Source organism: Pseudophryne corroboree, chromosome 1, assembly GCF_028390025.1.
Source record: "Pseudophryne corroboree isolate aPseCor3 chromosome 1, aPseCor3.hap2, whole genome shotgun sequence".
Classification (NCBI taxonomy): domain Eukaryota; kingdom Metazoa; phylum Chordata; class Amphibia; order Anura; family Myobatrachidae; genus Pseudophryne; species Pseudophryne corroboree.
Genome location: NC_086444.1, coordinates 618,169,273 through 618,241,361, shown reverse-complemented (window position 1 = coordinate 618,241,361; position 72,089 = coordinate 618,169,273). Strand labels below are relative to the sequence as shown.

Sequence of the window (72,089 nt, the reverse complement as noted above, 5' to 3'; positions counted from 1 at the left end):
CAAACACTCTCTCCATCTATCGACCCATCTCTGTCCTCCCTTTTGCTTCCAAACTCCTTGAGCGTATTGTCTATAAACGCCTCACTGCCTTTCTTTCCTCTCACTCACTGCTTGACCCATTCCAGTCTGGTTTCAGTTCTCTTCACTCCACTGAAACTGCCCTCACAAAAGTCTGCAATGACCTCCATGCAGTCAAATCTAAGGGCCACTACTCTCTGCGTATTCTTCTTGACCTCTCTGCTGCTTTTGACACTGTGGACCACCCTCTCCTTCTGCAAATCCTTCACTCTCTTGGTCTGCATGATACTGTCCTCTCCTGGCTGTCCTCCTACATCTCTGATCGTTCCTTCTCTGTCTCCTCTCATGACACTACCCCCCCCCCCCACACACACACACTTCCACTAACTGTTGGTGTCATCCAAGGCTCTGTTCTTGGTTCTCTCCTTTTCTCTCTCTATATGTCCTCTTTAGGTGAACTCATTAGTTCTTTTAACTTCCAATATCACCTCTATGCTGATGACACTCAAATCTACCTTTCCTCCCCTGATCTCTCCCCGGCTCTCCTCATGCCAACTCCTCACTCCAACTGTCTCTCTGCTATCTCTTCCTGGAGGTCCCAGCGCTTTTTAAACTCAACATGTCTAAGACTGAGCTGATCATTTTCCCACCCTCCTGCACAACCTCACCTCCCACAATCTCATTATCTATTGATGGCATGACTATCTCCTCTAGCCCCCAAGTACGCTGTCTTGGAGTAATCCTTGACTCCTCCCTCTCCTTCAAACCACACATTCAGCACCTCTCACAAACCTGTCATTTTCATCTCAAAAACCAGGATCAGACCCTTTCTCACCCAGGATGCCACCAAGACCATTATTCACTCACTGATTATTTCCAGACTGGATTACTGTAATCTCCTGCTAACTGGCCTCCCTGACAATTACCTCTCTCCACTCCAAACACACTACATCCACGTCCCCTCTCCTACAAGCCTTTCACTGGCTTCCCTTCCCTTTCAGAATCTAATTCAAACTTCTCACACTCACTTACAAAGCAATTACCCACTCCTCTCCCATTTACATCTCTGACCTTATCTCCCTTTACTCTCCTACCCGTCCTCTTCGCTCTGCTAATGCATGCCTACTCTCCTGTCTTCTGATTACTTCCTTCCATTCATATCTCCAAGATTTTTCATGTGCTGCTCCCGTTCTCTGAAATTCTTTACCTCTCCCCCTCAGACTCTCCACTTCCCTACAGAACTTCAAACGGGCTCTTAAGACCCACTCCTTTACCAAACCCAGCCAAATCTCATCCTAAGCCTCTGTCCCATGCTTGGTCACCCCATATGTGTCCCCCCTGTCTGTCTGTCCCTCCCCTTTAGAATGTAAGCTCTCACGAGTAGGGCCCTCTTCCCTCATGTGCTTATCCTTTTACTTTAATATTCCTCAACTGCCCAAATCCTGCAGTTTTTTGGCCACCTTCAAATTTATCTCTATGTCGTCTACTGGTGTAGTTATGCATAGTTACCATGCTCTTGTCCTATATTGTCTTCAATTGTAAGTCACTGTTTTCCTGTTTTTTTATTATGTGCATATGTACTCTGTAATTGGGCACTGCGGAACCCTTGTGGTGCCATATAAATAAAGGATAATAATAATAATAGTGTTTAGAAATTGCTTTGTAATCAGGTGGAGGGTAGATTAAAAATGTATACGATGAATTGTTCCAGTCCCGGTCAGAGAATTTACGGATAACTTGGCTCACATAATGTTGAGTCTGACAAAAGGCAAAAGGGAAGGAAGACATGAAATTATACTTTTCTACCACCTGATGGAATGTGAGAAGCCTTTTAGACAATCTATCTACAAAACAACCAATGGAACTCGCCCCTCTAGACGACCATGGCAAAAATGGATTAACCGCTTGGCCCATCTGAAAGTCTGGGTTACATGTTAGTGGATAAACATATATATATATATATATATATATTATTTTTTTTAAATAGGCCCATTGGAGAACAATAACATGGTGTATACTGGATTACATGCTAAAAACAATGCCATGCTTTTTAAGTTTATCAGCAATATAAAATATATTACATCAAATGCTAATGAAACAAGCCTTTTTCCTTAAACAGAAACGGATTCTTTAATTGGCTTATAAAACTGCCTTGTCTTGCAGGGGTGTACCTAGAATTTTGTAGGCCCCATAGCAAAATCTTGAAAGGGCCCCAACACTGTCACTATAATGCCCCTAAAGCTGGGTACACACTAGGTGATATTTTAAACGATATCACTAATTTTGGCCCTTCTGAGCGATATTGTTTATAATATCGTCCAGTGTGTACGCTCAATATTAACATTTCGCACTCTCGCGGTTTGTTAATAAAGACCTTCAGTCATCTGTACATGCAGCTCAATTTTGACTATATCGTCAACGACTGCATGTTCGGAGCGGTGATAGGATGACGTCACTGAATGATATCGTTAGCGATATCGTTCAGTGTGTAAGCACTATATCGTTTGTCAGGGAGATACTGGGCAGTTTAAGGGAAGAGAGAGAGAATGTCAGAGAGCATCAGGGAGAGAGCTGGCGAGAGAAAGAGACAGAGGGGGAGTGAGCTCAAGAGACACAGGGGGTCATTCCGAGTTGTTCGTTTGCTAGCAGTTTTTATAAGCCGTGCAAACGCTAAGCCGCCGCCCCCTGTGAGTGTATATTAGCTTAGCAGAAGTACTAACGAATGCATCGCAGAACGGCTACAAAAAAAAATATTGTGCAGTTTCTGAGTAGCTTCAGACCTACTCAGCGCTTGCGATCACTTCAAACCATTCAGTTCCGGATTTGACGTCACAAACACGCCCTGCGTTCTCCCAGCCACGCCTGCGTTTTTCCTGGCACGCCTGTGTTTCTCCGAACACTCCCTGAAAACGGTCACTTGACACCCAGAAACGCCCACTTCATGTCAATCACTCTGCGGCTGCCATTGCGAATGAAAAGCTTCTCTAGACCCTGTGTGAAACTACATCAGCTGTTGTGAAAGTACGTTGCGCGTGTGCACTGCGCCGCATACACATGCGCAGAAGTGCCTTTTTTTACTTAATCGCAGCACAGTGAACATTTTCAGCTAGCGATCAACTCGGAATGACCCCCACACCTGATTAAAGCACAGAAAGACGGGGCATAGATGGACAGACGATGGACAGGGAGGGAATGGGCAGATGGGGGACAAGTATGGACAGACAGACAGATGGATGGGGGGACAACGACGGACAGATGGACGGACAGAACACCATATGGTGGCATAGATGGAAAGACGATGGGGGCGTGCATAGATTGACGGACGGACGGGGCACAGACACAGCATACACAGAGGGGGCCAGAGAACCATATGGGGGCACAGAGCAGCATATGGGGGCACAGACTGACGGATGGATGGGGGCATAGATGGATGATAAGAGCACCATATTGGGGCACAGACTGACATATGGACGTGGGGGGCAGCATAGACGGATGGACAGGGGAGGGGCAAAGACCAACTGACAAATAGATGGGGAGGGGGGTGCTTACCATCACCGGTTCTGTAGGCTCCAACAATTGGCTCCACCTTCCTCTCCTCTACAGAGCAGCTTCGGGCAGTCACAGCGGCTACTCCTCCCTTCATAGAGCGGCTCCAGGTAGGCTCTGGACAGCGGCTCCTCCTCCCCACGCTCTTCAGAGTGGCCCTGGGCAGCAGCAGCGGCTCCAGCAGGGTATGGGGTCCTCCTCCCTCCCCTCCACAGAGCATCTCCGGGCAGCAGCAGCGGCTCCAGGCAGGCTCTGGCCAGGCAGCAGTTCCACCTGCCTCCCTTCCAAGTTCACCCTCCCCTCCAAGTTCACTTTACTGGCGGCATACGGAGCTGCGGTAGTGGCTCCACCTTTCTCCCTCCCTCCCGGATATTAAACTTGCGTGCCTCTAACTAGCACAGTGCAAAAATTCAAAAGGGTGCAGGGGATTGCTTGCTGGGTCTTGGGGCCCCCCAAGTGACTGGGCCCTATAGCAGTTGCATCCCCTGCACCCTCTATAGTTACGCCACTGTTGTCTTGCGTAATGCATCCTATTATCAATATGGAATGAGCCTCAATCTTTGACCAGTCTGAGAACAAACATTAAATGTTCTCAGAGAGTTGTAATAGCAGTGCATCCTTCAAGCAAGCTTGCACCTACTACATCATTTATGAAAATGTCTGGTACACTTAGCGAGAAACGTCCTTGTTACTTAAATCAAATGCACACATCATGCCATGCCCATCTGCAGAGATACAATGCCCTCCTGTGCATATGAAGGCATACAATGCATACTATTTCAATTAAATTAACAAGGTGTTATATGCTGGGCTGTATTAAGTGTGGAATGTGTCTCAGGCTGAAAATGCTAGAATGCCTATTGGGAGAAGCAGAGGAGCTGTAACCAATGCTGTGTGGGTGTGGCCAGTTCCATGTAACATACAGTAGTAACATAGTAACATAGTATTTGAGGTTGAATAGAGGCAAATTGCACATCGTGTTCAACCTGTTTTAAGTTGTGATGATTCTACATACCCGCTGAATAATGTTTTATGACTAGTTAGCTACTATAACTCATGTTACCCCTGGATTAACCACGTTGATATTTTAAGTATTATAACCTTGGATAGCTTTTTCATTCAGAAATTTATCCATACCATTTTTTTAATCCAATTACAGAGTCCGCCATTACCACCTTCCCTGGCAGGGAATTCCACATCCTGATTGCCCTAACAGTGTAGAACCCTTTCCTCCGTTGCGTTCGGAACGTTCTCTCCTCCAGTCGCAGTGAGTGCCCACGTGTCCTAAACTGTGTTCTTTTAAGAAATAATTCCTTTAATAATGTGGGTGTTGTGATGTTAGTGTATTAGAATGCTTAATATTTGTAGACACTCCCTTACTAACATGTGTAAGCCTGAATCTTCAGTGATGGTCCCTGGGACCAGGGGGATGCTGGGAAGTGGGTGGTCCAGTGTGCAGTGTGCCTGGAGTTGGTGATGGAATAAACAGCACAGCAGTGAACTCACTTTGTCTCTGTGTCCTGATGACTGGATTTACAAACATGCTAGTGCTCTCAGAGTGTGAAAGAATCTTGCAGAAGTCTGTAAGGCTGTGATACCCAGTGTCTGCAAAGCCTGCCGTGTGCTCTTCTCTTCAAACAGTGAGTAACCATGGATAAACTAGCTCCTCCAACCGGCATGCTGATGTCTGGTAACTTGTCTGAAAACTGGAAAAGATTTAAGCAAAGGTTTAATATATATCTTGCTGCATGTGAAGCTAGATGAGGCCAGCTCAAAGCTTTGTACATTTAATACACCAGGAGGTCGATACAGATTTCTTCGACTACCATATGGAATATTGTATGCTCCAGAAGTATATCACAAAAAGATACACATGATTTTTGAACATATTCCAGGTGTTGAAACAATGATGGATGACATTATGTCTGGGGATCTACAAAGGAAGAACATGATTCTAGATTGAGACAAGTAATGGAACTTGTCAAGAAAGTGAATATAAAGCTAAACAAGGACAAATGTGAATTTGGCGTTGTCAGAGTCGAAAAATATCATGATTCATATGCCTTGTATTAACCCCTAATGTGTGCGCATGCTGCTCGTCGCCTGGTCCCCCGTGCGTACACATCCCCGCAGATTTTGTAAGGGACGCTCCAGCGTCTCGTGCGCATGGGATATGTAAATACGGCGGAGTTTGTTAGCTTGTAGCGTGCGACTCGATCGCGACATATTTAACCCAAATAGCGTAATAATATATTATAGTTAATATTCCCCTTAAACAATGTCAGCAAGTATGGTAAGTTTAAAACTTCTTAGACAGAGAGATTCCTCTTTGCATGCTGGGAGGGCTCAGACAAAGGTTGGAGGGTAATGTTTGGTGTCCAGCTGTGGACAGAAGTAGAAAATAAGATTAATTGCATTCCGAATAAATTACACAAGTGCAGGGTAGGTGAATAGAATTCAGTCATTTATTTCCCACAGACTGAATACAATAGCCTTATTTACACTAAGCTTTGAGATTCTATGAAGAGGGCTTACACCTTTGTTTATGAATAGAACCAGGTTTCTCTCCAGAATAATGAGTGCTGAGTTGTCAATTGTCTCAACTGAAGGTGGGGTAAACAAAGCCCAGAGACAGAGTTTGTTTGGAAGATCCAAAACAAATAGCTTTCCACAATACAACCAGAGAGGAATTTAGAATACTAACAAGTCCTAGCCATCGCCCACTTCTTGAACTAACCAATGATCCCAGGTGCAGTACATGTCCCACCCCCTAACCAATGGAAAGAGAGCACACAGTATCTATTGTAGTATGTCTTGAGTTAGTAAATAAATATAGCTTGCAATAGGCTTGGTGACACAAGACTCTTTCTCATCAACAATTATCAGTCGGATAATTGGAGGACTGGATCCGGTTGCGCTAGCGAGTGTTTCCCCGTATGGTATGTTTCTCTGTGGCCACTTTGTTACCAGGTTAATGTATGCCAGTCATTCTCATTCTTTGTATCTGTATTTTCAATCATTTGTTAATGTTTGTATTTATGTCTAGATATTCTGTTTAGGTATTAATGTTAGATCTGTAGTGTATCAGATGTATTGTTTTCCCCTTTTTATACTAAAAGAATCATCCACCTGGTGTTAGAGCCGGAGTGGTTTTTAAATCTACATCAGGTCTTGTGTATTTCATCATTTATTACTAAGGGTTATTGAGCGTCTCAGTCGCTCAAACAGCTTTCATATCATAAAGGTTAATCAGCGTTACATTGTGGTAGTATTACAGTAATAAGGTTTACAGCGTAAGCATACCCTTACAGTGTATTGTTACAAGGTTGTGTGTGTGTAGATTAGTGAGCATCAGCGCCGCTTGAATCCCGCTCTCGCGGTACAGCGTCCGCTACGCTAATAGCGTAGCAGTACGGTACTCGGGCCGCCTATAGCGTGCTCGATACCAAGCATAAGCCGTGAGCGAACGCACCGCTCGTGCGTCTCGACCACGGCCTAGCGTCTGTTACGCTAAGTGCGTACCATTACGGCACCTCGTGCGCCTATTGCGTATGTTGTCTTTAATAAGTATATAGCTTAAGTTCAAGATAAATAATCAGCTTTATCAGCGTGAATACACTTACCTTTATGGGCGACGTGGTTTTGGATCAAGGTGTAAAACCAGACCCAAGGAAAATATCAGCCATAGTGAACATGGAACGTCCTAACAACAAAGACGACGTCAGAAGATTCCTAGGAATGATTACTTACTTAGGAAAGTTTATTTCTCAACTCTCTGAACGAACAGCCTCTCTTAGATGGTTGTTGGACAAAGATAACAAGTGGATGTGGTCACATGAACAAGAAGAAAGTTGGCAAAACTTGAAACAGATCATTACAGAGCAACCAGTGCTAAAATTCTTTGATCCTGCAAAAAGAATAAGAATTTCAGCAGGTGCTTCGCAATTTGGCCTAGGCTCAGTGCTGTTACAAGAACATGAGGATACATGGCAACCAGTAATCTATGCATCAAGAGCACTAACAAGTGCTGAAACAAGGTATGCTCAGATAGAAAAAGAACTTCTAGCGATCACATATGCATGTGAGCGATTTCATCAGTTTGTGTATGGTCAAACATTTACAGTGGAAACTGACCACAAGCCATTGGTAGCTATCATGACTAAATCATTACATGACTGTCCCATGAGAATTCAACGAATGCTTATTAGACTACAGAAATATGATGTACACTTGCTGTACTGTCCCGGCAAATACATGTACATTGCTGATACACTCTCTCGTGCTGTGGACAAAAGTGATGGCTCCAAAAGTCTGATGGATGAAGAGATAGAAGCCTATGTTAATTTGATCGTAGCTTCTCTACCAGTGTCTCTTGCAAGACAAGAACAGATTAGGAAAGACACTGAGACAGATGACACAATGAAAGTGTTGAAAGATATCATTCTGAAAGATTGGCCAGCAGAAAAACATGCGTGCCCGCTGTCTATCCATGATTATTGGATGTACCGCAGTGACCTTACAGTTGTCGATGGTATTATTTACAAAGGCAATAGGTTTGTCATACCTGCACGACTAAGAAAAACTATGCTGTGCAAGATACATGAAGGCCACTTAGGAGAAGAAAAATGTAAGCGGAGGGCGCGTGAAGTTATGTATTGGCCAAGAATGAACCAAGACATAGCACAGACTACAGCTACATGTGAATTATCCAAAAAGTTCCAATACTGGTCAAGCAATAAGCTTCCACCAGATCGGGAGGGTAACCCGCACCGAGATTAGTAAATTATGATGTCAATCACAAAGTTGGAGTGCCTATTGTCATATCTAATTAAACCCTATTTTAGGGATTCGCATATATAAATATATATATATGAGAAAAAATTAGGAGGCTCATAAAGGTGCTACCTACTGGTTTAAACAAGGATATGGAGTCAAATCCCCATAGAAAGGGGAAAAGGAAAAGAAACCAGATAAATTTAAGGTGCACTCATCCAACTACTAAATCATCAATATGATTGTTGTTATAAAACATATATATCCACAACAGCAATATCAAATAAAGGCTTAAATGCTCAATAACCTAAAATGATATAGAGGTTTATTTAATTATTCATTTATATGGGACTTAATTGTCCTTTATTGAAATTAGAGCGAAATATTAAAATTCATAGAATAAGAAACAGAGAATAGAAGGTGACAGAAATTGAACTATATGTGAATAAAGATTTAAAAACAAAGCTAATGTGTTTGTCCCTTCATATATTTTCCTGTGTTTATTTCAATTGTGCATTCACATACATATATTTATGCAGCACTATATACAGTGCTGCATAAATACAGGTTGAGTATCCCTTATCCAAAATGCTTGGGACCAGAGGAATTTTGGATATCGGATTTTTCTGTATTTTGGAATAATTGCATACCATAACGAGATATTATGGTGATGGGACCTAAATCTAAGCACAGAAGGCATTTATGTTTCATATACACCTTATACACACAGCCTGATGGTCATTTTAGCCAATATTTTTTATAACTTTGTGCATTAAACAAAGTGTGTGTACATTCACAGAATTCATTTATGTTTCATATACACCTTATACACACAGTCTGAAGTTCATTTAATACAATATTTTTAATAACTTTGAGTATTAAACAAAGTTTGCGTACACTGAGCCATCAAAACACAAAGGTTTCACTATCTCAGTCTCACTCAAAAAAGTCCGTATTTCGGAATATTCCGTATTTCGGAATATTTGGATATGGGATACTCAACCTGTATATGTATGTGAATGCACAATTGAAATAAACACAGGAAAATATATGAAGGGACAAACACATTAGCTTTGTTTTTAAATCTTTATTCACATATAGTTCAATTTCTGTCACCTTCTATTCTCTATTTCTTATTCTATGAATTTTAATATTTCACTCTAATTTCAATAAAGGACAATTAAGTCCCATATAAATGAATAATTAAATAAACCTCTATATCATTTTAGGTTATTGAGCATTTAAGCCTTTATTTGATATTGCTGCTGTGGATATATATGTTTTATAACAACAATCATATTGATGATTTAGTAGTTGGATGAGTGCACCTTAAATTTATCTGGTTTCTTTTCTTTTTCCCCTTTCTATGGGGATTTGACTCCATATACATGTGAATTATGTCTTACGTATAGACCGAAACAACAAGTCGAGCCACTGAGTCCTCACGCAGTGCCAGAGAGACCGTACCAGAAAGTTGGCGCAGATTTGTTTGATTGTAATGGGAAAACGTACATTGTCATGACTAATTATTACTCTAACTACCCTGAGGTGAAGACACTACATATAACTACTAGTATAGCCGTAATCAATTGCATGAAGTCAATCTTTGCAAGGCATGGTGTTCCTATGGAAGTGTTCACTGACAATGGTCCTCAGTTTTCCAGTGCTGAATTTAGACAATTTGCTGATGAGTGGGAATTTGTCCATACTACGTCAAGTCCCCACCATCCACGCTCAAATGGGTTGGTGGAAAGTTCAGTAAAAACTGTAAAGAGTCTCATAAAAAAAGCTCAAGAAGGTAAAGAAGATTTCTACAAAAGTCTTTTAATCTACCGCAGTACACCTTTACAGAATGGACTTTCTCCTGCACAAATGCTGATGGGAAGGAGGATTAGAGCAAATCTCCCGATACATGATGAACTGCTTAATACACATAACTCAGCGTTGGTCAGACTGAGTAAGGAACGTCAACATGCGAAACAGAAACTGTTCCATGACAGACGAACAAAAAGCTTATCTGATCTAAAATCGGGTGACCAAGTCCGTCTCAGAGATCACGAGAAAGGTATTTGGGTGCAGAAAGGTATTGTGCAAGCACAAGTAGCACCAAGATCTTATACTATACGTACAGAGCGTGGAACGGAAGTAAGAAGAAATCGGGTGGATTTAAGATCTCAACCTAACCATAATGAAGACAACATGACTGAAGAATACCCTTCATCTGACATGTATGATGATCCTCATAATGGTGAACAAACAATGATTCTAGAAAGGTCCAACATGGTCGATGAAACACAGACTGTGTATGAAAGACCCAAAAGGGAAATACGCAGACCTGAGAGACTCATTGAAACGTGTTAGATGATGTTCTTAATATGACGTTGTTAATTGTTGCATTGAAGCGTACAGGGCTTATGTTTAAAGAAAAGAGGATGTGATGTTAGTGTATTAGAATGCTTAATATTTGTACACACTCCCTTACTAATGTTTGTAAGCCTGTATCTTCAGTGATGGTCCCTGGGACCAGGGGAATGCTGGGAAGTGGGTGGTCCAGTGTGCAGTGTGCCTGGAGTTGGTGATGGAATAAAAACAGCACAGCAGTGAACTCACATGTCTGTGTCCTGATGACTGGATTTACAAACATATGATCAAAACAGGTGTGGCCAGTGCCATGTGGGCATGTACATCCCCTATGCTATCAGTCCCTTTGTCTCCCTAAATACTTAAATGCAGAAAAATTGCATCATTTTGTGAGGAAAATAGAAATGCATATGATTTATAGGCAGACAGTGTGGTCAACAGGGTGGCTGGTTATCCTCAGTCTGTCATGATGATGGGCCTCTGTGGAGGCCTTTAGTTCACCCCGCTGTTAATCTGTCCCTGGTGTACATGTATAAAATACTCAACTTTGAACTCTGGAGTCACATGAAATCTCTGAAGTACATTGAACTGCAAATATAATTGAAGAAATTCATTCTTTATAAAAAATATACACTGAGATGTTTATTCATCCTAACGGGGGGCCTATTTACAAAGGGGTAAATGTATTATGCTCCTGGTAACGTCTCTTATGTGACAGGAACCGCTTCACCTCTGGATCAAGGTGCAGCAGGTCCACATAACACCATGTATTACCCTTGATCTTGCCAACGTGGGAGAGCGGTAAATCATCCTTCTTGTGATGTGTGCTATCCCACTATTGGCAGCTCTTCCCGGCACTCCTGTATCTACAGCACATGCACCTGCCTCCATGTCCCAGCGGCCCCTGTGTCTCCCCCATGGCTGGCTACTCTGGACATGTGCGAGATCTCTCTACTCACACAAGATCTCACCTACAGCCCGGAGCCGCTGCAGCCAGGGACAGCATTGTCCCTGGCTGTGGGGTATGGGCATCGACACTTGCAGCTGTCAATATCGATAGCTGCAGGTTTCGGAACAGTCATACATTGCCCTACATATCGGTGTAGTATCTTTTAGATAGTGCTCCTGTCACTGAGCAAGCACCGCTGCTGTAATACATGGGGAAAAGCGTGCGATGACCACTTCTCCCCATATCAACTCTTAATACATTTACCCCAAAGTCTGTAGAGAGATAAAGTACCAGCCAATCAGCTCCTAATTGCTATGTTACAGACATGGGGGGTAATTCCAAGTTGATCGCAGCAGGCATTCTGTTAGCAGTTGGGCAAAACCATGTGCACTGCAGGGGGGCAGATATAACATGTGCAGAGAGAGTTAGATTTGGGTGGGGTGTGTTCAATCTGAAATCTAATTTGCAGTGTAAAAATAAAGCAGCCAGTATTTACCCTGCACAGAAACAAAATAACCCACCCAAATCTAACTCTCTCTGCAAATGTTATATCTGCCTCCCTGCAGTGCACATGGTTTTGCACAACTGCTAAAAAATTTCCTGCTGCGATAAACTTGGAATTACCCCCTATGGGCCTAGTTTAGCATGGGTTGCAATTGTAAAGTTGCTCACAGCAGTCCATAGCAATGCAAATGCAGGAGCAGATGCATACATACCTCCTTACTGCATTTGCGATTGTTGCACTGAGACTGGAGTCACAGTTTGTGATCAAACAATGCGACCATAGGTCGCGATTGTCATCTGCGACGGCAAACTGAGTAAGCCTCAGCTTACTCAGGCTTGCCAGCGCAGGACGGCTTGCTAGCACAAGAAAACTGCTGGTCGCGATGCAGTCCTTGGCCTCGCCATTCCCGGAAAATGGGACACCCACCCCTCCCCCCTCCCCTTCCCTGAATTCCTCTGCCCGTCAATCAGGCAGAGGCATTTGTGTCCTTGTGATGCGATCACAGGACCCATTCTGCACATGCGCAGAACAGGAAAATGCGGGTTAGATCGATTGGGTCTAATTCAGGTTGGATCGCATAATCATGGGGGCAGATGTATTAAGCCTGGAGAAGGGATAAAGAAGTGATAAACCAGTGATAAGTGCAAGGTGATAAAGCACCAGCCAATCAGCTACCAACTGTGATTTTTCAAACCCGTAATGATTGGCTGGTGTGTTATCACCTTACGCATATCACTGCTTTATCACTTCTTCATCCCTTCTCCAGGGTAATACATCAGCCCCAGTATTTCAAAAAATGAGAGGATCTGATTGTCTGGTACTTTATCTCTCTCCATTTCAAGCTCCAAGTAACCTGCTATAGAATGTGTGTCTCCTCTAGACTATATTACTTAAAACTCACCTCAGTAAAATAAAGAATACAAACAATATTTAACAGGTACATACATTTTAAATAAAAAAACAGACTACCTGAAATGACAAGATATTCACCATAACACTAGCACACCAATACTACAGATCGCTGTAATGTTCAAAGCAGCACATTGACGTTGTGTCAGGTTTAGCAGTTATCAGTACCCCAGCCTCTCCCCTGGGTGAGGTTCATCCTGAAACCTGTGGTGTCAAGAGTTAACAAATGTTTCCTTTTTCAAAACTAGTTGTCAGTCAACTAGCTGTCACTTCTTCATTACCTCTATGCATGTATGCAGTGACCATCAGCTGCCAGGTGAGCCATGGGATCAGCTGTATGAGGGGAGACCTGGTTCAGAGTGACCACAATTAGAATAGATGATAGATAGATAGATAGATAGATAGATAGATAGATAGATAGATAGATAGATAGATAGATAGATAGATAGATAGATAGATAGATAGATAGATAGATAGATATGCAGTGGAAATCACAATATCAGCAACTATAGAAGTTGCATGGAATGGAATTCTGCATCAAAACATTTCCCTGAATAGCAAACCTATCTTTGTGTGTATGCATGTTGTAAATTGAGATATTGCCATTCTCAGCTTGCAGTAAAATAATTTGCCATTTTGCTTATTGTGATATGGCACAGAGTAGTATTTTAGTGAATAGTTACAAATATTGTGCTGCATTTATTTGCATAGTGATGGCATGATGAAAGTACAGTATAGAGATGGCAATTATATAAGGCATATTCTGTATTGGACTACATATTATAGTGGACAAGTGTGGCTTCATTTTATCCCTAACATGTGGTGTCAAACAATATAGTAGATACATAATGTTACATTTATTAGTGGAAATATTGACCTGAATGCAACTGTAAAGTGTAGCGGACACACATGGTGTTGCACTGTGCAAGGACAGGTATTGAGCTGATATGTGTGGTGGATATATGATATTTATACACTAATAGAGGACAGGCCAGGACTTAGTTAATAAAGATGAGGCTAAGAGGGTTATTCAATTGTCGTTGGAGGGGGAGACTTGCCATTGGTCCTGCGTTTAAATGCCGTCAATGGCAGGCCAATTTGCTCCTTTTGCCCTGCTGACTCGTACTCCTGTTTGCCCAAAAATGTTTGCTACCCTATGGGGTAGCGAACTCTTTAGAGTGAGATCCTGCCTCCGTAAAGTGTAGCGGGTGTCACGCAAATTCGGGGGAGCAAGATACTCGCTGGCAATTTATTTCACCCCTGAATCTATAGCGGACACATTAGTGGATGTATTTATTTTGAATAAACAAGGGGTAGCACAGCACTGTGTAGTGGACATTTGGGGATGCATTGCATAGTGGACACGCTGTAATGTATAGTGAGCAGACACATTACATTGTTTAATGGGCACATAAATTGTATTTTATAGGGACGCTCACGGATTATGCAGAATCTGTGGCTGATTAAAACCAGGTGATGTGCAGGTTTGTAGTAAGGCAGCCACAGAACCTGTGTCATTAATTAGTGTCCCAGTTTAAAGGGACGGTATGTGGTAAGCCCATTTATTCATAACATATGGATATTATGCTAGACATGATGCTGGGAAGGGTTATGCAAAGGGTTATGCAAAATGCTAAATATGCAGTAATATGCAGTGCAAAGCACAAGCTGTGATTCGTACAGCAATGCACAGTGCACAGACATATGAGCATTGTATAGTATACAGGTTCTCAAACTCGGTCCTCAGTGCATGTTTTCCAGGTCTCCTCGCAGAATCGCAAGTGAAATAATTAGCTCCACCTGTGGATGTTTTAAAACGTGTCAGTGAGTAATGAGTGCACCTGTGCACCTGCTGGGTAACCTGCAAAACGTGAGCTGTGTGGTGTCCTGAGGACTAAGTTTAAGAACCACTGTAGATGTATGGGCTGCATTGCATAAAGGACAGACATGGGGTTGCAGTCATAGGTGTGCGCAGGGGGGGTGCCTGGTGCGCACAGGCACCCCCTAATGTCTGTCACCCCCTCAAACACAGCTGCTGCTACAGTATTGGCGATCGCAGAGTGTGCTCATTTATGTCCTCCCGCCCATTGCGCCCGCCACCCCCTCCGCTCAGTCTGGCTGCCATTCATTTGTATGGTGCAGCATCACTGACGTAATCCTACTCCTAGTTCCTCTAACCTGTGGGATGTGTCGTGATGATGTCATGCCGCGTGCATGCCCACTCATGCTCCCACCCATGCTCTCTCTCCTCATCATGTGCCAACGCCATAGAATACAGCGTTCCTCTTAGAGGGGGACAAGTTCAAATTCAATATCAATATATATTTTCGACAGATTAGGATATAATGTATGGTAATAAAATATACAAATTTAACAATATATCTGTGCATCAATTCTCTATATTATTTAGTTTGCATTGAGTGCCAATATGTGGTGGTGGGCACGCCTGATAGTTAGTGCTAGACACGCCCATTAGGTGGTGTTAGACATGCCCAGTAGGCAGTGCTAAACACGCCCTTCTAATCGTGCACCCCCTAATAAAATGTCCTGCGCACGCCTATGGTTGCAGTGTATAGTGAACACGACCATCTGAACAGCATAGTGGAAAAACAAAAGGATTTTTCTTAGTAGACACATGGGGCCTTATTCAAATTAGATTGCACCCGCTATCTCCCGTCTAAAGTGACGGGAGATAGAGGGCGATATTCAAATGTTCCCTGTTATCGCGCTGATCGCACTCATTACAGTCTGGTTAAGGCACGTCAAGCCGCAGAATCCAATTCTACACTGACACTGCAGAACCATTACTACACATACACAGAGCTGGCCCTAACCAGTATGATGCCCTAGGCAAGATTTTGGCTGGTGCCCCCTAGCACCACCGCTAGTTCCGCCTCTGGCCCTGCACCCCTTTCCCAGCACCATCACCTCCCACCCATAGCAGTCCTTTTTTTTTTTTTCCTACCCCCTGTAATTTAAATAAGAACAGTGTGCACATTCGGCACACACCCCAAAAAGGTATGTGTTTTTGCTGGCAAGGGGCATGGCTACACAATAGTGCCCCCAATTCAACTTATGCCTCACAGTAGTGCAACTTTATTCACAATTTATAATGCGATAGTGTCCCTTATTCACATTACATAACACAGTAGAACCACTTTACCTTATATACGTTACTCCTCACAGCAGTGCCCCTCATTCACATGACATCATACTGAATTGCTCCTTATTCACATTACACCACAACATATTGTTCTTTATTCTCATTACACCACACCATATTGCTCCTTATTCACATTACACCACACCATATTGCTCTTTATTCACATTAGACCACACAGTAGTGCCCTTTCTATACGTTACGCCACACAGTAGAGGACCTTATACATATAATGCCACAATTGGTAATGCATTTATACACATAATACCACACAGTAATGCCCCTTACACATATGACACATATTAATGTCCTTATAAACATAATGCGCCTTACACATTATGCCAACCCTTATTAATGCTCTTATACATATAATTTCCCTTACACATATGCCGCACATTGTTATTGCCCTTATACACATAATGACACACATAATGTCCCTTACATATATGCCACACATTATTAGTGCCCTTATACACATAATAACACACACAGTGCCCCTTACACATATGTTACACATTATTAATGCCCTTATACACATAATGACACATATAGTTCCTGGCGTGAGTCAACTGGCAGCTCTGCTAACGTCAGGTGCCTATTTTTTATTAAAATACATCTTATTTGCATTGCTATGTGGCTAGGATGCACAAGCAGCTTCTGCTGATTAAAATTATAGGTGGCATGCCTATATACTGTGTGCGACTGTGGCTGTATCTGCATACAAAATGCTACACACATAATATAGGCATGCTGCATATCATTTTAATCAGCAGAAGCTGCTTGTGCCCCTAGGCATATCAGATGCCCTAGGCAATTGCCTAGTTTGCCTATGCCTAGGGCCGGCTCTGCACATACACACACAGCACCTACTACTAGTACTACACACACACACACACACACACAGCAGCACCCCTTACTACACACACAGCAGTACCTGATACTACACACACACAGCAGCACCCGATACTACACACACACACACACACACACACACACACACACACACACACACAAGCACCCCTTACTAGTCACACATAGCAGAACCCCTTACTACATTCACACAGCAGAACCCCTTACTAGTCACACACGGACACAGCAGCACCCCTTACTACACACACACACACACGCACACACACACACACACAAACACACACACACACACACACAGCAGCACCCCTTACTAGTCACACACACAGCAGCACCCGATACTACACACACAGCAGCACCCCTTACTAGTCACACAGCACCAGAGGCGGATTGGCCTTATGGTCTACAGGGAAGATTCCCGGTGGGCCGACGCACCCGTGCCCCACTGTTTTGTTTGAGGACATGTGGTCCTATTTATAGACATAATGAATAAGATGCCAAAAATTTGCATATATGAAAATTACTTTGCCACTTAGCCTGTGATTGCAGATGATCTAGTGTATGCTCTGTCTGCCTGCTTGGCTGACATATAAGATTGAGTGAATAGTGATTGGGATACGGTTGGTGTAATAAGCAAGAAAATACTTCTTTCTAAAGAATGATATAGTTTCCTAAATTCTAAAGGTGTATCATATAATGCGCTCATAACATTTAATTTTATTTCCTTTTAACTTCCCCTTGATGCTGGACATCCCCACTATCTGGAAAGTCTTGGGGGGAGGGTGCTGCTGCCATGGCCCATGGCTAGACCTTACACCTCTGGTGCTGCCCAAGTGGGGCCACTAGTACAAATTTTTTCCAGGGCCGCTTTTTGTTCCCAATCCGCCCCTGCACAGCCCCACCTGTTAACTACACCCACCTAGCATTCATTAGCCATTCATTGATCAATTTCAACATCCCAGTACCAACTAACACATTCACCTCCCCACACCACCACATATACACACACAGTACACACATAAAGTACACACACACTCCCACCACCACATATACATACACACATACACAGTACACACTACACACACCCCGCCACATATACACACAGCACACTACACACACCCCTACCACCATATATGCACACACACAGTACACACACACCTCCACCACCACATATACACACACACACACACACACACACACAGTACACACACATCACATATACAGACACAGAGTACACACTACACACTACACTACACAAACATACATAAAGTACACCTAAAAAACCGCACCACCACATATATACACAAAGTACACACACATACCCACCACATATACAGACACAGTACACAATACACACACATAAAGTACACACACACACACACACCACCACATAAACACACACACACACACACAGTACACACACCCCTATTACCACATATACACACACAGTACACACTACACACACAAAGTACACGCACACCCCCACCATCACATATACACACTACACACACACACACATGTACACACTACACACACATCCCCACAATCACATATCCAGAGTACACACTACACACACACATAAAGTACACACACCTCCACCACTACATAAACACACGTAAAGTACACACAAACACCACCACCACAACCACATATATACACACAGTACACATTACACACACACAAAGTACACACACACACACCACCATATATACACAAATAGTACACAATACAAACACAAATAAAGTGCACACAAATACCCCCACCACCACAAATACACAAACAGTACACACTACACACACACACACACACACACACACACACACACACACACGTAACACACCACACAAACAGTATAGACACACACTAATCAAGAAGCCATTATACTTGCCAGGCTTCATGCTTGGACTGTGAGTGACAGCAGGACCACAAGTGAAGGAGGGGTTAGGGACTCAAGGTCAACACCAATAAGGTCGACACCAATTGGTCGACACACATAAGGTCGACATGGAAAAAGGTCGACATGAGGTTTTTTAATGATTTTTGTGTGTGTCATTTTCTCTGTAATGTGACCAGGAACCCTAATTAGTGCACTGCGTCCCCTCGCATGGCTAAAAGGCACAGATTACCATTCCCAATTGTAGTCCACGTGGATTGTAAAGTATGAAAAAGTTAAAAGAATGAAGAAAAAATGTGAAAAACCCATGTCGACCTTTTTTCATGTCGACCTTTTGTCCATGTCGACCTAGTTCAGGTGTTGACCTAAGGTGTGTTGACCTAAATGGTGTCGACCTTATTGGTATCGACCTAGAGTCCAGATACCGTGAAGGAGAGACTGGAGGTGAGGGAGGGGCAGCCACCACACTGCCTGCACGGCTCCATGAAATCTCATGTGAGAGTGCTGGAGCCGGAGGAGGCAGGGCATGGGAGAGAGGAGGTCGCTGGCAGTCTATGACAGGAAAAGTTTTTTCCTGTCAATGCTGTCAGTTTGCTGTGGGCCTATTTTCAATAGAGGGGCCTGGAGCTGCAGCTCCACCCGCCCCATTGTTAATCCGGCTCTGACTGGAGCTGTTTTAGCCCTGGCATTTAATTTTGCCTACATGCCGAAGGGAACATGGTCACAACTTACAGAGGCATGCTTGAGTCTTGGAGGCCTGGCCTCGCAGACCATCCCGCCTTTCTATGCCAGGCGGCCATTCAGAGAGTTTGCCAGAACTACCAGAAAGGCAGTCCCGCCCTGCCAGTGGCTAGTTTTGAGCAGATCAATCAGTGCAATGGCTAGTACATCTTCAAAACTGATGGCTAAAATTAAGCATAGATAGAAGTTTTAGGACCTGACCTCCAACTCCCCACTTGACCCTATCCCCCTCTCGCATCCTCCACTACCTCTCTCTTTTTGCCTGTTCCCATCTTGCCCACTCTCTCAATCTCTCCCTCTCCTCATTCACTGTCCCTTCTGCCTTCAAGCATGCACTAGTCTCCCCTATTCTTAAAAACCTACCCTTGAACCACACACTCTTTCCAACTTTTGCATCCAAACTCCTTGAGCGTATTGTCTATAACCGCCTCACTGCCTTTCTTTCCTCCCACTCACTGCTTGACCTATTTAAGTCAGGCTTCCATCCTCTCCACTCCACTGAAACTGCAATGACCTCCTTTCTGCTAAATCCAAGAGCCACCACTCTCTGCGTATTCTCCTTGACCTGTCTCCTGCTTTTGTCACTAAAGACCAACCTCTCCTTCTGCAAATCCTTCACTCCCTTTGTCTGCATTATACTGCCGTCTCCTGGCTATCCTACCCCCTGCTTCAAAGCGGATCTAGACTTTACTTTAATATAGTAAAACAAATGGAAAGAAAAACCTCAAGAGCACCCAATCTCTCCACGCAAGTACAGGCCTGCTATCTGTGTGTGAAATGGCTGTGCATGGAGGGAGGGGGGGCAAACATTTCACATCCCATTGCTCCTGCCCAGGAAAACTTACCACAAATGCAGCCACCCGTTAGGTAAACAATCATCTTCCGGGGGCGTGGCCAGGACGGGCATGGAGTAGCACTCAGTTTGTGCAGCTCTCCAGCCACAGTATCCTGTAACTTCATCCTGTACCCCCACCTGGGTCCCACACTGCAGCCACCGCTTTATGAGTGCCCCCTGCCCCCCCTGGAGCACTCTTGTACTTGCCGCTGCTGTTCCTGGAGATCCGGGAGCTCTGGACGCCGGCGGGCCCTGATCTGTGCCTGGAGCAGCCGCCTCGTGCGGGGACCGGAAGTTCGGCTCCTGTGTGCTCGCCGCTCGCTGCAGCCGCCTGAAGTGCAGGGAGATCGCGGGCGCTGTGATCCCCTCCACCGCCCCGCTGGTCTTCTGTGGAGCCCGGGGGAGGCCGCGGCTGAAGATCCGTCTGCCGTCTTGGTTGCTGCCGGGACGCGCTGCCCGCGACGCCGGAAGTGCGGCTCCGCTATCCACCACCGCCTGCACCAGCCAGCCGAAATATACTTGTGGGGGTCTGCAGAATATAAGTGAATCGCCTCTGAGCCTGTCAGAGGAATTTAGAGGGGTGTTGGGTCGCTCTGAGTGCTTGTGGAACTACTGCCTTGGCGACCATTACCTGGACCTCCTTCACCACACTGTGATCAGGGTGCTGGGGAAGCACTTTGTACATATATCCAGAGGCTGTGACCCTGCTGGAGTTATATACGTACCTGCAGCTGTCTGACGCCCGGCGACCGGTCGGGGTGGGCAACCCCCCTCTCTCTGCTTATATTTATTTTGATATCTCCTGCACTGACACCGTGTTGTCCAAAATGGTGAAAGGCCGCCAGACCGGCGCGTCGGCGGGAGCGATGGATAAGTTTGTTCGTGACCAGGGCCCTCAGCTGCGGAGAGCGGAGGCTACAAGATCTGAGGTATCACCTCCTTCTCCTGCCTACAGTTCCGTCTCCTCTGATCCTCCTGATGCTGCACTGCAGAGAGTTCTGGACGCGGTAAATGCTAGTGAAGTACGTCTGGCTGATAAAATCGGGCAAGTGCAGTCCGACCTCTCCATTATTCATCAAGATCTACAGCGGGTGAGAGAGAGAGTGGGAGAAGCGGAGACCCGTATATCCAATGTTGAAGACTCCGTCGGCCCGCTGGGTCGCCGCACTGATGCTCTGGAATCTCAGATGAATGATGTTCGCAAAAAGCTTACGGACGTGGAAGGGCGTCTGCGGCGCAATAATGTCTGCTTCATTGGCCTGCCTGAGAAAGAAGAAGGCTCCGCTCCTGAGGAATTTCTCATAAAATGGCTCCGTGATTTTTTTGGATCTGAGGAATTCTCACCGTATTTCACTATAGAGCAGGCTCATAGAGTTCCAATGCGCCCGCTGCCACCGGGGGCCCCACCCCGTACCTTTATTGCTAAGTTCCTCCATTTCCGTGACCGGGACACAATCCTGAGGCTGGCTCGTACTAAGGGCCCTTTGAAATGGAATGGATCGTCAATATCGGTATTTCCGGATTTTGCGGTGGATGTGCAAAAAGATAGGGCTCAGTTTCTACCTGTCAAGAGGCGACTCCGTGAACTTGAACTGCCGTATGCCATGCTCTTCCCATCTAGACTGCGGGTGGTGGCTGATGGGGAAACAAAGTTTTTCACGACTCCTCGTGAGGCCATGGTGTGGCTGGATAGACGATTCCCGGCGAGACATGCCCTTGCAGATTAGTGAATATCCGGCTGATTCCGAAGGCTGATTTTCTCCTGTTCTTCCTTTTTTCTTAGTTACTTATTTTGTCTGCTTGAGATATATGTGCTGGTTAGGGCGAGGCGACAGGATACGGGAATGTTTGATTGCTGTCACTGTTCCCTTTAGCCCCCGCTACCTTGTTCTCGCAGTTCAGTGCGGGCCTGTTTGAGTGCTACCAATGCCCCCTTTACATTGTTATCGCAGCTTAGACAGGACATATGTATACCCTTTAAGTCAATCACGATATACTTGATATGTTCTTGTGTTTGGTTATACCTTGGGGTTCGTATGATCTCTTTTCTTCCTGTTGTATTAACGGTCTCTGTGTGGGAGGATGGGGGGAGAGGGGGGATTGCTGAATGCTTGTCCTGACATAGGTGGTTTTTTGATATCCGAGTGTGTTTTTATTCTGGATATTAGTGGGACCTAGGGGGTGGATCTTTATGATCCCCCCTCATTTGTTTTTTGTTTTCGAGGGGGGAAAGGTTAATGGCTGGGAGCAACCTTCTAATTTTGTTGTTTTATAGTTGTTCTCTATTCCCGAGAGTCATTATATTCTTGGCCCCGATCAAGAAGTGTTTGCACTGGCCGATGGTGCAATACAGTTAGGTTCATATTAAGTTTCTGGTATGAACACTCAGTTTTGGGATCCAGGTATGCTGCATGTTGGGGGTGGTATACAGGGTGGGGGGAAGGGGAGGGGGTTGGGTTATGTTTATTTTTTGAGCGGAAATGTATGTAGAGAAAGTACGTGGTTTACAACCATGCAATATAAGCAGTGGTGTCTGGTTGCAAAATTTGTATGTGGCGGGGCTGACCGGCCGCGGGGCGCTGCACTGATTATACCTTTGCTGTATTATGACGGGGATTAAGGTGGTTTCGTGGAATGCGAGAGGGCTCAATGATAAAGTTAAGAGGTCTCTTGTGCTCCGACAGCTCAAACACTATGCGGCTGATATTGTCTGTCTTATGGAAACACATTTGGTAGGTAGTAAGATTCTCTCTCTGAAGAAGCCCTGGGTGGGTTGGGCATACCACTCTATGCACACGTCCGCCTCGCGCGGGGTTTCAGTCCTTATTAAGCGGACAGTCCCTTTTGTAATGGAATCTATACAAACGGATCCATGGGGGAGATATGTGTTTTTGAAATGTAGGTTATTTTATGTTCCTGTCCTCCTGCTGGCAGTCTACGTGCCCCCTCCATATTCCCCCGATGTACTTAAGAGGGTTGCTGGGTTCATGGCCTTGTCTCCCGGGGTGTCTGTCATTTGTTTGGGGGATTTCAATAATGTGCTGGACGTGGTCATGGATAGGCTCTCCATGTCTCCGTCTGCTGCAGGTCCTGGGGGGTCTGGGTTTGCAAATGTGGTGTCGGGGTTGGGCCTGGTCGATCCATGGAGACTGAGACACCCTTCTCTTAAACAATACTCGTGTTTCTCACACTCCCATTCTTCGTTCTCTAGGATTGACCTGGCCCTCCTCTCGAGTGACATGGTTCCCCGCGTCGGTAACATTAGATATGAGACTAGAGGTATATCGGACCACTCCCCCTTGACCTTTAATTTAGATTTTAATTGTGATAGAGGTCAAGCTGTGTGGAAATTGAACCCATTCTGGCTTGTTCACATGGGAGATGGATCTGAAATGGTGGCCGCATGGCGGGAGTTCTTCGCGCTGAATAGCACCGACCAGTCTATCTCTAACCTATGGGACACATTTAAGGCCTTTTTACGGGGGAGTTTGATTAAACGGGTGTCAGAATTAAAATCCTTCTATAGGAAAAGGGAGGCTGAGTTGGAGACCCGGTGTGTCGCTGCAGAACTACAATATTTGCAGGATTCCTTGATCGGTTCCAAGTCAGCATGGTTGTCGGCTCAGAGGGAATGGAGAGATTACCTAATGGAAAAGACTCAGCATAGACTCCTCTTCTCATCTCATGCCTTTTATGCCACGGGGGACAGGCCGGGGACATATCTGGCTTCTCTTGCTCGGGGAGACAGACCTACTAGTGTGGTGGTAGAGATTGTGAGCGCTGAAGGTGTCCACCTGACCCAGACTCCACAGATGACGGCTGAATTTGTATCCTTCTATAGTCGCTTATATAAATCTAAATTAGATTGCACCTCATCACAGTTAAATGATTATTTAGACCGTGTCGGCTTCCCCACCTTGTCCGGGGAGGCTTGCGACCTTTTGGAGGCGCCCATTTCCCCCGATGAAGTTAGAGCAGCGATTGAGGCCTCTCCTAGTGGTAAAGCCCCGGGATTGGATGGAATACCATCCGAGGTTTATAAACATAACTTGGATTTTTTTGTTCCCCACCTACTTGAGTTATATAGCCAGATGTTTACACAGGATTCTCTTCCCCCGTCTATGGCGGAGGCAGTGATTGTGGTTCTCCCTAAGCCTGACAAGGATCCCAAGAGAGTGGAATCCTACCGTCCTATATCCCTCCTACCCACTGACATTAAAATTTTGGCCAAGATATTGGCTGGCAGATTAAATACAGTTATTTCCCACATTATACACCCGGATCAGACGGGATTTATGCCTAATAAATCGACCTCCATTAACCTCAGACGTTTGTTTACCCACCTACAAATCCCCCGGGCGGACCCTTCCTCCTCCATTGTTGTCTCGCTGGATGCCGCTAAGGCTTTTGACTCTGTGGAGTGGGAATATTTATGGGAAGTTATGCGTAGATTTGGCATCGGCCCGAAATTTATTAAATATGTCCGACTGATGTACTCCTCTCCCTCGGCAAGGGTGGCGGTCAATGGTTTCGTATCTCACTCCTTTCCCCTGTCTAGAGGCACGCGACAGGGCTGTCCCTTGTCCCCTACTCTGTTTGCTATGGCCGTTGAACCCCTGGCATGTCTTCTGAGAACAGATGCGGGTATTTATGGACTTAAAGTGGGTGCTCGGGAGGACAGAGTGGCCCTATACGCTGATGACATCCTGATGTTTGTGGATCGCTATGCTGAGTCTATGCCTAGGATCTTGGAAATTATTGATGGGTTTGGGCGATACTCTGGCTTACTGATAAACTGGGAGAAATCCTTTATTATCCCACTTAAGGGTGAGGCCCCTGCCCCCCCATTGATGGTTCTTCCATTGAAGTGGGTGGAATCATTCAAATATTTGGGTGTTTGGGTGTCTAATGACCCTCAAAAATTCTCTTCTCTCAATATTACTCCTCAAATAGTATACCTCCGTGGCCGGGTGCAGACGTGGGGTAAGTTGCCCTTAACAGTCACGGGGAGGGTTAATATGGTTAAAATGGTCTTCCTGCCCAAGCTACTCTATGTCCTGCAGCAATCACCCGTTTATATTCCACAGAAGATCTTTAAACAAATAGATGGGTTGATTTCCTCCCTGGTGTGGTCCAGTAAACGTGCACGCTTAAAACTAGATACCATGACCAGAACACGTGAAATGGGCGGTCTGGCCCTCCCCAATTTCCGTTTTTACTACTACGCGGCGCAATTGACACATATCTGGGAGTGGGTTAATGATCTCGGCCCCCTGGCTTTGCATTCACTGATGTTGCATCACGACTACCCGGGGGGCTCCCCATTACAGCTACTTCTCTGTGGCAGTGTTAAAATGTCCACAATACCGCTTATTAAGCAAGCCATCCTGGTGTGGAAAATGGTGCACTCGGTGATGCGGGGCCATGGCGTCGACCCTGACACCCCTCTGGATAATATTTATGGGTTGCCTGAACTGTGTCAGCTTCAGGTCCGAGAGGTTTGGGGAAGATGGGGAGTATCATCTATGGGCCATATATATAGTGATGGGGTTCTCAATTCTTTCCAACAACTTCAACACGCACACAACATTCCCTCAAGGTTCTTTTTTCAATTCCTACGGCTGAGACATGCACTGGCAGCCCAGTTCCCAAATGGCCCTCCAGTCTTAATTGACTCCCCGGTTAAAACAATGTTGCAGACGCTAGACGCGGGACACTTAGTTTCTAGGATATATGGTCGTATCCTGCTAATGCACCATAGTGACCCTCTCACGGCTCTTCGGGGTAGGTGGGAATCGGATGTGGGCATGCTATCGGATGATGCATGGAATACTGCCATAGGGGCCCATCGGATCTCCACCTCCTCTGTTAGATATCAGCAAATACAACTATACATTCTACACAGGGTGTATATGACCCCGGTGAGATTAGCACATATCGGGGGAGCCCACACCTCGCAATGCCCTAGATGTGGAGCCGTGGATGCAGACTTCTGGCACTTACTGTGGGTGTGTCCTGGCGTGTCTGTGTTTTGGACGGCGGTTATACGGATCCTGTGTGACACAGGTATTCCCTCCTTCGTGTGTACTCCTGCGCTTTGTACACTGTTGATTGTGGACGAGGAAGCCTTGGACCCACCTAGTAGACGATACGTTATTAACCTATGCGCTTTAGCTAGGGTCTGTATTGCCCGGCTATGGCTGGCTAGTGAAGCCCCGACAACTGGGGCGTGGATATCCCTGGTCAATGAAACGATTGCGCATGAAAAATTTGTGTTTCTGGCTAGGAAGGTGGAGAAGAAATGGTCAACAATATGGGGTAGATGGATGGATTCTAAATATTACAAAGAGAGATATAGTTAAAACCGGGTTATTTTCAGTGTGTCAGTATGGGATGTTGTGTGAGAGGGGGGTCCTCGCGGCCGGTCTTGCCTTGCTATGATATCTGTAACATACTGTGACATTTCTGCTGTGTCTAAGAGTTTCAGGGAACTGTTATGCTCTAGATGTGTTGAGCTAAGATACCGTTGCTTTGTGACTATATGCTCTATAGGTAATAATGTTTAATTGATATACTATAGACTGCATACATGTAATGTTATCTCCACACATGTTGGGTGTGGTCTATGTTTGTGTGTTGTATGTGTGAAGTGTTAACGCAAAATTGAAAATCTCAATAAAAAATATTGAATTTAAAAAAAAAACAATCATCTTCCAGCAGGGAGATGGCGGGGCCGTGCTAGGTCTGGTAGAGAGATCTGGGCAGAGGATGATGTCACAGCTCGACCAACGAGGAGTCGCTGCCGCTGTCATGTTGCGATTGCCAGTGCTTCCAGCTGCCGCACAGGATCAGTGAGCGGGGAGAGGGCGGGCGAGAGCTTTGCTGGGTCGGGGGGGGGGGGGGGAGCTCCGGGCTGAGGATGATGTCACAGCCTGAGGAGCTGCTACCGCTGTCATGCTGCGATTGTCAGTGCTACCGGCTGCCACACAGGATCAGCGAGTGAGGAGAGGGCGGGCCAGAGCTGTGCTGGGTCGGGGCCCGAGGTCAGAGCTCCGGCCTGAGAGATGATGTCACAGCCCGAGGAGGAGCTACTGCCACTGTCATGCTGTGATTGCCTGCAGGTCCCGGCCGCCGTGCAGGATAAGTGGGCGGGGCTTGGACTGTTACAGGGCTCCCTGAATCCGCCACTGCTCCAAAGTGCAATGTCTTGGAGTAATCATCCTTCCTTTCCTTCAAATCAAACACTTACGTTACAGTACCTTTCACAAACGTGTCATTGACATCTCAAAAATATTTCCAGGATCAGACCCCAGGATGCTACTAAGACCCTAATCCACTCACTGGTCATCTCCAGACTGGACTATTGTAATCTCCTCCTATCTGGCATTCCTGACAAATGCCTCTATCCACTCCAATACTGATGTCTGGCTTATCTTCCTTACCAAACAAACTATATTTACCTCCCCTCTCTTATGAGCCCTTTACTGGCTCCCCTTCCCCTTCAGAATCCATTTTAAGCTTCTCGCACTGACAAAGCCCTCAACCACTCCTCACCCATTAATATCTCTGACCTTATATCCCTTTTCACTCCCTTCCGTCCCCTTCGCTCCGCTAATGCACAGCACCTCTCCTGCCTACTGATTACCTCCTCCCAATCCTACATCCAAGATTTTGCACGTGCTGCTCCCTTTCTCTGGAATTCTCTACCTGCCCCCTCAGACTCTCCACCTCTCTACTTCAAATGTGCTCTCAAGAACCACTTCACAAAACCCAGCCACCTCTCATCCTAAGCCCTCTGTCCCACGCTCACGTTCTACCCCATCGGTGTCACCCCTGTCTGTCTGTTCCTTCACTTTAGAATGTAAGCTTTCACGAGCAGGGCCCTCTTCCCGCTTGCTTTTCTGCCTCTTAACCTATCTTCCTTACAATATTCTCAGTTTTCTGCCGCCCGGATACTTATTTCAGTATTGTCTGCTGACGCAGATATGTTTATATACCCCATACTTGTTCTATATTGTATTGAAATGTAAGTCACTGTTTTCTCGTTTTGCCTATATGTTGATGTAATTGGGTGCTGCGAATCCCCTGTGGCACCCTATAGATATAGGATAATAATAATAATAATAATAATATATAAAGCAGGAAATAAAACAGCGGCACTCCCGGATTTGCAAAGTGATAAAATTGTAATCAAAAGCATCACATTACAGCCAATGTTTCGGGTGCCCGTAGCCCCTTTGTCAAGGTGTGAACAAAGTGCATTAAAACCATCTTACCTTTTAAAGCCTGCATGCCACAACCGGGAAGAGGAGCATCGCCCATCCCGGTTGACGCCAGAGATCTTCCGGAGTCTCCCGGAAATGATGTTGCGCTTCCCACCGCGTCTGCGCATTGGACTCTGCAAAGTGAAATATATACAACTGCTACTAAAGAAATAAGACCCTGTAGTTAACAAGGGAGAAAAATGTGTAACTTATAAAAGCTGGTGAATAAAAATCTATGTGTTTGCACTATTATATGTACAATCAACTGATGGCCAACTATGTAACTAGCGAAACTTTACTAAATGTCACTACGGGGCCAATAGCCGAGGTAGATAATGGAGAATATTGTGTCAGCAAGATGAGTATATGCAATAAAGACCCTTTATCAATATATTATCTGGATCAGCTAATAACAACACTATAATGCACTGCTCAGAAGAGCTGCTAAATATCTATGTACACTCTATTATCCAGTCCTCTCCATATTATGGTCAAGTGACTGTATAGCTCTAATTGCTATTAGGGAAGTATTAATACAGAGACTAATAGGACACAATCTAAGTGATTGTCAGTACATAAACAAGAGAGAAGGAAGGAAAGAAAGAAAGAAAGAAAGAAAGAAAGAAAGAAAGAAAGAAAGAAAGAAAGAAAGAAAGAAAGAAAGAAAGAAAGAAAGAAAGAAAGAAAGAAAGAGAAAGCTTAAAGAGGAGAAAGTTGAGTGATGTTAAAGTAAATACAACTAGTATCAAAATCCGTAAGCCAAACAGTCCTCATGGTAGTTATCCCCACTAACTACCATGATGATCTCACATGGAAGAAAGATTTACACCGCTTCTCACGTAAATTACGGCTACAAGAATTCTCCCAACATCAGCCTAAGACCCATATACCTTCAGTTTTTGATAAATTTCTATCTGCACGATCATCCTCTAACTTTGACCCCCAATCCACAAACCACTCACTAACAACTTTTTCCCATTTATTGGACAATTCAGTCACTCGCTACATTAATACACTAGTCGTGGCTCCGTTTGTGACTAGGGCGCGCCTCGCGGAGAGAGCGTCTCTGGCTGGGCACCTGCAATGGAGACGCGCCTCTTTCACTTGAATGGAGAGTGTCTCCACCTGGGCGGAGACACTCAGAATGGGAGCGTCTCTGTGCACTCCCGGTGTGACTAGGTGGACGGATCGCCTAGTCATGCCGGGAGTACACACCTGCGATGGAGCCGCCTGAAATGAGCACAGCTACATCTGTACATATATAATTATGTAATATTGCTATAAGGTGGGTGGAGTGGGTATGTACCTGAAGTTCAGTCGTTTCGTGATCGGCCGTATCCAGCAACTATTCTTCTTGTCACCTGTAAAGCTGGGACAGAAGGACCAGGAGGACCCCGGGAGGACAACCCAAACACAGTGTGCTCAAGGACCACTACACAGGGACACGGTGACAACCATTTATTGAACTGAAAGTATCAGTCACCGCTATAACTCAATTCTCATTAGAAGCAATTGCATAGGTTGAACATCATTACAATACCCTGATTCTTTCCCTGTCTATAACAGTAATCACAGCTCAGGTATCTCAAAGGCATGACAATAACTTGGTAAGACAATCAAATATATCACATGCAATAGCAATCATTTGAAATGTAATGATATCTTAGGGCAAGAAACGTCTTGACTGTAATTTTGATACACCTCCTAAACTGTCTATAGGGTGGCGCTGCACGCCAGGCACTAATGTTCAGTTCCGGCGCCTCAGTGAGCGTTTATGGTCAGTGTCTCTTTAGCAGAACACTTGCACTCTAACAGTGAACTCCTGGGAAGACGTCAGTGGACGTAAGGTAAGTATTTGTAGAAAGGTATGCAGAGCTAACTGTTGGTAATACAATACAGCAGCAACGGCTAACGGTACTAACCGTATTTGTATCCACTGAAAAGTAAGTAGTTTGGCAGCGTCAGGCGCCTCTATGATTGGAAGGGTATTTGTATCCATGGAAAAGCAAATTGGCTGGATTAAAGATACTCCGCTAAGGTCAGTGTCTCTGCGTATGTATCGTTGCGTGCCCATATAATGGCCCTGAAGAGGGTAATGACTATACTAGACAAGGCACCGTGGTGGTTCTGGGGTTATTGAGCACAGTTAGGATGTACAGCTCGGCTTAGGTGGTAAAACGGCAGACCAGGCACAAACTGCCACTGTGGGGCACTACTTCACAATGGGGCTGGGGAATAGTTCTGGTGTTCCTGCAATATGTCCTCTGTCAGAATAATGGGAATGCCTGGGCTGGCAGACTGTTTAGAAAGCAGTACCTGTGGTTATCAGTGCTCTCCCCAATCCTTTGGTCTGGCGCTGCTCTGCTGTCCGGTGCTCACACAGCGGTGGTGATCAGCGGCAGCTTCACGCGCTCCGCTCCTCTCCGACTGGCGGCTCCCACTTGTGCCGCTCTGCTCTTCCCCCGCAGCGTGTTCCCCCTCTCACACTGCCTTGTCCAGCAGCAACGCCGCGCATCTCCCCTCTGTGTGCGGTGAAGCAGCAGCGTGTCCGGCCTCTCTCCCCGTGTAGCGGCGGGGCGCGCTCTCCAGCTTCTCCACACGCCACGGTCCTCTGTCTCTCATGTCACCCGTCCTGCTGGCTTACTCCTCCCCGCTCTTCCGTTGGTGCGCAGCTCCTGTCCATTACTGCGGGTCCAGGACTTTCCGCTCTCAGGACATAACGACCGGACTGCCCTGGGTCCTTGTGTCCGATTTTAGGGGGAGGGTTAACCCCCTCAGTGCCAAACGTTATAAATCTCTGCTGGCAGCGCTGGCTACCGTTATGGCTGCGGTGCATGAAGCAGAGGTACCCCATCGTGGGTATCACAATTAGATAGTGATCAAAGTGGGAATTTTGAAGTGGGGGTGTTGAAAATTTAAAGAGATGTATTGGTAGATGCATCACCGCTTGGAGAGTGATAAAATGGAGAGAGAGAAAGCACTAATCAGCTCCTGACATGTCACAGGCCCTGTTTGAAAAAGGACAGTAGCTGGTTGATTGGTAGTTTATCACTTTCCATTTTATCACTCTCCAAGTGATGATGCATCTAGCGTCTAGTGTTCAATTCAGGGTGTACTGATGCGCCAGAAAAGGAGGTGTGGGCACTTAAAAGGGGAATGTCCTTACGACACGTGGTGAGGCAGGCTGGGTTGGTGGGGCATACAGGGGTTGTGAGGCAGACAGGGGCAGTAAGGTACACAGGGGGCAGTGAGGCAGACTCCGACAACCCATGAGTGTCACCAGCTAAGAATAAGGGAAGTGCAAAGTTATAGAGCCAGCTGTCACTAACTCCTAACCATCATGGGGGAGATGTATTATAGCGGCACAGATAGTGCCACTATAGCACTTCTTGCTTTGCCTCTTTACCGAGGTGAAGCAGGAAGGAACATCGACAAGATGTATTAACATCTTGTCTGCCGAAGCAGGGGAGTGAAAATTCTACCCTCCGGCGATCCCCGCTAGAGCGCACAGCGCATCAGCCTAGTGCTGATGCTTTGTGTTTCCCTGGCCAGTCAGCTCCAATTATCACAAGATCTCACATGCAGCTTGCAGACAGCAGCCACCACAGCCAGGAACAGCTGTGGTGGCTGTCAAAATCAATACCTGCAGCTGTCAAAATCTATACCTTCAGGTGTCGGAACGGTCAGTGCTACTGACTTTACTTACATTTCCTGCATATCGGCATGCTATCTAAAACAGCAGATCCGATAATGACACCTTGCACACACTGTCGTATTAATACAAGGGAGGGAGCGGTATCAGCACACATAACGTGCTGATACCACTCACCCTCCTTCCACCATCGCCACTTCTTACATCTACCCCCAGGTCCCAGGCACTAATTATTGTAGTTATTTCCTTATGCATGACTGTTAATGCCTACTTTCATATGAGGGAGTGCTGTGCTGTGCTTACACCCACTTCTCCTGCCCTTTATGTTTCAGCATCCTTACCCCTCGGGGATGCTATCTCTGGCTGTCTTGTTAGCTACTACTGCTTCAGTACTGTACTGCATATGCTTCCCTCTTCTTTCTTTAAGCAGCCTCCTCCTTGCGCTCCCCCGTTTATCAGCGCTGTCGTCAGGGCTGTCCTCTGCTGGCTTAACTCCTCCTCACACAGGTTTGATTTGCTATTTTTTTTGTGTAGAAAGTGGAACGGGAGGGCTTTCAGAATTGGCTACCAAAGAGGTAAGAGGATTGTTACTTATACTTTTTAAATTGTTCTCTCCAGGAGGAGCCCAGGGAGGGCAAGCAAGTGGGCTGTGATGGGGGCGAGGACAACTCACTCACGTCATTAGGCCCCGCCCACTCACAACAAAGTTCTGTAATATGTGCATATTTGAAAAGGGGGTGGGGCAAGGGCTCTTTCAGAGAGTAGGAGGCCCGTGTGCAGTCTCCGTCTGGGCCCCCTCCTCTCTAGCCGGCAGTGCTGTGTAGAGTCTGAGCACTAGGAACTCATACTCTAATGCGCTTGTGCAGATCTTTAGAAAAATGGCGCGGCGGACAATTTCCCAGTGATTTCTCTACTTCGCATGCACAAAACCCCAGGAAAATGGCTGTTGCACTATTTTCCCTGTGTTTCGTGGTCTGTTGTTGCCGCAGATGGGGAGGTATTAAAGAAATGGGTGCAGGATGTGTGGTGTGGACCTCTAACGTCAGGGGGTGGAGCAAGTCTGGCGGGATAGTACTTTAACTATCCACACCAACTATTCCCTTTAGTAACCTGGGTGCAAGCAGAGCGAGCCACTGAGCCCGTAGTGTGGTGAGCGAAGCGAGTCTGTGAGGGTACATATCAGGTACCATGTACGGGCCTTGCTCCTCCCCCTGATGACGTCACAGGTCCTTGAAAAAACTTGTATTTAGACATAACCGTTATATTACACACACATATATAATATGCCTATGTATCATAATATATAGGTGAGATAGCACAAGGGGCATTTTAAGAGAGGAGGGACCTGTGTGCAGACTCCATTGCTGGACCCACCTCTCCGGTAGCTAGTAGACTCTGGCATAATGCCAGAGTTAACTGCGCATGCCAGGTCTCTGGGAACACGGCGCCCACGCCTTTTTTTCAGGGACACCACCAGAGCACATGCACAAATCACTCGAAAATGGCCAACGGTAGCCAATATCCAAGTAATTTGTGCCCGCACTGCAGGGCCGCCACCGCGGGACTCTGTAGAGGTAAGTATCCATGGATGCAGTGTGTGCGGGGTGGTTCCCCGGGACCCAAGGGCCCATGTGCACCGCACACACTGCACCCATTATAGAAATGCCTAAATGAAGTGATTAACATAGGATTGCATCACTAGGCCCGTCCCCTCTGCACGGACCACTGATTATGGTTACTGTTCTCACCATTATGCCCATTTCACTAGGAAATGGGCAGAATGCGCGAGGGATGCTCACTGTTCTGTGGGTGCGGGGAACTACCCCAAAAATCGTGAGTCCTCTGCAGGATCCGGGAGAGTATGCAAGTATGCTTTTACTGCTGCAGGAAATATGTTATGGAGCTAAAGGGATCCGGTCTCTAGGTCGACAGTAACTAGGTCCACAGTGTCTAGGTCGACCACTATTGGTCGACAGTAACTAGGTCGACAGGGTTTCTAGGTTGACAGGGTCTCTAGGTCGACATGTTCTAGGTCGACAGGTCAAAAGGTTGACATGAGTTTTTCACTATTTTTTTCTTTTTTGAACCTTTTCATACTTAACAATCCAGGTGGACTACGATTGGAACGGTAATCTGTGCGAGCGAAGCGAGCCATGCGAGGGGACACGGTGCACTAATTGGGGTTCCCGGTCACTCTACGAAGAAAACGACACTAAAAAAACATAAAAAACTCATATCGACCTTTTGACCTGTCGACCTAGACCATGTCGAACTAAAGACCCTGTCGACCTAGAGACCCTGTCGACCTAGTTACTGTCGACTAATATTGGTCGACCTAGACACTGTCGACCTAGTTACTATCTACCTTCAATACCACACCCGGAGCTAAACATCACCCAGCTTCCTCTGGCAACATTCTCTAAGTAACCAAGGTGAAAAAAGATTTTCTGCTGCTACGGTAAGCGGCAATAGAAATCTTTGTTAATCACAGGCAGTAAATAGTCTGCCTGCTCACATTCTGATAAACAAGTTCCATCAGTTATTTTTTGCGCACATGAGCACAGATACATTGCTACAGAATGCTTTCATAGACTGTTCCAGGAACACTCACCAGCTCAATGTTCAGCATGGCATTGCACTGGGTTGGGTATGTGCGACTGGCGGTCAGGAGACCACCGGTCACGATACCGACGCCGGGATCCCGGCATCGAGATGACCAGCGCGGGGGGGGGGGCACACACCGAGCGCAACAAGCCCTTTGCGGGCATGCCGACTATCAAGATTCTAAGCGGGTGGGATGTAGAGGGAGGTATTGTGACCTGTTGTCTCCTGACCGCCGGTCACATAACTGCATCCCATTGCCCCTACCCTGTGTTGTATCATAGTGGTGAACTCCCCAGAAAGTTACACTCTAGTAAAGTGTGTAAAATACAGAATGATATAATGTGGTTCAATATATAAAATCGATTTCTTTTCTTCACTCTCCTTGTTTTGTTATTTTGAAACAATGGGATACAGCAACAAATCTAATAATTTTTTCACCTTATCATCTATTATTTTATTCAGGTTGGTGTGCACCCAAAGCAACAATATGACTCATTTGTGTTTGGGACACCTTGAGAAATGAGTTTGTCCATGGTTCCCAGCCCATCAAACAATACAAATGTCCATAACATTTATAATTTGCATACTATAAAATTATACAGAGCAGCTGATTGGTTGCCATGGGCAACTTCTCCACTGGCTCACTTCTCCACTCTTTTCACTGCTTAGTACATCTCCCCGTTAGTCTGTAATTACTCACCTTCCGAAACAGTGTCTTCTCCATCGTCAGGATCTAGACTCCTGCAGCAGTGATGAGTATGTGAGCGTTGTGTGAGTGTGTGTGTGTGTGTGTGAGTGTTTGTGAGTGAGCGTGTGTTTGCATGAGTTAAATTCCATATGCACCTTACCAATTATGATGGTTTCTCACAATGTGGGACCTCGGAAGAAATGTATCCTCCCTAGGAAGACAGCATCTTCAGTCGGTATTCACTATTCATGTAGGATATCACATTGTCTGGAAGAGGCCTGTTTGTGTATGAATATTAACAAGGTCATCATCGTACAACAGCTGTTCAACCAGACTCATTCCCCTGTGTTACTTCCTGTCCCCTGCGTCTCTCAGCCACACCATCTCCCCCTTGTATCTCTCAGGAACACTATCTCCCCCTTGTATCTCTCAGCCACACCATCTCTCTCCTGCATCCCTCAGCCACATCATCATGTCCTCCCTGCGTTGCCTCTCAGCCATACCACCTGCCCCTTCATCTCTCAGCCTCACCATCATCTCCTCCCTGCATCTCTCTCAGCACACCATCTCCATCTATGTCTCACTCTCCCCCCTTCAATCTTTTCCTCTCTGTGTCTCTCCCCCACACTTTATTCTATGTCGTCCCCCCCCCCCCCCCCCCCCCCCCCGTCATTCTTTGTCTCTCAGTGCTGTGTGTCTTCTCCCATGTTCATTCTGTCCCGTTCATTCTATGACCTTTTGGTGTCCCCCCCCCCCCGCCCCCCATTGTATGTCTGTGTCTTTCCTCCCTTCACCTTCTAGGAGCCGATGGTGAGCCGCAATGGTGGGCAGGATGGGTGGAACATAATGGTCAGGTGGTGCAGTGCAATGGCAGCGGGCGGGCAGGCAGTGCTGGTATGATGCCCTGGCCGACGGCACCACCATCTGCTGGGCCTGCTACAGCATCCAGGGCACATATCCTGCTCACCCGACCCTAGTTACACCACATACTGTATATGTATATTGCTTTGAAACAAAACAGACATAAAAGTAGAGCATTCATTATGACAGCATAATGATGGCCAGTCGCCTAGCTTGAAACATGGGGGCTGATTCAGACCTGTTCGGTGCTGTGTTTGTTCGACGGCTGTCTTAGCCCTGCGATTGCCTCTGCCTGATTGACAGGCAGAGATGGTAGGGGGCGGGCCGGCGGTGTTTAGCCGCCGTTAAGGTGGAGCGGTACTTATGCAAATGTGCTGGGCATCCCCCCGCATGTCAGTGTGACTCAGGCTTGGACTGGCCCACAGGGGAAACCATCGGTGGGCCCCACTGCCCGGGGGCCCACCTCCTGCTCTAAGGATCAGGTTCCAGTCTGTGAACTTGAATTATACATTATAAATATATTACCTTATACTGGACTATGGTGTATTTTCTACAGTGCGTTGCTGTTATTAATCTATTATTAATCTAGTACAGGCATTCCCAACCACGGTCCTCAAGGCACACCAACAGTGCAGGTTTTAGTGATATCCAGGCTGCAGCACAGATGGTTAAATCAAAATAACTGAGCTACTAATTAAGTCACCTGTGCTGAAGCCTGGATATCACTAAAACCTGCACTGTTAGTGTGCCTTGAGGACCGTGGTTGGGAATGCCTGATCTAGTACATTATCATGCATGCAGCAGCTGAATTTACTGTATATATTTATGAAGGGGCCCAGATGTTGCACTTTCTAATGGTTAGTCAAACCAATGAGGTGGCAGGCCACACCCCCTCTGCAGACTGGCTACACCCCTAACATGGGCCCCTACCACTGCATTCCCCCGGTGGGCCCTACATGCCCCAGTCCGACACTGGTGTGACTGATTGTAGATGTGCTACGATCAAGTCTGAATTAGCCCCATGGTTAGCAGTATATGTTAATATTGCATTTCTATTGTTCTCACAAAATGATGCAATTTTTATACTTTCATGTATTTAAGGAGACATTGGGGCTGATAGTGTAGGGCAGAGGTCCTCAAACTCGGTCCTCGGGGGCCCACACAGTGCATGTTTTGCAGGTCTCCTCACAGAATCACAAGTGAAATAATTAACTCCACCTGTGGACCTTTTAAAATGTGTCAGTGAGTAATTAATACACCTGTGCACCTGCTGGGTTACCTGCAAAACATGCACTGTGTGGGGTCCTGAGGACCGAGTTTGAGGACCTCTGGTGTAGGGTAACCGTATGTACATGCCCACATGGCACTGGCTACACATACCCAGCACTGGTCACACCTCCCTTGCTTCCATTTTCAGCCCCAGGTCCATGTGGCATTTAATTAGGGCTTTTATATGACACTCTGCTATAGTCTCTGCATTGGATAAAATACCTGGAGAGGAGCTTTGTGGCATATTCCTGAAACACAAAAAACAAAACAAAAAAAACAACAACTCTGTCTGATGACATCAATGTGGCTAAAAGAAAACGGTGTGTTTAGCAAAGGTGACACTGTCATTCTGTAAACTAAAGTTGCTTGAAGGGTATGCAGTTAGATTGTCAGAATTCACTATGTCAATATACATAATGTTGACACCAGAATATCAAATGGTATATCAACATGTTTAAAATGTCAACATCTGTAAAATGTCGTCATTGGTGTCGACATATGATATTAACGTTAGAGTTAGCATCAGGGTTACCGTTACATTTAGCCTAAAACCTGCTTGTCAACATTATCACCATGTTGACATTTCATCAGTGTCAACATGATGAACTTGTCAACATGTTGTCTGTCAACATGCTGGCAATCTCATGTCGACATTTGCTTAGGAGAGGCCAGATTTAAAAATACAAAATATGCAATAGCTTTTATAGTAACAGCTGTATGCTTAAATAGGAATGGCTACAGAAGAATGATACCTAAACCAATTTATATCTACATTGGCTGGCTATTCCCTACCATACTTACGGAAACTCTGTATGTACCCAGGGCCGTTTCTTGGGGCAGGCGAGCAGTGCAACCGCACTTGGCGCCCTCCGCGGCACTAACTGTGGCTCCCTGCTTCCTCCTCCTATTTCTCCCCGAGTAACCCGCTCGGGGGGCGGAGTTTCACGGAATGACGCGGTTGTGTCGTTACGTCACGACGCAACCCCGTCACTCGGCAAAACTCCCCCCCCCCCCCGAGCGGAGTACAGAGGGGGATCCAAATTAGGAAGAGGGAAAGGGCCGGTGGCGAGGAGCGACTGGTGAGGCGGGCCGAAGAGCGGTAATCGCCTCTGTAAGTATTCTCTCTCTCTCTCTCTCTCATGTGTAAAATGGGGACTCTTGCCTGCCGTAGTGTGGGGATTTAATGTATCAAGGGCATTGCGGTGTGTGGCATAATATGGTGCAGGGGGCATTACTGTGTGGGGCTTAATATGGTAGAATTTTTTTTTCCTGTGGTGGTCGTGATCTGTTGGAGCAGGGTCAAAAACTGGATTGTGAGGTAGTCTTTTCAGACGAGGCCATGCCCATTTAAAATGAGGCCACACCAATTTAGATGAGGCCACGCCCCCTTGCCGGGTGCGCGCGCAAGTTTTTTTTTTTTTTAATCTAGGTGTGTGTGGGGGGGGGGGGGGGGGCAAATTTTTTTTAAACGACATGGGGGGGGGGGCGCATTTTTAAATCTCGCACTGGGAGACAAATTGGCTAGAAACAGCCCTGTATGTACCTAACAATTTAATTTTGCTGCTTTTTAAATATCTTGTATTTTATTTTCTAGTCAGGCAGCATCTGTGCAATTCATCCTAACCAGCTTTCCCGCCCAACAACCCTGTCGTCTGTTACTGACCACTCCTAGGCCACTGATGCAGGAGGAAGCACATGGTGAAAGGTTAGTGAATGATGCCCCCTTTGTCTGAGAACATGACAATGATGTCAGGGAGATAGTAATAATAATTATATGCAATAAGTGCTTACATTCAACTACGTGTGTGGTTCAATAATTAAGATAACAAGACCACTCATGTGTAATGTGCTCTATTTCCTTGTAATTTCCCACCAGGGCCAGAGCAGGTAGACCACTTCTTTCCCTCACAGACATTAGACTGCGTCTCATATCAGTCATACTGTCCCAACATCAGTTGTAAGATGGCGAGGAAATTACAATGAAATAGAGAACATTACACACGAGAGGTCTTGTTACCTTACTGGCACTTATTGAATTCTAATATGATCTGCTCCACTAAAATAATGTGAATTGTTAGGCAAAGCTCCCAACATCCCAATTTTAGTACTACCTTCAAAGCCTGACAGGGAGTGGCGTGGCCATCTGAAAAGAGGATTGTATCAATATACTACCAATCACCGTCCTGATGGTCAGAATGCAACATATCCCAGTGAATATTTTAACCCCTACTGTAATCCTAATTATAACCTTAACCCACCCCCTGGCAGAAAAATCCTAACCCTTCCCAGGCACAGCCTGAACCTGTGCCTTGCTCCAGGGGGTGGTATTCATGTGACCGCCGGTCAGCTGACCGGCAGTCACATGACCTCCTCCACCAGCCCGACGGGTCACTATCCCGATGGTCGGCATGCCGACCAACAGGGACTATTTCCACTCGTGGGTGTCCACGACACCCATAGAGTGGGAATAGAACCCGTGGCGACCGTAGGTCGCCACCGAGCCCGCAGCGAGCCCGCAAGGGGCTTGCTGCACTCGCCCCTCCCCGCCGGGATCCTGGCGTCGGTATGCTGCCGGGATCCCGGCGTCGCCGGTCAGCAGTACTACACCCGCTCCAGGGGACATCTCTAGTGGCGGTCATTTTCCAAGTGATTTTTGTCCGCACTGGACCAAGGGGCCTGTGTGCACCGCACACACTGCAGCCATTTTAGAAACGCCTATGCCTTCTTGTGTCCCTGGCACCATAAATTAAATTCCGTATACTGTACTCAGTACAATTATATGCATAATACTAAAATTAAATTCTGCCCACTATGTATTGCATAAAGGTGCATTTACTAAATAGTAACATTACAGTGATGAATAATTGTATTGCATTATCAACCACTATTTTTTAAAATATTTTTATTGAAGCAATGAGTGATACATTACAGTAGTAGAAACGCAATAAGGTATCATACATACAGTACAAATAGGCAATTCCATTAGGCCCAATATGTTCAAGTCGAACATGCAGAAGAAAAAATACAATCGAGTAACAAGTTTAGAGACACTATATAACATTCCAGGAGGCAGATGAGACAGGGATACATACAATGGTACATATCTTGACAAAACATCTCAATGGCATCAAAAACCCATGGGGAATAATAAACAAAAAGAAAAGTGTAATGTTCAAATGTATAAAAGAATATTTCAGGAAACTAACAAAATCAGACCCGTTTACACAAATATTAATAAACAACAAGTGGACAGTACAGATGCTCGTCCCTCGCCCATGGGATCACACAGTAATAGGAGGATCGCCCTCCGCCATGCGCAAGAGATACCAGGAGGTTCATTATCAGCCACTTTATTACTCTGACATTCTGCTTTGCCATGCTCTGTGACACTTTGCCCACTCCACCCTTCCTGTGTCTCTCATTCTCCACACCCACGTCTGTGAAAAAGGACAACGCCTAAACCACAAAGCAGAAATCCTTTACAATACTGAGTATTTTGTTACACAACTGAACATAACTGTGTAACTGTAGATAAATTGTGACACCTTGTTGTTCAATCAAACACTTTTTCCTCCTGAGTAGCACATCACTAATGTGCAATATTTTTTGTCTGAGCCCTTTTTTTTTATTAATGTTAGACTCATCACAGCAATAAGCATAACTTTTGCATTATTAGGAACACACACACACATTTTGTATATATATATATATATATATATATATACTGTATATCATATATATACTCTATATAGATATATATAGAGATATAGTTGAATTAATGCAATAATGCAATTAAGAACTTGCAGTTATGTAATTATTTTGCTTTATTGTATTTTCACCTGCATATACGATTATGCAAGTCATAGTTTAGTGTTAATAGTGACATGTATCACTCAGTGGCATCAGTTCTATCAGACATGGATAGTAGCAAAGCACTGCTTTGTTACCATAGTACTCTACCAATCACGAATACTGTACCATGGCAGCCATGTTTGCACATTTGTTATCTTTCATAAAAGTAAGCAGATGATTGACGTACATCACATATTTCTATATTTGCTTTTTTTTTTTAATAACAGAACCCTGTCAAAAGACTAATATAGTTATTTCAAGCACCTTGGGGGTCATCCCGAGATGTTTGTAGCTGTGCTAAATTTAGTACAGCTACGATATTCACACTGACATGCGGGGGGACGCCCAGCACAGGGCTAGTCCGCCCCGCATGCCAGTGCCGCCCCCCCCGTCCCCACAGAAGTGCAAAGACATCGCACAGCGGCGATGCCTTTGCACTTCAAGAGTAGCTCCTGACCAGCGCAGCTTTAGCATGCTGGTCGGGAGCTACTCATCGCTGCCCGGCCCGCAGTGGCTGTGTGTGATGTCACGCAGCCGCTGCGGGCTGCCCTCCGTACGGTCTTGCCATGCCTGTGTTGGCCGGACCGTGCCCGCGAAAAGGCGTCCAGACGCCGCAGTTCCAGCCCCCCCCATGCGCCCAGCGACCGCCTCTGCCATCTGGCATGCGCTGGCGCACTGCGGCACCGGTGCATGCGCAGTTCTGATCCGATCACACCGCTGCGATAAACTGCAGCGTGCGATCGGGTCAGAATGACCCCCCTTATGCAATAAAGACAAATTTAAGAACTAACATTTTTCTAATAAATCAATTCAAAAACATTCACTAAGGTTCAGTGATGAATATCAAAAAATATCACAATTATTTTCTGAAGTGTCTGTGCAGATGCTTGTTGTCTGAAATAAAACTGCACTGCATACAGAGTAGATATTCCTCTTTATTATTAAGTATTATTGTCACATACAGTGGCGTAACTAGAAGTTTTTCTCCCCCAAGCCAAAAAATTCTTCGGCGCCCCCCCCCCCCCCCCCAATCCCCCATAATTGGCACTCTGAAAGGGACAAATATGCGCGCGCTGCCAAAAAAGGGTGTGTGGCTTCGTTGGAATGGGCGTGGCTTTGCATAAAGGGGCATGGCATTGCAGGTAAAGACTTCCTTATACCCCAGTTTTGCAACCTGCACGCCCAGACATTAGCCACCACAGGAAAGAAAAATAATCCTGATTCATGCCCCTTACATTATTTGTCATTTTTCCTCCTTATAGTAATGCCCAGTATACATTATGCCACATACTGCAATGGCCCTTAGACATTATTCCACGCACAATAATGCACATGACACAATATGCACACACCATAATGCCCCCGACACATTATGCCACACACCGTAATGCCTGTGACACATTATGCCACACACCGTAATGCCTGTGACACATGACGACAGGAATCGCAATGCCCGTTATACATTATGCTACACACTGCAATGCCCCTGATACATTATAGCACATACAATGTCTGTGACACATTATGCCACACACTGCAATGACCCTGAGACATTATACCACATACCACATACCACAATGCCCGTGATATAGTATACAACACACAGTAATGCCTGACACATACCGCAATGCCTGTTATACATTATGCCACACTGCAATGACCCTGAGACATTATACCACATACCACAATGCCCGTGATATAGTATACAACACACCGTAATGCCTGACACATTATGACACATACCGCAATGTCCGTGATACATTATGCCACACACTGCAATGACCCTGAGACATTATACCACATATCACAATGCCCGTGATATAGTATACCATACACCATAATACCTGTGACACATACTGCAATGCCCATTATACCCTATGCCACACTGCAATGCCCCTGAGACATTATACCACATACCACAATGCCCGTGATATAGTTTGCCACACACCGTAATGCCTGTGACACATACCGCAATGCCCGTTATATATTATGCCACACTGCAATGCCCCTGAGACATTATACCACATATCACAATGCCCGTGATATAGTTTGTCACACACCGTAATGCCTGTGACACATACCGCAATGCCCGTTATATATTATGCCACACTGCAATGCCCCTGAGACATTATACCACATACCACAATGCGGTGATATAGTATGCAACACACCGTAATGCCTGTGACACATTATGACACACACCGCAATGTCCGTGATACATTATGCCACACACCGTAATGCCCATTACACATTAAGTCCTACAGTAAGGCTTCTAATTACTTTTAAATTACCTGCTCGTTACCAGGGGTTTCATGCTCTTGGTTCCATGCACGGTGCCAGGGGTTTTCATGCTCAGGGTGTCATGCTCGTTGCCAGGTGTTTCATGCTCAGGGTGTCATGCTCGTTGCCAGGTGTTTCATGCACTGGGTGTCATGCTCGTTGCCAGGGGTTTCATGCACTGGTTGTCATGCTCGTTGCTAGGGGGTAGTGCTTGTTGCTAGGGCTGTGCTCCCAGTGCCACATATGTCCCCAGTGCCAGATATTCCCCCACGGTGCCAGGTACTCACGTGCCAGTGCCAAATATAGCCCCCCCCCCCAGTGCCACATATGCCCCCAGTCAGTGGCGTAACTACTGCCCCCGCAGCCCTCGCGGTGGCTTGGGGGCGAGGGGCTGCGGGGGCGCCGCCACTGATTTAGAGCAGATTGACATGCGGATGAGCGTCCGCATGTCAATCTGCTGTCTCCTCTCCCTCCCTGCTGTAAGGAGGGACACGGAGGGCACAGCGCGCTGCGCGCGCCTCTCCCGTGTCCATCCTGCGTCTCCGTCTGGTCTAATAATGGAAGTGCCGTTCGTGAGCTCTGATTGGCTCACGAACCGGCACTTCATTTATTAGACCAGACGGAGATGCAGGAGGGACATGAGAGAGGCGCGCGCTGTGCCCTCCTTGTCCCTCCGTCACAGCAGCGGGGGGGGGGGGGGACACTGAGGGGGCATATATGGCACTGGGGGGGGCACTGAGGGGGCATGTATGGCACGGAGGGGGCACTGAGGGGGCATTTATGGCACTGGGGGGGCACTGAGGGGGTATATATGGCACTGGGGGGGGCACTGTGGGGGCATATATGGCACTGAGGGGGCCTATATGGCACTGGGGGGGTACTGAGGGGGCATATATGGCACTGCATGTGTACCTGGCACATGGGGGGGGCTATATTTGGCACTGGGGGCACGTGAGCACCTGGCACTGTGGGGGAATATCTGGCACTGGGGGCATATGTGGCACTGGGGGGGGGGGCTATATTTGGCACTGGCACGTGAGTACCTGGCACCGTGGGGGAATATCTGGCACTGGGGACATATGTGGCACTGGGAGCACAGCCCTAGCAACAAGCACTACCCCCTAGCAACGAGCATGACAACCAGTGCATGAAACCCCTGGCAACGAGCATGACACCCAGTGCATGAAACACCTGGCAACGAGCATGACACCCTGAGCATGAAACACCTGGCAACGAGCATGACACCCTGAGCATGAAAACCCCTGGCACCGTGCATGGAACCAAGAGCATGAAACCCCTGGTAACGAGCAGGTAATTTAAAAGTAATTAGAAGCCTTACTGTAGGACTTAATGTGTAATGGGCATTACGGTGTGTGGCATAATGTATCACGGACATTGCGGTGTGTGTCATAATGTGTCACAGGCATTACGGTGTGTTGCATACTATATCACCGCATTGTGGTATGTGGTATAATGTCTCAGGGGCATTGCAGTGTGGCATAATATATAACGGGCATTGCGGTATGTGTCACAGGCATTACGGTGTGTGACAAACTATATCACGGGCATTGTGATATGTGGTATAATGTCTCAGGGGCATTGCAGTGTGGCATAATATATAACGGGCATTGCGGTATGTGTCACAGGCATTACGGTGTGTGGCAAACTATATCACGGGCATTGTGGTATGTGGTATAATGTCTCAGGGGCATTGCAGTGTGGCATAGGGTATAATGGGCATTGCAGTATGTGTCACAGGTATTATGGTGTATGGTATACTATATCACGGGCATTGTGATATGTGGTATAATGTCTCAGGGTCATTGCAGTGTGTGGCATAATGTATCACGGACATTGCGGTATGTGTCATAATGTGTCAGGCATTACGGTGTGTTGTATACTATATCACGGGCATTGTGGTATGTGGTATAATGTCTCAGGGTCATTGCAGTGTGGCATAATGTATAACAGGCATTGCGGTATGTGTCAGGCATTACTGTGTGTTGTATACTATATCACGGGCATTGTGGTATGTGGTATGTGGTATAATGTCTCAGGGTCATTGCAGTGTGTGGCATAATGTGTCACAGACATTGTATGTGCTATAATGTATCAGGGGCATTGCAGTGTGTAGCATAATGTATAACGGGCATTGCGATTCCTGTCGTCATGTGTCACAGGCATTACGGTGTGTGGCATAATGTGTCACAGGCATTACGGTGTGTGGCATAATGTGTCGGGGGCATTATGGTGTGTGCATATTGTGTCATGTGCATTATTGTGCGTGGAATAATGTCTAAGGGCCATTGCAGTATGTGGCATAATGTATACTGGGCATTACTATAAGGAGGAAAAATGACAAATAATGTAAGGGGCATGAATCAGGATTATTTTTCTTTCCTGTGGTGGCTAATGTCTGGGCGTGCAGGTTGCAAAACTGGGGTATAAGGAAGTCTTTACCTGCAATGCCATGCCCCTTTATGCAAAGCCACGCCCATTCCAACGAAGCCACACACCCTTTTTTGGCAGCGCGCGCATATTTGTCCCTTTCAGAGTGCCAATTATGGGGGATTGGGGGGGGGGGGGGGGGCGCCGAAGAATTTTTTGGCTTGGGGGAGAAAAACTTCTAGTTACGCCACTGCCCCCAGTGCCAGATATTCCCCCACAGTGCCAGGTGCTCACGTGCCCCCAGTGCCAAATATAGCCCCCCCCATGTGCCAGGTACACATGCAGTGCCATATATGCCCCCTCAGTACCCCCCCAGTGCCATATAGGCCCCCTCAGTGCCATATATGCCCCCACAGTGCCCCCCCCAGTGCCATATATACCCCCTCAGTGCCCCCCCAGTGCCATAAATGCCCCCTCAGTGCCCCCTCCGTGCCATACATGCCCCCTCAGTGCCCCCCCCAGTGCCATATATGCCCCCTCAGTGTCCCCCCCCCCCCGCTGCTGTGACGGAGGGACAAGGAGGGCACAGCGCGCGCCTCTCTCATGTCCCTCCTGCATCTCCGTCTGGTCTAATAAATGAAGTGCCGGTTCGTGAGCCAATGAGAGCTCACGAACGGCACTTCCATTATTAGACCAGACGGAGACGCAGGATGGACACGGGAGAGGCGCGCGCAGCGCGCTGTGCCCTCCGTGTCCCTCCTTACAGCAGGGAGGGAGAGGAGACAGCAGATTGACATGCGGACGCTCATCCGCATGTCAATCTGCTCTAAATCAGTGGCGGCGCCCCCGCAGCCCCTCGCCCCCAAGCCACCGCGAGGGCTGCGGGGGCAGTAGTTACGCCACTGGACTCACATACCACACACATTGCGATTCTCACCTTAATCAAGACAGTTGGGGATATGATAATACAACTGGTGATAGGCAAAACCCATCACACTCCTTCCTGAGAAATATTAGTGCAAAATAAACACATCTTTATCCCAGATCTGGTATGCCAGCAGTCAGTATAGCGACAGCAGCATACCGTCTGCTGAAACCCCGGCAGCGAGGGACTCGCGGGTTCTCTGCGCTCGCCACGCTTCGGGCCACAGGTTCCATTTCCACCAACCGACTGGTAATTCCGGGCGGGTGTTGGAATTCCGTCTGCCGGTGTAATGCTGGCTGTCAGGATTACGGTGTCTGAATTTTTTTGCATTGTGTGTAATATATATATATATATATATATATATATATATTTCTCTGACGTCCTAGTGGATGCTGGGGACTCCGTCAGGACCATGGGGATATAGCGGCTCCGCAGGAGACAGGGCACAACAACAAAAGCTTTAGGATCAGGTGGTGTGCACTGGCTCCTCCCCCCACGACCCTCCCCCAAGCCTCAGTTAGATTTTTGTGCCCGACGAGAAGGGTGCAATCTAGGTGGCTCTCCTGAGCTGCTTAGAATAAAAGTTTATTTTAGGTTTTTTATTTTCAGTGAGTCCTGCTGGCAACAGGCTCACTGCTACGAGGGACTTAGGGGAGAGAAGAAAACTCACCTGCGTGCAGGATGGATTTGCTTCTTAGGCTACTGGACACCATTAGCTCCAGAGGGAGTCGGAACACAGGTCTCACCCTGGGGTTCGTCCCGGAGCCGTGCCGCCGACCCCCCTTACAGATGCCGAAGTTGAAGAGGTCCAGAAACAGGCGGCAGAAGACTTTCAGTCTTCATAAGGTAGCGCACAGCACTGCAGCTGTGCGCCATTGTTGTCAGCACACTTCACCAACAGTCACCAACTGTCACTGAGGGTGCAGGGCGCTGGGGGGGGCGCCCTGGGCAGCAATGTATAATACCTTTTTATGGCTAAAATACATCACATATAGCCCTTGAGGCTATATGGATGTATTTAACCCCTGCCAGATCTCACAAACTCCGGGAGAAGAGCCCGCCGAAAAGGGGGCGGGGCCTATTCTCCTCAGCACACGGCGCCATTTTCCTGCTCAGCTCTGCTGTGAGGAAGGCTCCCAGGCTCTCCCCTGCACTGCACTACAGAAACAGGGTTAAAACAGAGAGGGGGGGCACTTATTTGGCGATATGATTACATATATAAAAATGCTATAAGGGAAAACACTTGTATAAGGGGTTGTCCCTGTATAATTATAGCGTTTTTGGTGTGTGCTGGCAAACTCTCCCTCTGTCTCCCCAAAGGGCTAGTGGGGTCCTGTCCTCTGTCAGAGCATTCCCTGTGTGTGTGCTGTGTGTCGGTACGTGTGTGTCGACATGTAGGAGGACGATGTTGGTGAGGAGGCGGAGCAAATTGCCTGTATTGGTGATGTCACTCTCTAGGGAGTAGACACTGGAATGGATGCCTTATTTAGGAATTACGTGATAATGTCAACACGCTGCAAGGTCGGTTGACGACATGAGACGGCCGGCAAACAAATTAGTACCTGTCCAGGCGTCTCAGACACCGTCAGGGGCTTGTAAAAACGCCCATTTACCTCAGTCGGTCGACACAGACACGGACACTGACTCCAGTGTCGACGGTGAAGAAACAAACGTATTTTCCTTTAGGGCCACACGTTTCATGTTAAGGGCAATGAAGGAGGTGTTACATATTTCTGATACTACAAGTACCACAAATAAGGGTATTATGTAGGGTGTGAATAAACTACTTGTAGTTTTTCCTGAATCAGATAAATTAAATGAAGTGTGTGATGATACGTGGGTTTCCTCCGATAGAAAATTATTGGCGGTATACCCTTTCCCGCCAGAAGTTAGGGCGAGTTGGGAAACACACCTTAGGGTGAATAAGGCGCTCACACGCTTATAAAAACAAGTGGCGTTACCGTCTCCAGATACGGCAGCCCTCAAGGAGCCAGCTGATAGGAAGCTGAAAAATATCCTAAGAGTATATACACATATACTGGTGTTATACTACGACCAGCAATCGCCTCAGCCTGGATGTGCAGCGCTGAGGGGGCTTGGTCGGATTTCCTGACTGAAAATATTGATACCCTTGACAGGGACAAGATTTTATTGACTATAGAGCATTTTAAGGATGCATTTCTATATATGCGAGATGCGCAGAGGGATATTTGCATTCTGGCATCAAGAGTAAATGTGATGTCCATATCTGCCAGACGACAGTGGTCAGGTGATGCAGATTCCAGACGGCACATGGAAGTATTGCCGTATAAAGGGGCGGTCCATCGGACCTGGTGGCCATGGCAACAGCTGAAAAATCCACCTTTTGTTACCCCAAGTCACATCTCAGCAGAAAAGGACAGTCTTTTCAGTCTCAGTCCTTTCGTCCCCATAAGGGCAGGCGGGCAAAAGGGCCAGTCATATCTGCCCAGGGGTAGAGGAAAGGGAAGAAGACTGCAGCAGGCAGCCCATTCCCAGGAACAGAAGCCCTCCACAGCTTCTGCCAAGTCCGCAGCATGACGCTGGGGCCGTACAAGCGGACTCAGGTGCGGTAGGGGGTCATCTCAAGAGTTTCAGCACGCAGTGGGCTCACTCACAAGTGGACTCCTGGATCCTACACGTAGTATCCCAGGTGTACATTGGAAATTCGAGACGTCTCCCCCTCACAAGTTCCTGAAGTCTGCTTTACCAACGTCTCCCTCCGACAGGGAGGCAGTATTGGGAACAATTCACAGGCTGTATTCCCAGCAGGTGATAATCAAAGTACCCCTTCTACAACAAGGGAAGGGGTATTATTCCACACTATATTGTGGTACTGAAGCCAGACGGCTAGGTGAGATCTGAAATATTTGAACACTTACATACAAGCGTTCAAATCAAGATGGAGTCACTCTCAGAGCAGTGATAGCGAACCAGGAAGAAGGGGACGATATGGTGTCACTGGATATCAGGGACGCTTACCTACATGTCCAAATTTGCCCTTCTCACCAAGGGTACCTCAGGTTCGTGGTACAGAACTGTCACTATCAGTTCAGACGCTGCCGTTTGGATTGTCCACGGCACCCCGGGTCTTTACCAAGGTAATGGCCGAAATGATGATTCTTCTTAAAAGAAATATGGACGCTTTCCTGATAAGGGCAAGGTCCAGAGAACAGTTGGAGGTCGGAGTAGCACTATCTTAAGTAGTTCAACGACAGCACGAGTGGATTCTAAATATTCCAAAATCGCATTTTTTTCCGACGACACGTCTACTGTTCGTGGGGATGATTCTGGTCACAGTCCAGAAAAGGATGTTTTCTCCCGGAGAAGAAAGCCAGGGAGTTATCCGAGCTAGTCAGGAACCTCCTAAAACCAGGAAAAGTATCAGTGCATCATTGCACAAGGATCCTGTGAAAAATGGTGGTTTCTTACAAAGCGATCCCATTCGGTAGATTTCACGCAAGAACCTTTACGTGGGATCTGCTGGAAAAATGGTCCGGATCGCATCTTCAGATGCATCAGCGGATAACCCTGTCTCCAAGGACAAGGGTGTTTCTTCTGCGGTGGCTGCAGAGTGCTCATCTATGAAAGGGCCGCAGATTCGGCATTCAGGACTGGGTCCTGGTGACCACGGATGCCAGCCTGAGTGGCTGGGGAGCAGTCACACAAGGAAAAAATTTCCAGAGAGTGTGATCGAGTCTGGAGACTTCTCTCCACATAAATATACTGGAGCTAAGGGCAATTTACAATGCTCTAAGCTTAGCAAGACCTCTGCTTCAAGGTCAGCCGGTATTGATCCAGTGGGACAACATCACGGCAGTCGCCCACGTAAACAGACAGGGCGGCACAAGAAGCAGGAGGGAAATGGCAGAAACTGCAAGGATTCTTCGCTGGGCGAAAAATCATGTGATAACACTCTCAGCAGTGTTCATTCCGGGAGTGGAAAACTGGGAAGCAGACTTCCTCAGCAGGCATGACCTCCACCCGGGAGAGTGGGGACTTCATCGGGAAGTCTTCCACATGATTGTAAACCGTTGTGAAAAACCAAAGGTGGACATGATGGCGTCCCGCCTGAACAAAAAACTAGATATTGCGCCAGGTCAAGGGACCCTCAGGCAATAGCGATGGACGCTCTGGTAACACTGTGGATGTACCAGTCAAAATATGTGTTCCCTCCTATGCCTCTCATACAAAAAGTACTGAGAATCATAAGAGGGAGATGAGTAAGAATAATACTCGTGGTTCCGGATTGGCCAAGAAGGACTTGGTACCCGAAACTTCAAGAGATGTTCACGGAAGACCCGTGGCCTCTACCTTTAAGAAAGGACCTGCTCCAGCAGGGGCCTTGTCTGTTCCAAGACTTACCGCGGCCGCGTTTGACGGCATGGCGGTTGAACGCCGGATCCTGAAAGGGCATTCCAGATGAAGTCATCCCTACTCTGGTCGAAGACAGGATGTAACCGCAAAACATTTTCACCGCATTTGGCGAAGATATGTTGCGTGGTGTGAGGCCAAGAGAAGACCCCTACAGAGGAATTCCAACTGGGTCGTTTCCTACATTTCCTGAAAACAGGACTGTCTATGGGCCTAAAATTAGGGTCCATTAAGGTTCAAATTTCGGCCCTGTCGAATTTCTTCCAGAAAGAACTGGCTTTAGTCCCTGACGTTCAGATGTTTGTAAAAGGGGTACTGCATATACAGCCTCCTTTTGTGCCCCAGTGGCACCTTGGGATCTCAATGTTGTTTTGAGTTTCCTAAAGTCACATTGGTTTGAACCACTCACCACTGTGGACTTAAAATATCTCACATGGAAGGTGACGATGCTATTAGCCCTGGCTTCAGCCAGGCGTGTGTCAGAATTGGCGGCTTTATCATATATAAAGCCCTTACTTAATTTTTCATTCTGACAGGGCAGAATTGAGGACTCGTCCTCAATTTCTCCTTAAGGTGTTTTCTGTTTTTCACATGAACCAACCTATTGTGGTACCTGCGGGTACTAGGGACTTGGAGGACTCCAAGTTACTTGACGTTGTCAGGGCCCTGAAAAATATGTTTCCAGGAAGGCTGGAGTCAGAAAATCTGACTCGCTGTTTAGCCTGTATGCACCCAACAAGATGGGTGCTCCTGCTTCTAAGCAGACGATTGCTCGCTGGATTTGTAATACAATTCAGTTTACACATTCTGTGGCAGGCCTGCCACAGCCAAAATCGGTAAAAGCCCATTCCAAAAGGAAGGGGGCTCATCTTGGGCGACTGCCCGAGGGGTCTCGGCTTTACAACTTTGCCGAGCAGTTACTTGGTCAGGGGAAAACACGTTTGCTAAATTCTACAAATTTGATACCCTGGCTGAGGAGGACATGGAGTTCTCTCATTCGGTGCTGCAGGGTCATCCGCACTCTCCCGCCCGTTTGGGAGCTTTGGTATAATCCCCATGGTCCTGACGGAGTCCCCAGCATCCACTAGGACGTCAGAGAAAATAAGATTTTACTTACCGATAAATCTATTTCTCGTAGTCCGTAGTGGATGCTGGGCGCCCATCCCAAGTGCGGATTGTTACAAAAATCGGGTTATTCTTGTTGTGAGCCATCTTTTCAGAGGCTCCTTCGTTGTTATCATACTGTTAACTGGGTTCAGATCACAGGTTGTACGGTGTGATTGGTGTGGCTGGTATGAGTCTTACCCGGGATTCAATATCCTTCCTTATTATGCACGCTCGTCCGGGCACAGTATCCTAGCTGAGGCTTGGGGGAGGGTCGTGGGGGGAGGAGCCAGTGCACACCACCTGATCCTAAAGCTTTTGTTGTTGTGCCCTGTCTCCTGCGGAGCCGCTATATCCCCATGGTCCTGACGGAGTCCCCAGCATCCACTACGGACTACGAGAAATAGATTTATCGGTAAGTAAAATCTTATTATACTGTATATATATATATATATATATATATACACATGTATTGGTGTATTCCTATTGTGTAGGAACAAAGGCACTCTCCATTGTTGTATTATCAAATATATCCATTTTATTCAAATTCTGCATGCTTTAAATCCATTCCTTATTTCGCTGACGTTGTGTATGCCTGACTGACGCTGATGATTTGTTGTAACAGCCTTGATAAAGATTCTTAAATAGAATTGAAATGTCGGCGAAATAAGGAATGGATTTAAAGCATGCATCATTTGAATAAAATGGATATATTTGATAATACAACAATGAAGAGTGCCTTTGTTCCTACACAATAGGAATACATCAATATATATATATGAGAAGTTCTAGGACTATCTTTAAAGGAACAACCCAACTGGAATTTTAATAAATGTGAGTGCCGGAACACACCACCATTTTATTTTTATATATATATATATATATATATATATATATATAGATGGGGGAAAAGCTTATCGGCGCTTAACCGCGATACCAAATTAAACTAGAATGTAGTCCAGGATATTTATAACTGAACAAAAAAGTCTCCTTTATCTAGACACTCCCTTTTATATTAATCGGGCGTCAGCTCCACCTTAAAGGGAGAAAAACGTCCTAAAAATGCAAAATTGGACATAAGATCAGCATAAAAGGTATATAAATAGCATCCAACGCGTTTCGTCCTATCTGGACTTCATCAGATAGGACGAAACGCGTTTGATGCTGTGATACATCCCCTCTCTAAAAAGCTAAGAACCTTATTTATATACCTTTTATGCTGATCTTATGTCCAATTTTGCATTTTTAGGACGTTTTTTTCCCCTTGTCTTATCTAAGTTTGTATTATTAATTTTATACTAACTTATATCTTATATACAGTTTTAGTAACGTCTCTGGCTCCTTGTAATAGGGCTACCATTTTATTTGTTTTTATTGGTGCATATTAGATTTATTAAAAAAATATTTTTTTAAAATAGTGAGTCTCCTCTTGATATTAGACACCACTGGTCGCTTTAAAAACCACCTTATCCTTTCTTTCTTTATATATATATATATATATATATATATATATACACTGTATAAATAAGGATTATTTTTAAAGATCATATCAGATGTAAGAATTTATGAGCTAAAGGGCACTGGCAGCACCTTAACGGGAAATGCCATATAATAGTGTGTGTTTTCAGTAAGTTAAGGGGCAAAGGTAAGTGAGCCACAGCTTTGCTGCGTTTTCAACAAAGCCTGTGTTGAGTTTGTGTGTTCTCCCAGTAACTTGGCTTCTAAGCAAAATAACCCCAGTGTGTGAAGGTGTCCCATGTTGTAAGGCATATTGGGCCTAATTCATGTTTGTGCGCAGTTGCAATTGTGATTTTCTAGGCTACAGAGCTGCTAATGTCAGCAAGTGAAGCTCCCGCCCAGAAAAGAAAAGAGACGCCCACCGGGGCCAAACTATTTCGCAATTGGATACACATATGCAGACTATACGCAACAATGAGGAACATCAAGTCTATAGATCCGCATACACGGAGCAATTTTGACTATGACCGATTTCCCTTGAACTGGCAGTAGGCGATTTTGACTATCTGTACCAGCGATTTTGACAGAGGGGTATATTCAATTAGTGTCGAAAGCTGCCGTCTGTCGAAAAGATGGCAGTTTTATACTTTTTAAGGTCGAATCGTAATTCAACCTATTCAATCCCAAGCATTTTTATGCGACAAGTCGGGGAATTCGACTTGTCGAATAGTACGTGAATCGGCGGTATAGCTGCCGAATCACGTACTTTTGAGGAAAACAGGGCCAATTTTGACAGGATGGCCCCGTTTCCGACCATCTCAGTCCGACATAAAAAAAATGTCGGACTGAGATGAGGGACTGTGGAGGAGGGTCATTTGGGTAGTTTCTGTTGTCATTATGATTTAAAAAGAGTAAACACAGTTGTTTGACAATAAATGGCTTCACCCAACCACTAACCATGAGTGAAAGAAAAGTTTGTGAGTTATCATTCATATTCTCTGACAAATGGCCAGAAAATCACAAATTCAGCTAGGGTATGTAAACTTATGAGCACAACTGTATAGTCAAAATCGCTAAGAAAGTTAGTGCACATTGCTCCGTGTGTACACAGCGAGAGATAGTGATGCAGATCACCGCCAGGTCGCTATCGCTGAGAAAAATAGACTGTGCAGGCAAGTCAATTTCGAACATGTTGCTGGAAAAGTGAAAACATCAGCGAGGTCCTGCTTGCTGGAGCTGGGTGGATGCTGCAGTGAGCGGCGTCTGTGACATCCTCCGGCTACGCTGCCAGCTGCTGTAGCGCTGCGCTCCCGTCTCTCGCCCGTCTCTGCTCTCACCCTGTGGCCGATGCTCTCCCGTCTCCTCTGACGCTGCTCTCCCCCTGTGCCCCCACCGTCTCCCCCGGCGCTGCTCTCCCCCTGTGCCCCCACCGTCTCCTCCGGCACTGCTCTCCCCCTGTGCCCCCACCGTCTCCTCCGGTGCTGCTCTCTCCCTGTGCCCCCACCGTCTCCTCCGGCGCTGCTCTCCCCCTGTGCCCCCACCGTCTCCTCCGGCGCTGCTCTCCCCCTGTGCCCCCACCGTCTCCTCCGGCGCTGCTCTCCCCCTGTGCCCCCACCGTCTCCTCCGGCGCTGCTCTCCCCCTGTGCCCCCACCGTCTCCTCCGGCGCTGCTCTCTCCCTGTGCCCCCACCGTCTCCTCCGGCGCTGCTCTCCCCCTGTGCCCCCACCGTCTCCTCCGGCGCTGCTCTCCCCCTGTGCCCCCACCGTCTCCTCCGACGCTGCTCTCCCCCTGTGCCCCCACCGTCTCCTCCGACGCTGCTCTCCCTCTGTGCCCCCACTGTCTCCTCCGACGCTGCTCTCCCCCTGTGCCCCCACCATCTACTCCGGCGCTGCTCTCCCCCTGTGCCCCCACCGTCTCCTCCGATGCTGCTCTCCCCCTGTGCCCCCACCGTCTCCACCGGCGCTGCTCTCCCCCTGTACCCCCACCGTCTCCTCCGGCGCTGCTCTCCCCCTGTGCCCCCACGTCTCCTCCGGCGCTGCTCTCCCCCTGTGCCCCCATCGTCTCCTCCGACGCTGCTCTCCCCCTGTGCCCCCACCGTCTCCTCCGGCGCTGCTCTACCCCTGTGCCCCCACCGTCTCCTCCGGCGCTGCTCTCCCCCTCTGCCCGCATCTCAATTCGACTTTTTTTAAAGTCGAATTGAGATTCCTTTGAATAGCCCAGGTCGGATCCATTCCGACAAATGAATGTCGGAATGGATCAGACTTCAATTGAATATACCCCTATGTGTGCAAGCGATCTTAGCTATGGGCGATTTTGACTAACTCATTTAAACAGGGTGATGTTTTCACTTTTCCAGCAACATAGTCTAAATTGACTTGCCTGCACAGTCTATTTTTCTCAGCGATTGTGACCTGGCGGTGACGCGCATCGCTATCGCCCGCTGTGTACACACGGAGCAATGTGCACTAACTTTCTTAGCGATTTTGACTATACAGTATATCGCTGAGCAATGTCGCTCCATATGTACACACCGTAAGGATTATGGCTACGCAGACTGGACATGGAAGCAGTTACTCAGGTGCCCTGTTTTGCACGTACAACCTTGCAGCTGATGGCAGATACACTCCCCAAAAAACGTCCATGACACGTCAACGTTTTTCCAACCACTCCCTGTAAACACCTTCAAATGGTCATTTCCTGTCAGTCACTTCTCCATGAAATCCTCATTGTGAGCGGGATCGCAGTGGCACCTTGATGCATGCACATAGTGATCGCAGCACATGCACAGTCTGCTGATAATCGCTCCATTGCGTAAACATCACCCATTGCGTACAAACATGAGTTATGCCCATAGAGTGGAAGCTGCACTGGGACAGACACTGATGTGAATGTGAGTAGTATGAGTTGCCGGCGGCCGGGTCCCCAGCGGCCATCATACCGACACTGGGATCCCCACTGCTGGCTTGCAGACAGCGGGGCGAACGCAAATGAGCCCCTTGCGGGCTTGCTGCATTCACCACGCTGCGAGCACGGTGGCGCGTGTCGGTATGCCGGTTGTCAGGATCCCAAAAACCGGTATACTGAATACCACCCGATGTGAATGACTACATATTCCCTGTAAATTGCTGTGTAATATGTCTGCACTACGTAAATAATTGTTATTGAATAATAAAAAATAAATGTTTGGAATCCACTGAAATATACAGAGGAATGATACATTAGGAAACAAGAATTGTATAAGCAGTTGGATAGTGATATAATAGTCTCATGGATATGCTGCCTTGCATAGATTAAATTCATTATTTTCATTTCAGGACTGAGATCTGACCTTGTCACCATGAACCTGACAAAGAGCCTGTGCCTGGATTTGTTAGCTAAAAGAAATATAAACATTATTCTGCTACATTACAACTTAACTGGACGTTTAAGTGGCCGATCAAGCAACAGCAGCACTCTTCTCAAAGGGCTCTTCGTGTTCATCAGTCTTTTCATCGTCCTGGAGAACTTCTCTGTGCTAATAGCCTTGCTCAGGTGTGAAGACATTTACATAATAGGGATATACTGTATTGCCTAATTCAGATATGATCGCTGTGCTGCAAATTTCCTGCAATCAGATAGCTGCCGCCCAAGGGAGTGAAAATTTGCCCCGTGCAAGTGCGTGATTGCATGTGTACGCTGTGCGAAAATTCCCCTCAGTCAGTGGACAGCTGCAAAACCGTTTGCATCACACTCACCATCTAATGTTTTTCCTATTCTGTGCAGTGTGTGTGTAGCTCAATACTTACTCCTCCACTGCGAAGAAATCAGGCTGATCGGGGCCAGATCCGACGTCACACACCCTCCCAGAAAGTGCTTGGGAATGCCTGCGTTTTTACAGACACTCCCAGAAAACCCAGTTACCACCCACAAACGTCCTCTTCCTGTCAATCACCTTGCAAACATCCATGCAATCAGAATTTTCACACCATCCTGACGCTGTGTGGTGATGCGCATGCGCATTGCGGTGCATACACATGCGCAGTAGTTTGATAATCGTCCGTGTGCGAACACGCACTGCAGCGATCAGGTCTGAATTGAGCCCATAATACGAATAGTCAAATTAAAAACTAAAGAGGAAAATAATGTGTTCTAGCAAAATACTGTGTTTAGTGACTGCTTATGGCCCTGCGTGTGGCACAGGAGTAATACAAAATTAATTGGGTTTGGAGATGTTTCTAGGGGTGTAGTATGTTATGCCTGGGGCGGGATCCCGGCAGCCAGCATACCGGCACCGGGATCCCGACTGCATCTGGGTGAGCGCAAATGAGCCCCTTGCAGGCTCATCATGCTGTGGGCACGGTGGCGCGCTAGGCGCGCCAGGCGCATCACACTATTTATTCTCCCTCCAGGGGGGTCATGGACCCCCAAGAGGGAGAATAGTTGGCAGTATGCCGGGTGTCGGGATTCCGGCGCCAGTATACTGAGCGCCGGGATCACCAACAGCCTGCATACTGAATACCCCCCGTTTCTAGTATGATGCATTTTTGACCTGATAACTACAATTTCTACTTGCCACATATTGTGCGATATTCAATTGTTATATCGTCCTGCACCAAAACACGACTAAACTATTGGGCGCGACGTGAAAAGCCCCATTTGTGTACCCAAACGGGTCACTTTTTGCACATTTCAGCTCGCCACCCCTGGGGGTAGCAAGCTTAAATAATGATAAAGCGCCCATCGGCAGAAACATTTGAATAGCTGCCAGCGGGCACAATCGTGGGATGGTGGAGGGGGACGGGGGAATTTGAATTCTGCCCATTGTGTCAATAAGATTTTTAATTTTTTTGGGAAGGGAGGAATATAGGAAGTTTTTCTTGCTGGGACATTGGTTCTACTAAGGGAATACATCCATTTTGTTGACATTCATAATATCGCTAAGCCGTATGTGGACCATGTTACGTTGGAGCTGGGAGATCGAAAAGTGTGAAACCCTACTTCCTTAAAGCATTTCACGGGGGCGCCGACGGTACAACTGTAAATATGATTATTATCTATAAGAGGATGGTTATACCCTCGCTATTTCCATATACTGTTCCTTAGCTGATTCTACAACAACACAGTTTACCTTATAAATCTTTCCTAATTTAGTCCATTCGCCATATTAAATATCATAAATACCCACAGCTCTCTGAATAATATTTACTATTACAAACTACATATAATACATGTTAATAATAACTACATAAATATATAGTCAATTAAACATACAAAATGCAGTTTGCTCACATATGTATATTCTAAATGTTCAATATAAGTAATGGAATATAATAAGATACTTATGAACGTTGTGGTCCAGCTATGTGCTCTTTCTTCAACAGGCCAAATGCAGAGAGTGCGAGTAGACTGAATGAATCTTAGGCATAAAACCCAGCTCACAGGAAATGAGGGAAGGTTGTTCTTGCCCAGTGGTGTGTATTTGTGTGGTCAAACTGGTTCTCTCTTACACAAGTTCCAAAATACAGTAGCTATTTGGAATGTAACAGTATCTATAAGCATATAGAAAGTCACTCCTCCATTTTCTAGTGTACATTGTGCTGAAATGGTGAATAAAATATTTCCTGTAACATAAACCATGTTGAATTAGCATTTCACACTTATCAATCTCCCAATGCCGATATTCCAGGTTTGACCTGGGTCTTGTTGACATTATGAATGCCGACAAGATCACTACATACTCCGATAAGAACCCATCTCAGCTAAGAGTATCACTATCTCTTTACTACTGAGTTCGGACACTTGCCTAGTGCAAGTGTGCCGCCTTAGGACAGTGCATGTGTAAGTACTGACTGCTGGAGAGGCCAAGTGTGGAAAAATCAGTGAAAATTTAGCCTGGAGGCTACAACAGAGGCTACAACAGCTAAGGTATGTAACCAGTGTCGGATTTGGGCATGAAGGGCCCACCGGGGAATGCAGTGGTAGGGGCCCTTGTTTGGGGGTGTGGCCGGTCTACAGAAGGGGTGTGGCCAGCCACCACAGGTTTGCCTAACCATTAGAGGAGACATGTGCTGAGCCCCTTGATATATATATATAAATACAGTACTGCTAGTGCATGCATGATAATGTATCAGATAAATATTGGCAATGCACTGTAGAGAATACATCATAGTACTGTTCAGAATAAGGTAACATATGTATAATTCGAGTACACACTCTGGAACCTGATCCCTAGAGGAAGAGGAGGGGGGCCAGGCAGTGGGGCCCACCGGGGGTTTTCCTGTGGGTCAGTCCAACCCTGTATGTAACCATGGCGTGCGCTAATAGGGCCAAGTTCAGAAAAGCTAATCTTTGCGGAGCTTGGTAAATTGGACAATTTCACCTATGAGGACTACTGCTGCGATCGCAAATAGAAGGACTGCAGCATCAATCTCTGACATCTACTATGGTACACCCTTTGTTAAATATCTCTCATACTTAAATGTAGTGGAAATCCATTAAAATAAACTGCAAAAGTAAGAGAGAACAGTAAATAGACCCTGTGGTGATAAACAAAATCCCGGTTGAAGATTGGTGCCTTATAAAAAGTAAAAGTTAGGTACTGTAGCTGTTCAGTGTTCACATTTGTGGTGTACTCGGCTACGTGAAAAATGTAACTTGACTTTTACCATACAGTAACTTTACATACTTTTTTTTATAGTAATTGATACATATTTACCAGATTTATGGTATGTGCAAGGAGCATTATAGTGTACTATACTGGTTATTTTAGAATGGCATATAAATTAGGAAAAAATACAAAATGCATATTGCTATAATAATCCTAACCAATAATTAATGTGTTTATGTTTTAGGTATGTGCGAGTGAGACGCTGGGTTCATTGCTGTTTAGCAAACATCGCATTGAGTGACCTCCTGTCTGGCGTTTCATACCTGCTTAACATTTTCCTTTCGGGTCCTACCACCTTCCTCCTGAGTCCAGAACAATGGTTTTTTAGAGAAGGCCTTGTCTTTACCACTCTAGCTGCCTCCACTTTCAGCCTGCTGGTAACGGCAGTGGAGCGTTACAGTACTATGGTGGCCCCAGTCACTGAAAGCCCCTCGATGAAAGTAATACGTGTGCAAGGTCTGATCATTTTATGCTGGGTATTTGCTGCGGTGGTTGGACTCTTGCCCTTGTTTGGATGGAATTGCCTGTGCCACATTGAAAGTTGCTCTAGCCTTCTTCCTCTTTACTCTAGGCAATACATTTTCTTTAGCCTTATGCTGCTGTCTATCACTCTACTTGGCATAATTGGATTTTACTGCACTATTTATTTCCTAGTATGTTCGAGTGCCAAACGTGTGGCAGTCACAAACCAAAGTCGGCGTGCCTTTCACTTACTTCAAACAGTTCTCATCATCCTGGGCTCTTTTGTACTCTGCTGGAGTCCACTTTTCATATACCTTTTGTTGGATTCTACATGCTCTCCCCCTTCCTGCCAATCTCCACTTGGACTGGAATGGGTGCTGGCTGTAGCTGTCTTGAATTCAGCCTTTAACCCACTGATTTACTCCCTCCGGAGCTCAGAGGTACGTAAGGCTATGCTGGCATTCCTGTGCTGTGCCTGCAACTGGGCAGGAGTTAAGCTACCTGCAAACTGCCAGCAAGGCACAGAAGTCACCTCTGGCTCATCAAATGAAAGTTCACTCAGGCGAATAAGTAGTGTGCGTCTTTCACGATCATTGAGTATTAGAAGCCCTCTAACCAGCATTTCAAGTGTGCCCAGTCAGTAATAAGATGTCTAAGAAATGTACTCACTGAATTATGTTCTTTGTGCCATTACCAGACAGAGGGGTCTACTCATGAAGCAGTGAAAAGTGTGGAGAAGTGTGCCAGTGGAGAAGTTGCCCATGACAACCAATCAGCATTGAAGTGACATTTGCCATTTGCATACTATGCATTTGTATAGAGCAGATGATTGGTTGCCATAGGCAACTTCTCCACAGGCTCACTTCTCCACTCTTTTTACTGCTTCATGAATAGACCCCAGTATTTTACCAATATCACCAGTCATTTGAGTCACAGCATATTTACAAACAGAATTAACGGATAGGAAGTGTTTGGTAAATCCACACAGAAATAAACTGAAAACTGGGATTTTTTACCTCTAGATCCAAAACCCGTCATTTCATTTATATTATTAATATTTAACAAATTAGATGTAACACAATGGTCAAATAATGAAGATTCTCAAGAAAAACTTACGTGGCATTAACTACCCATGCTGTACCTAAGCAACCAGCTTTTCTCAGAAACATTATTATTAACATTATTGCCCAGCAAGACAGAATGTACATATAATGTACAAAACACATTGCCAGAAAATATTGCTCAGCTCTCAGCTCAATCTTGTGAGGAAGAGAATGGAATTAAGCGGAACACCAAGCTAGTTAAAAAATGGTAGACATTTGGGGCCAGATGTACTAAGCTTTGGAAAGTGATAAGCGTCACGGTGATAAAGTACCAGCCAACCAGCTCCTAACTGTCATTTTTCAAACCCAGCCTGTAACATGGCATATAGAAGCTGATTGGCTGGTACTTTATCACCATGACATTTATCACTTTTCAAGGCTTAGGGCCTAATTCAGACTGGATCGCTGCAGCAGCAGCGATTGCAGACTCAGTCTGAAGCTCTTTGTTGTGCACGTGCACACCCCGGGAGCCCAGTGAGATGCTAAAAGCATCTCAGGGCTGCGATCACCTCTGCCTGATTGACAGGTAGAGGCGGTCACGGGGCAGGAGGGGGCGTGCCAACGGCATTGGCGGGGCGCGGTACGGATAACGCAGGCGTGTCCAGACCTTTGCGGCTGCGGGACGTCACACACAGCCGCTGAGACACGGCAGGTAGCTCCCTGCCAGTGCGCAGGAAGGGAGCTACTCGCTGGGTGCAATAGCATAGCCACCGTGCAGGGATGGGGGGGGATCAGAGGGGGGATCAGACATACAGGGCGGACTAGCCCAGTGCTGGGTGTCCCCCCGCATGTCTGAGAAACTGATCAGATCTGAATTACCCCCTTAGTACATTCTTTATGTACTTTATACAGTACATGCTTTAAGAAGTGTTCTCATTAACGTATTGCAAAGCTACCTTGCAGATAAGTGTACTATTTACTTAAATAAGTATTCATTTGAAATGCCACAGTATTTTGACAGAGCATCAATGATTCTGAGTGCATCAGACCCACAGGTCAACGTGCCTTATTTTTTGCACTATTATAGTGAAAGGTAAGAGCCTGTGGATGGGTCCAAAGTAGTGTATGCGGTTCGGTTCCCTAGAAATCCAAATCCACGCAAATTTTGTGGGTCCGAACCAATCCAAAACCCAGTTTGGATCCCTTGAGAAGATCTGAACCGAGTCCTGGGTCGGAATTTGGATTTTAAATCTGAATTTTGTGTTTTGGATTGCAAAAATTACATGATTTTAGCTGTCTTTATCCTTTTGTAAGAAATACAAAAACCCAAGGTTCAGATTTTAAATCTGAATTCCAAACCAAAACACTTGAGGGTGGTTTTGCAAAACCAAAGCTTGACAATGAAATTAGAACCAAAACACGTGCACATCTGTAGTCCAAAATATCTGGGAGAGGGCCTTTCTAGGGGCCTGTGTTTTTTTTTTACAAAAGTCACCAGAAACTGGTGTGGCGATGCAACCACTCAGCGTTGGGGCACGCAGAAACTCTCAGTGACCCTGGTGACAGCTCATTTAATAGGATATTTAAAAGTGAATCAAATGTTGTCAAATAATAAATGCATGTACAAAGTTTTATACAATTTCAGGAGCAGGGTTCCCCCGCAGCACAGGACATGTGAAATGAGGCTCCTGTAAAATAGAGGCAGGAGAATGGTGATATAATTTATACAGTATATGAATTAAAGTTAGACATCAAACTGTTTTTTTTTTACTATCCAGAAGCTGAAGAGTTGTGGAATGTAACAATCTGAGAAGCAAATTAATTATTTGTGAGCAATCAAACATGGCTGACGGACACATAAGGCCAGCTTGGGTTTGCCTTACTATGCATTGCTGCTTTGCATTTGACTGCTAACTTGCCAAATCTCTGGAGATTCAGCATCCCACACCCAGTGACATTTCTCGCTTACACTATTGGATAACTTTCAAATAAACCTGAAAAACTAACAATGGGGTTCTTATTCAGCCATGCACCCCTTACTGTACCCAAACAATCAGGTCCTGGGACTGAAAAGGATTTTCATTGAAATACTGTACACATTACTAAATTTACTATACTTCTATACTGTCTCAAATTGAGGGGATGGATATTTCCTAAGAGCTGTAGCATATTCTTGCTGTGTACAGTATGTATGTGTAAATATATATATAGATATATAAGTGTAACTATATGTTAAGTGTTTAAGATATATGTATATATACATTTGGTATATGTTTTATGTCTGTATATTGCCCAAAATAAATCTGTTGGCTTTTTAAAAGTAAAAATTTGCTAACACTATTACAGAAAAAAATGGGTAAAGATAATTATTTATACACAATTCTCAAAAATCTTGAAAGATCACTGCATTTAGAGTGAGACATTAGCACAATACCGGCAACAGTCTTCAGTCTGCTGCAGAGAGGGTCCAGGAGTTCTGAGATTGGGTTACTGAGGATGTGAAGCCATGTCCCCTTCACCATGGGCTGCTGAGGAAGTGAAGCCATGTCCCCTTCACCATGGGCTGCTGAGGAAGTGAAGCTATGTCCCCTTCACCATGGGCTGCTGAGGAAGTGAAGCTATGTCCCCTTCACCATGGGCTGCTGAGGAAGTGAAGCTATGTCCCCTTCACCATGGGCTGCTGAGGATGTGAAGCCATGTCCACTTCACCATGGGCTGCTGAGGATGTGAAGCTATGTCCCCTTCACCATGGGCTGCTGAGGAAGTGAAGCTATGTCCCCTTCACCATGGGCTGCTGAGGAGGGGAAGCCATGTTGCCTTCACCATGGGCTGCTGAGGAGGGAAAGCCATGTCCCCTTCACCATGGGCTGCAGAGGATGTGAAGCTATGTCCCCTTCACCATGGGCTGCAGAGGATGTGAAGCTATGTCCCCTTCCCCATGGTCTACTGAGGATGTGAAGCCATGTCCCCTTCACCATGGGCTGCTGAGTAGGGGAAGCCATGTCCCCTTCACCATGGGCTGCTGAGGAGGGGAAGCCATGTCCCCTTCCCCATGGTCTACTGAGGATGTGAAGCCATGTCCCCTTCACCATGGGCTGCTGAGTAGGGGAAGCCATGTCCCCTTCACCATGGGCTGCTGAGGAGGGGAAGCCATGTCCCCTTCACCATGGGCTGCAGAGGACTGGAAGCCATGTCCCCTTCACCATGGGCTGCTGAGGAAGTGAAGCCATGTCCCCTTCACCATGGGCTGCTGAGGAAGTGAAGCTATGTCCCCTTCACCATGGGCTGCTGAGGAAGTGAAGCTATGTCCCCTTCACCATGGGCTGCTGAGGAAGTGAAGCTATGTCCCCTTCACCATGGGCTGCTGAGGATGTGAAGCCATGTCCACTTCACCATGGGCTGCTGAGGATGTGAAGCTATGTCCCCTTCACCATGGGCTGCTGAGGAAGTGAAGCTATGTCCCCTTCACCATGGGCTGCTGAGGAGGGGAAGCCATGTTGCCTTCACCATGGGCTGCTGAGGAGGGAAAGCCATGTCCCCTTCACCATGGGCTGCAGAGGATGTGAAGCTATGTCCCCTTCACCATGGGCTGCAGAGGATGTGAAGCTATGTCCCCTTCACCATGGGCTACTGAGGATGTGAAGCCATGTCCCCTTCCCCATGGTCTACTGAGGATGTGAAGCCATGTCCCCTTCACCATGGGCTGCTGAGTAGGGGAAGCCATGTCCCCTTCACCATGGGCTGCTGAGGAGGGGAAGCCATGTCCCCTTCACCATGGGCTGCAGAGGAGGGGAAGCCATGTCCCCTTCACCATGGGCTGCTGAGGAAGTGAAGCCATGTCCCCTTCACCATGGGCTGCTGAGGAAGTGAAGCTATGTCCCCTTCACCATGGGCTGCTGAGGAAGTGAAGCTATGTCCCCTTCACCATGGGCTGCTGAGGAAGTGAAGCTATGTCCCCTTCACCATGGGCTGCTGAGGATGTGAAGCCATGTCCACTTCACCATGGGCTGCTGAGGATGTCAAGCTATGTCCCCTTCACCATGGGCTGCTGAGGAAGTGAAGCTATGTCCCCTTCACCATGGGCTGCTGAGGAGGGGAAGCCATGTTGCCTTCACCATGGGCTGCTGAGGAGGGGAAGCCATGTTGCCTTCACCATGGGCTGCTGAGGAGGGAAAGCCATGTCCCCTTCACCATGGGCTGCAGAGGATGTGAAGCTATGTCCCCTTCACCATGGGCTGCAGAGGATGTGAAGCTATGTCCCCTTCACCATGGGCTACTGAGGATGTGAAGCCATGTCCCCTTCCCCATGGTCTACTGAGGATGTGAAGCCATGTCCCCTTCACCATGGGCTGCTGAGTAGGGGAAGCCATGTCCCCTTCACCATGGGCTGCTGAGGAGGGGAAGCCATGTCCCCTTCACCATGGGCTGCAGAGGAGGGGAAGCCATGTCCCCTTCACCATGGGCTGCTGAGGATGTGAAGCCATGTCCACTTCACCATGGGCTGCTGAGGATGTGAAGCCGAGTCCCCTTCACCATGGGCTGCAGAGGAGGGGAAGCCAAGTCCCCTTCACCATGTGGCACAGTCTATAAAGAGGGTGCAAAGTGGGTTCCAGTACAGGCAATGGGGGTTGGTGGGCCTACCTACACATGCTTTGCCACACTTCCTAGAGTTGGGGTCCAATACATCTCTTGGCAGCCCTGACAGGAATCAATGTCACAGGTAAAACCTCAATAATCATTGTGATATTTTTGTCCATGTCATGCAAACAACATCTTACACATGCAGAGTTGTTCGCTCGGTAAAAATATTCGCATCGCAGCGATTTTCCGCTTAGTGCGCATGCGCAATGTTTGCACTGCGACTGCGCCAAGTAAATTTGCTATGCAGTTAGGAATTTTACTCACGGCTTTTTCATCGTTCTGGCGATCGTAATGTGATTGACAGGAAGTGGGTGTTACTGGGCGGAAACAGGCCGTTTTATGGGCGTGTGGGAAAAAACGCTACCGTTTCCGGAAAAAACGCAGGAGTGGCTGGAGAAACGGGGGAGTGTCTGGGCGAACGCTGGGTGTGTTTGTGACATCAAACCAGGAACGACAAGCACTAAACTGATCGCAGATGCCGAGTAAGTCTGGAGCTACTCAGAAACTGCTACGAGGTGTGTAATCGCAATATTGCGAATACATCGTTCGCAATTTTAAGAAGCTAAGATTCACTCCCAGTAGGCGGCGGCTTAGCGTGAGCAAATCTGCAAAAATCAGCTTGCGAGCGAACAACTCGGAATGACCCCCCATATCCCACAACTTAGATGAGTTGTAGAGAATGAGCCCCAACAGTAGTTATTCTGGACTTTCCCTGCTCCATTAGTTCAGAATGTCCCGGAATGTTTGAAAGACTCCTAATGTTGGGGGACTTCTATTGGGACCCTAAGAAAATTGACAGCCCTCCCAGATACCACACACTTCTCCCGTGAAGTGAATGGAGGCATGATGACATGATGTACATTATCATGACTCAACCCACTATGGAGTAATTCTACAAATCACTGAATTGTATGTGGCCAAGATGCAGCTATGCGTGGCACAGCACCTCTGCTGCTCCCTCCTGGACCTCCCTAACCCTGGCTATCCTAGAGCACAGCCTGCAAACGCCTTTAAGTAAGTATGGCAAAAACAGGAAAGAAATATGCCCCGGCTCAGTTTTACTGTATATGGTTCCAGCTGTGTAGCAGTATTAATGCCATATATGTATACAAAACAAAGACTTTAGCTAACAATCACATACTGCAAATCTATGTGTATCTAACAAATACAAGCATGGTGGGGCTTTTGTTCATATTCTGATCAAATTTTCACATATATATATATATATATATATATATATATCATATATAGTTTGATGACTTGGGGTAATTAGCTCAATAGAGGGGTGATTTTGTGCAGTGCCTAGGTGTTCAACCAGCACCCAACACAGCTTTTTAGGTAAACAAACGCTTGGCTTTGGCTGCCACATCTGTTCCCATGTACAGCCTTCACAATCTGATGTCTCAGTCCTGCTTTCTGCAGGTCACTCATAGGTATTAGGCAAGGCACTTCCTGGCCTACTCACTGGCCTGGCCTCTTCCAAGTAATGCGTTGCTCAGTCCCAGAGTTTAGTGATCTCCACTGTCTCCTCCAGAGTTAGACACAGGCCTCCTGACCCTCAGCAGCTACCCCGCATATTGAGCTCTGACTGGCTTCCACAGTCCCACCTACTTTTTCTTCCCTGTGTGGGCAGATACCTCCATCCACACTCTGAACACATGGGTCGATGATGCAGTTTACTTTCACACTGCATATATATATATATATATATATATATATATATACATACACACTGCTCAAAAATTAAAGGGAACACTAAAATAACACATCCTAGATCTGAATGAATGAAATATTCTTATTAAATACTTTGTTCTTTACATAGTTGAATGTGCTGACAACAAAATCACACAAAAATTATCAATGGAAATCAAATTTATTAACCCAGGGAGGTCTGGATTTGGAGTCACACTCAAAATTAAAGTGGAAAAACACACTATAGGCTGATCCAACTTTGATGTAATGTAATTTTGAGTGTGACTCCAAATCCAGACCTCCATGGGTTAATACATTTGATTTCCATTGATAATTTTTGTGTGATTTTGTTGTCAGCACATTCAACTATGTAAAGAACAAAGAATTTAATGAGAATATTTCATTCATTCAGATCTAGGATGTGTTATTTTAGTGTTCCCTTTATATTTTTGAGCAGTGTATATATATATATATATATATATATATATATACACACATATACACACACACACACACACACACACACACACACACACACACACACACATAGTGTGTATACATACACACACACAGTCGTCGCCAGTCCAGAGGTAGGGGAGCCACACCAACTGCAAGTAAGTCCTGGCTGGTGATGTTTGGGGTGGCAGTTGGTGTGGCTCCCCTATTCCTACCTCTGGAGCTGCCACTGTATATATACATACACACATACATATATATTAGTGATGAGCGGGTTCGGTTTCTCAGAAACCGAACCCCCCCAAACTTCACCCTTTTTACAAGGGTCCGAGGCATACTCGGATTCTCCCGTATGGCTCGGTTAACCCGAGCGCGCCCGAACGTAATCATCCCGCTGTCGGATTCTCGCGAGATTCGGATTCTATATAAGCAGCCGCGCGTCGCCGCCATTTTCACTCGTGCATTGGAAATGTTAGGGAGAGGACGTGGCTGTCGTCCTCTCCGTGTATTGTTGATGCAAATATTTGTGCTTGCTTTACTTATTGCTTAATTGTGGGGACTGGGGAGCAGCTGTATATTAACATAGGAGGAGTACAGTGCAGAGTTTTGCTGATCAGTGACCACCAGTTATATCCGTTCTCTGCATGAAAAAAACGCTCCTTATCTGTGCTCAGTGTGCTGCATATATCTGTGCTCACACTGCTTAATTGTGGGGACTGGGGAGCAGCTGTATTATATAGGAGGAGTACAGTGCAGAGTTTTGCTGACAGTGACCACCAGTATACGTTGTCTGCCTGAAAAACACTCCATATCTGTGCTGCATTGTAGACAGTATATAGTAGGAGTACAGTGCATAATTTTGCTGACCACCAGTATATAATATATAGGAGTACGGTACAGAAGGCCACTGCTGTACCTACCTCTGTGTCGTCAAGTATACTATCCATCCATACCTGTGGTGCATTTCAGTTTTGCACAGTTTGCTGACCACCAGTATATATAATATATAGCATTACGGTACAGTAGGCCACTGCTGTACCTACCTCTGTGTCGTCAAGTATACTATCCATCTACATTCTATACCTGTGGTGCATTTTAGTTTTGCAGTTTGCTGACACAGTGACCACCAGTGTATATAGCAGTACGGTACGGAAGGCCACTGCTGTACCTACCTCTGTGTCATCAAGTATACTATCCATCTACATTCTATACCTGTGGTGCATTTTAGTTTTGCAGTTTGCTGACACAGTGACCACCAGCATATATAGCAGTCCGGTACGGAAGGCCACTGCTGTACCTACCTCTGTGTCATCAAGTATACTATCCATCTACATTCTATACCTGTGGTGCATTTCAGTTGTGCGCAGTATATATAGTAGTAGGCCATTGCTATTGATACTGGCATATAATTCCACACATTAAAAAATGGTGAACAAAAATGTGGAGGGTAAAATAGGGAAAGATCAAGATCCACTTCCACCTCGTGCTGAAGCTGCTACCACTAGTCATGGCCGAGACGATGAAATGCCATCAATGTCGTCTGCCAAGGCCGATGCCCAATATCATAGTAGAGAGCATGTAAAATCCAAAAAACAAAAATTCAGTAAAATGACCCAAAAATCAAAACTAAAAGCGTCTGAGGAGAAGCGTAAACTTGCCAATATGCCATTTACGACACGGAGTGGCAAGGAACGGCTGAGGCCCTGGCCTATGTTCATGGCTAGTGGTTCAGATTCACATGAGGATGGAAGCACTCATCCTCTCGCTAGAAAAATGAAAAGACTTAAGCTGGCAAAAGCACAGCAAAGAACTGTGCGTTCTTCTAAATCACAAATCCCCAAGGAGAGTCCAATTATGTCGGTTGCGATGCCTGACCTTCCCAACACTGGACGGGAAGAGCTTGCGCCTTCCACCATTTGCACGCCCCCTGCAAGTGCTGGAAGGAGCACCCGCAGTCCAGTTCCTGATAGTCAAATTGAAGATGTCACTGTTGAAGTACACCAGGATGAGGATATGGGTGTTGCTGGCACTGGGGAGGAAATTGACAAGGAGGATTCTGATGGTGAGGTGGTTTGTTTAAGTCAGGCACCCGGGGAGACACCTGTTGTCCGTGGGACGAATATGGCCATTGACATGCCTGGTCAAAATACAAAAAAAAATCAGCTCTTCGGTGTGGAATTATTTCAACACAAATGCGGACAACAGGTGTCAAGCCGTGTGTTGCCTTTGTCAAGCTGTAATAAGTAGGGGTAAGGACGTTAACCACCTAGGAACATCCTCCCTTATACGTCACCTGGTCCGCATTCATCAGAAGTCAGTGACAAGTTCAAAAACTTTGGATGACAGCGGAAGCAGTCCACTGACCACTAAATCCCTTCCTCTTGTAACCAAGCTCCTGCAAACCACACCACCAACTCCCTCAGTGTCAATTTCCTCCTTACACAGGAAAGCCAATAGTCCTGCAGGCCATGTCACTGGCAAGTCTGACGAGTCCTCTCCTGCCTGGGATTCCTCCGATGCATCCTTGAGTGTAACGCCTACTGCTGCTGGCGCTGCTGTTGTTGCTGCTGGGAGTCGATCGGCATCCCAGAGGGGAAGTCGGAAGACCACTTGTACTACTTCCAGTAAGCAATTGACTGTCCAACAGTCCTTTGCGAGGAAGATGAAATATCACAGCAGTCATCCTGCTGCAAAGCGGATAACTCAGGCCTTGGCAGCCTGGGCAGTGAGAAACGTGGTTCCGGTCTCCACCGTTAATTCAGAGGCAACTAGAGACTTGATTGAGGTACTGTGTCCCCGGTACCAAATACCATCTAGGTTCCATTTCTCTAGGCAGGCGATACCGAAAATGTAC

The 72,089-nt window shown here is 46.4% G+C and overlaps 1 protein-coding gene across 1 annotated transcript; it reads left to right on the top strand.

Moving 5' to 3' along the window:
- The first annotated feature begins 13,318 nt into the window (after nt 1-13,318).
- S1PR4 (sphingosine-1-phosphate receptor 4) lies at nt 13,319-64,735 on the top strand. Its single transcript, XM_063914446.1, has 4 exons — nt 13,319-13,377; nt 39,491-39,601; nt 57,610-57,826; nt 61,126-64,735. The coding sequence occupies exons 2-4, from the start codon at nt 39,592-39,594 to the stop codon at nt 62,045-62,047; spliced, it is 1,149 nt and encodes a 382-aa protein (XP_063770516.1). The 5' UTR covers nt 13,319-13,377; nt 39,491-39,591; the 3' UTR covers nt 62,048-64,735.
- Nucleotides 64,736-72,089: the final 7,354 nt, after the last annotated feature.

Bases quoted from the DNA above. Each gene is read 5' to 3' on its own strand.
- S1PR4 (XM_063914446.1), top strand. The intron at 57,827-61,125 runs GTGTGAAGACAT...TTTATGTTTTAG, and splicing joins GTGCTAATAGCCTTGCTCAG to GTATGTGCGAGTGAGACGCT.